Here is a 68,390-nt window from a genome sequence, read left to right on the forward strand (position 1 = left end):
TTACAAAAAGATTTTTTCTTTTGTATTCTTACATGCCTTTGAATGGGTTTCAGATATTTTGACAAAACAAAAATTGCAACAAGTTTCATAAAAACTTATTTTGGTAAGAATATAGATTTTCTATTAAACATCTAAAATACTTAGAACACATCTGATATATATATATATATATGTAAGTTACCTTATCTTGTTTTGTATTATTTTTCTAGTTAACACAACACAGTACCTCCTTTGATTAATTTAAATCAACATTTCAGAAACTTTATAATGGAAGAGTCCTTTTGATGACACCTGGTATATAAGATTGAAAAAAAAAATCCTATTTGTAATTTACTATTTGAAATTTATCAATATGAAAATACAAATCTGTTTTACAAATCATACAAAAATTCTTAAGAGATTCATAATAAAATGTAACAGTATACAACAATTCATACAAATCACATTAAACTTACTAAGATTAAACAACTCTAGAATATATACTGAATGTAATACCTAATTAAAGTTTAAGTAATGAATTAATATTAAAATCAAGTGGTTTACAATTTACAAATCTTTCTATCCGAAAATATCAATTATAAAAACTAAAAATAAATGAAACAAAATCTTAAAAGCTCTACTGATAATTAAATTGAACTTATTTTGTTACTTTATAAAGATCAAAGGTTGTAACTACCTACAAAATAAACTCATGACAAGTATAAATAATCTCAAGTATACATAGAAATACACTAAAAGATGTGGCTCAGAGCTAAGAGTCTTAATAAAGGAATTACAGACTGTTATACTTCAACTTGTGAGATTACACCTTCTAGTCCTAACAGGTAAACAAAAAAAAATATTTTATTATTTAACAAAGTATCAAACGAAGTAAAAAAAAGTTTAAGAAATAATTTTTAACAAACTAATTAACAAAAGGCAAAAAAAATTGAAAGTTTATATATACTTTTTTAAATAAGAGCAAAATATTTCACTTTTATAGAAATACAAAATTATATTAAAAAAACTATCTTAAATCTTCCTTTCTGCACAAGCTTGTTTTCTATTGGATTTCTTTTATAGAAAAAAAAGTGTTTTCATCAAAAACAAATCCAGTTCCCATCTTTTACTTTTAAAAAAAAGGTTACATTTCTTACCAGTTTTTGACTATGCTAAACTACAACCATTTTATTCTATCAAACTGATAATACTTAACTTGTTAACTGTTTAAATAACCTAAAACTTTTAAAACTAATTAGGTTCAAACAAATACTAGAAGTATTTTTTCATTGGTAAAGTTTTTTTTATTATTATTCACAATAGAGATTCCCAAAGTTTTTTTGCTATAAAAAAATATAATTTACAGCAAATGACCAAAAGGTAGTATTTACTTGTATACTTATAGTATATACTTTTATTAAATAACAATACTCTTTTTTTTTATGTATCTGCCATGGGTTTAATCGAGTATTCAAATGGGAGAGTTTTTGAAGCCATTATTAGGACCCCTACTCCATCAGACCATACATTTATACAGATATAAAACTTAATCTTTAATATCCAAGACAGCTAGCTAAAAAAGAACTTGTTCAACATTTAATAAATTTATAAATATATAAAAAGTAATTATTTTTGTACATCAGAGTTTTTAACAATCAATTGTATCCATTGTTAAATATGTTTCACACCTTTAAGTTCAAGTGAACTTTCTGTGTATAATATTGAAAAGCTGATAAACCAGTCATGCCACAACTTTAACATGTTGCAGCATTTAGTGTAGTATTCGCCAAGTATTCGATGTAATTTTGTTTCGGAGAATTCTCATATAAAGAGTCAAAGTTGGTCTAAAAAAATTATATGGGCGTCTTTCCCAAGTTCTGTAGTTTTGCAATTCAGTCTTTGATTTTTAATTTTTGACGTATTTTATTCAAAAATGACGTCACGAAAAAAAAGTCATTTTTCGTCATAAAAAAATAGTTTCGGAGAATTCTCATATAAAGAGTCAAAGTTGGTCTTTAAAAATGGTATGGGCGTCTTTCCCAAGTTCTGTAGTTTTGCAATTCAGTCTTTGATTTTTAATTTTTGACGTATTTTTTTTCAAAAGTAACGTCACAAAAAAAAAAAAATTGCGTCATAAAAAATAGTTTCGGAGAATTCTCATATAAAGAGTCAAAGTTGGTCTTTAAAAGAAGTATTGGCGTCTTCCTTAAGGTCTGTAGTTTTGCAATTCAGTCTTTGATTTTTAATTTGTGACGTATTTTGTTCAAAAATGACGTCACAAAAAAAAAATATTTTTCGTCATAAAAAACTTGTTTCGGAGAATTCTCATATAAAGAGTCAAAGTTGGTCTTTAAAAGAGGTATTGGCGTCTTCCTTAAGGTCTGTAGTTTTGCAATTCAGTCTTTGATTTTTAATTTTTGACGTATTTTTTTTCAAAAATGACGTCACAAAAAAAAAGTCATTTTTCGTCATAAAAAAATAGTTTCGGAGAATTCTCATATAAAGAGTCAAATTTGGTCTTTAAAAATGGTATGGGCGTCTTTCCCAAGTTCTGTAGTTTTGCAATTCAGTCTTTGATTTTTAATTTTTGACGTATTTTTTTTCAAAAATGACGTCACAAAAAAAAATGCGTTTTAAAAAATAGTTTGGGAGAATTCTCAAATAAAGAGTCAAAGTTGGTCTTTAAAAGAGGTATTGGCGTCTTCCTTAAGGTCTGTAGTTTTGCAATTCAGTCTTTGATTTTTAATTTTTGACTTTCTTCAAAAATTACGTCACAAAAAAAAAGTTATTTTTCGTCATAAAAAACTTGTTTCGGAGAATTCTCATATAAAGAGTCAAAGCTGGTCTTTAAAAGAGGTATTGGCGTCTTCGTCTAAGCAAGTTGAAATAAATAAATGTTTCTGAAACCTATAAAGTTATAAATTTACTACACAATATTGTTGTTCATATAGTAAGTATAAATTCTTTTTGTTTTTAAGTACTTTTTTTCGGAGATAAAAAAAATCAAAATACATGTTACAAATAGTTTACTAACAACCGGCTTTATAATAATTTAAAAAACTAAGCTTAAAATCATTTCATTAACTATAAGTTAGTTGGAAATTGGATTGTTTTACTTAATTATTAAAATCAATCAAAGTTTAGCATTTAAAAATCAATGAATTTTAAAATAAACAAAATTTAAGTAGCTATAGTTTAGTAAAAATAAAGATAAAATAAACATCAGTAATATTTTTGCGTAGATATAAAGTTGACTTAAAATGTAAAGAAACTTTTAGAGCAATTGATAAAAAACTGCTTTAAACAGTAACTTTTATTTTAAGACACTTAATTTGTTTTCAGAAGTAACAAATAACGTCAAAAGTTGAAAAAATAACACATGAAGTAATTTTTGATTGAGACTTTCACCCCTTCAACATAAAACTCTGAAAAAATTAACTACTACAGTAGAATTTTTTGATATGTTTGATATTTTATAAACATGACCATAAAAAAACACCAAAAATCTACTTCTTTGTTCAAAAATAAAGTAAATTTCAACGACCTAATAAAATAAAAAATAAAGTTCTTCTTAATACATTTAAAAATATACAAACAAAAAAAAGCATAACTTTAATAGCAGCTAATTAGAAAAAATCAACACTCTACTATAATGCAACGAAAAGTAAAGAATTCCAAAACGAAAAAGCTGACACTTTCTTCACATTTAAAAAATGTTTTAGTGTCAAAATTAATAATATTAATTATAACACAAAAACTCTATCTAAATTTATCTATATATATATGTATATATATCAATGTAAATAAACTATCACACTAATTAAAAAACAAGGCACTCTAGTTTACATTTTAAATAATGAAAAACAATCTTCATTAAAAAAATAAGTACACTTATACACAAAAATCAACTGTAATTTATTGTTTTTATAACTAAAACAAGGCAAACCTGTTCACATTTCTAAATTGTATTTAAAAACTAATAAATTAAAAAGGCACACTTGTTTACATAATTAATAAAAAAACTGTATTAATATTCATTGATGAAAACTGTATCTAAATTCTAAACTAATTTACAAAAGCTAACTTGAATCTAACTAATACACTAGTTAAAATCAATGCAAGCCTGGTCACATTTTAATAAAACAAACTGTATGATCAAACTTAATTTGTCTAAGTAGTACACTTAACATAATTCAAAATCAAATTTTTTTTTGGTTTGTAAATAAAAAGTAAAATTATACAAACAAAACATAATCAAAAAATAACTATCACTGAATTTTAATAACGATTAAACTATAATTAACACAATTTTATCTTACTAATAGTTCTAATTAAAAAGAAAACCTAAGACAAGCTCTGCCACCATCTCTTTTCTGATAGCTGAAAGATCAGATGGACAGATTGAAAAATTCTCACTTCTCAAGATACTTTTTATATTTTGACAGACATAAACACCACAATTATGGCATTGCGATCTGTTTGGGCTAAGATTTCTAGGCTAAGATTATGCAAAATCGAACATCTAACGTTCCGCATGAGTAATTATGCTACTAAAATAGGCTAATATTTTGCAAATTACTTTCTAGTACACGCATGTGACGATTGGACCATAATCGATACTAAACTTTATTTAAACTAACTAAAACACATATAAAAACGTTCCTTAGGATTTCTAGTTACTGAACATTTTGTTTGTTTTAGATGAAAACAAATTAAACATACTTGTTTAAGACCTCAAAGTTCGGCTAAATTTCTTCAAAAATTTTCTAAAGAAAAGTACATTAGTTTGACGATTGGACTATAATCGATATTAAACTTTATTTAAACTAACTAAAACACATATAAAAACGTTCCTTAGGCTTTCTAGTTACTGAACATTTTGTTTGTTTTAGATGAAAACAAATTAAACATACTTTTTTAAGACCTCAAAGTTCGGCTAAATTTCTTCAAAAATTTTCTAAAGAAAAGTACATTAGTTTGACGATTGGACTATAATCGATACAAAACTTTATTTAAACTAACTAAAACACATATAAAAACGTTCCTTAGGCTTTTTAGTTACTGAACATTTTGTTTGTTTTAGATGAAAACAAATTAAACATACTTTTTTAAGACCTCAAAGTTCGGCTAAATTTCTTCAAAAATTTTCTAAAGAAAAGTACATTAGTTTGACGATTGGACTATAATCGATACTAAACTGTATTTAAACTAACTAAAACACATATAAAAACGTTCCTTAGGCTTTCTGTTACTGAACATTTTGTTTGTTTTAGATGAAAACAAATTAAACATACTTTTTTAAGACCTCAAAGTTCGGCTAAATTTCTTCAAAAATTTTCTAAAGAAAAGTACATTAGTTTGACGATTGGACTATAATCGATACTAAACTTTATTTAAACTAACTAAAACACATATAAAAACGTTCCTTAGGCTTTCTAGTTACTGAACATTTTGTTTGTTTTAGATGAAAACAAATTAAACATACTTTTTTAAGACCTCAAAGTTCGGCTAAATTTCTTCAAAAATTTTCTAAAGAAAAGTACATTAGTGTGACGATTGGACTATAATCGATATTAAACTTTATTTAAACTAACTTAAACACATATAAAAACGTTCCTTAGGCTTTTTAGTTACTGAACATTTTGTTCGTTTTAAATAAAAACAATTTAAACATACTTTTTTAATATCAAAGTTTGATAACAATTTTTTAAGCATTTTTTCTTATCCAAAAGATATACAACTATGACGTACATTGTTAAGATAAATTTTTATTCAATAAGTCAAACAATAATTCACATACATTCAAAGTAAACACAAAAATAGAAAATAAATGTATTTTTAATCTTGGCACATTGGGCAGAACCATTTAGCACTTTTTTTTGGCTTTTTTTTCATTTCTAAGCAGTCCAAATGATACCATCTTCGACAGTCCTTATTTTCGCAGTACGTCTGTTTTAAATACCATGTTATAATAAACTTTTACAGAGTGTATGTACAACTAAAATTAATCAAACAATTACCCAAGTATCTCTTTTGGAGTTTGTTAGTTTTACACTCGATTCGACAACTTCACGTCCACACTTATAACAGACTACACAATCTGTCAATTCGTTTGGTGGTCCACCAATCAAAAGTATGTCGATAGCGATTTGCTTTCGATATTCATTGGTATCTTTAAGACTTAATGTCTGATCTTGATTGTCGTTTTTTAGCAATAATTCGGCATACTGTCAAAAGCGTGTTTGGTATAAACTTTTTATTTTAAGTTATTTTAGTTTTATAACAACTTACATCTTTTAAAAAAGTATATCTATATAATTACAAAAAACATACATTTAATATAGCTAGCTCGGCATCGTTATTGTTATCTTCAGGTAAAAGTTCTTGCGTATAGACTCTTAAGCCTATGTTTGCGATGCAAACTAAATTTCCAAGATACCTCCGAATTTCTCTTTCATCTTCTTCCACTTGATAAGGATTCAAAGCCGCCAAAAATTGTTGAGACTTGTTGATATACTGAAAATAGTTTTTACATTTTACTTAAATTTAAATTTTGTAATAAAAATAAACAAAGTTTAAAATATTTAGCTATTAATTTAAATACACCAATGGCTCACCACTAAACGTGGAGTGGATCCTTGTATCAAAAATATTACTTTATCAGCTTCCATCATTTCTTCAAAGGTGTCGTCTTCTAAATATCCACATAAAGCATGGTTTTTAATTCTCCTTTCATGCACAGATATAACACATGTATCTGTAAACGTTAAAAAAAGTTCAATAAGAATTTTGGTATTGTTTTAATATACTTGTTATTAAATATATTACCAGGTTTTGTTTTAAAAATAGAAACTAGCCAATAACATTTACATGTTTTTGTTGTAGTGCACTTTAAAGTTAATTTTAAACACTCTTTGGAAAAATTGAAGTATGAATTGCGTATTTTGTAGTAAAAACAGTTTTTTATAAACTGCTTGAACAAACTTCTTATGACCTATGTGTTGTTATACATTCGATAATCTAAAGCCAGATTTGTAAGCTATTAATAGCTAGTATTAAATATAGAAAGTAGTGAAATAAACAAGCAGTAATTAAAAAGACTACAAATTTTTTTTCTAAATATACAGTGAAAGTAAACTAACATCTTCATATCCAGGTTTTGTCATTTTGTGATTGTTTTTTAAAAGCATGTTGTCTTCGTTTACAATTTTTTTCCAAGTTTCTTCATCAATATCTTTACTAACACTTGTGGCCTCGTCCAAAATTTCAGCAAGCATCGACTTGTCACAAAGATGCTGTCGTGTTTCATTCATGTGGTGATGGTCCTGTAAAATCAAAAGACTAAATAAAAAAGTTTATGAGTATAATAGTTTAAGACTATAATGTGGTTCAAGTTTTTATTACAAAAGTTAACATAGATTATTTAGTTATTTCATAATTATTTTTTATTCATAAAATATATTTAAACAACATCAGATACTAACTTCTATGTTGCTTAGTCTAGAATCCTCGAACTGCGGTTGAACAAAATCGTCTCCACTGTAGAAGTCTTCATCATCTTCGGCAATTGCTTTTCCGAGATCATTTATCCAGTCCGCTTCCTCCATCCCGTTGTCGATTGCTGCTGTACTCCCGTTCTCGAAGCTGTCCATTGCTGCACTCCCGTTCTCGACGTTGTCCGTTGCTGTACTCCCGTTCTCGAAGCTGTCCGTTGCTGTACTCTCCTCAAAACCATTTCTTTTGCTTGAACTTTCCTTTAAAACACCTTTAAAACGCCTATTCACAAGAAACTCAGTAGAACTACCACTAGCAAGAGTATTTACATTCAATTTTTTGTTATTGTTAATTTTATCTTTAAAAATAAAGTTTCTATTTAAAACAAAGTCAAATGAGTTATTTTTAGTACCTGCAGTTTTTTCTTCAATAGCTTTATTTAATACAAAATTAAAAGAGTTAGAACCATTTTCTACATATTTTTTTTCGACATTAAATTCTAAACCAAATGAGTTAGACTTAGTTTCTGAGGCTTTTTTTTCAACAACTTTAACAAATGCAGATGGCTTATCTACAACTTTACAACGTTTAGTGCTTACAATATTAGAACTTTTATGTACAACTAACTTACTATTACCATTAGAATAAAAACTTGCATTATCAACGAACTCATCATCAGAGCTATCTAAATTAGGCCTTTTAACTTTTGAACATAAACTGTTGTTATCAACAAATTTTCTTTTTCTACTAATATTACTTTCAATTTTACAATATGAGAGGCTGAGCTAGATGGTATATTAGCTCCTGTAAACATTTAAAACTAAGAACAACTACAACTATGAAAAAAGCAAAATAAACTTATCTTCACAAAACAAAAACTTTTAAACAAAAGTATTATAAAACGACAAAAAATGTTACTAAAAATATTTTAATTGAACAAATACTGTTAAAAACAAAAAATGTACTATATAAATTAAAAAAACCATTAAAAAAAGAAATAAACAAGTAAAAAACCTTTTAAAACCGTCTCATACATCTCTTGAATGCCATTACTGTTATTTAGCCAAGCTCTTCTAACCATCTGTATATCTTTAAACTGTACATTTGCTGCCTTACAGTTTTTGTATTTCTCGACTACCTTCTTACAGGCTTCCCTCTGATTAGTTGCAAAGATAACTTTGAAATTAATACTATGCATAATATTTACAAGCTTTTTTGTGTCTTTATAAAGACATAAAGCAGTTTTTCGTTTCACCATCATGAAAGTTAAATAGCTCAGTTCACTAGAAGTTTCAGTGTATACTAAACTTTATCTTTAGTCTAGACAAAACCGCGCGAAAAGGTGTAGTGTTACTAAATTTATATCTTAAATTGAAGTTTCAGGAACAGAAATTACTTTTCTTTAAAAATTTTTTGAAGAAATTTAGCCGAACTTTGAGGTCTTAAAAAAGTATGTTTAAATTGTTTTTATTTAAAACAAACAAAATGTTCAGTAACTAAAAAGCCTAAGGAACGTTTTTATATGTGTTTTAGTTAGTTTAAATAAAGTTTAATATCGATTATAGTCCAATCGTCACACTAATGTACTTTTCTTTAGAAAATTTTTGAAGAAATTTAGCCGAACTTTGAGGTCTTAAAAAAGTATGTTTAATTTGTTTTCATCTAAAACAAACAAAATGTTCAGTAACTAAAAAGCCTAAGGAACGTTTTTATATGTGTTTTAGTTAGTTTAAATAAAGTTTTGTATCGATTATAGTCCAATCGTCAAACTAATGTACTTTTCTTTAGAAAATTTTTGAAGAAATTTAGCCGAACTTTGAGGTCTTAAAAAAGTATGTTTAATTTGTTTTCATCTAAAACAAACAAAATGTTCAGTAACTAAAAAGCCTAAGGAACGTTTTTATATGTGTTTTAGTTAGTTTAAATAAAGTTTAATATCGATTATAGTCCAATCGTCACACTAATGTACTTTTCTTTAGAAAATTTTTGAAGAAATTTAGCCGAACTTTGAGGTCTTAAAAAAGTATGTTTAATTTGTTTTCATCTAAAACAAACAAAATGTTCAGTAACTAAAAAGCCTAAGGAACGTTTTTATATGTGTTTTAGTTAGTTTAAATAAAGTTTTGTATCGATTATAGTCCAATCGTCAAACTAATGTACTTTTCTTTAGAAAATTTTTGAAGAAATTTAGCCGAACTTTGAGGTCTTGAAAAAGTATGTTTAATTTGTTTTCATCTAAAACAAACAAAATGTTCAGTAACTAAAAAGCCTAAGGAACGTTTTTATATGTGTTTTAGTTAGTTTAAATAAAGTTTAATATCGATTATAGTCCAATCGTCACACTAATGTACTTTTCTTTAGAAAATTTTTGAAGAAATTTAGCCGAACTTTGAGGTCTTAAAAAAGTATGTTTAATTTGTTTTCATCTAAAACAAACAAAATGTTCAGTAACTAGAAAGCCTAAGGAACGTTTTTATATGTGTTTTAGTTAGTTTAAATAAAGTTTAATATCGATTATAGTCCAATCGTCACACTAATGTACTTTTCTTTAGAAAATTTTTGAAGAAATTTAGCCGAACTTTGAGGTCTTAAAAAAGTATGTTTAATTTGTTTTCATCTAAAACAAACAAAATGTTCAGTAACTAAAAAGCCTAAGGAACGTTTTTATATGTGTTTTAGTTAGTTTAAATAAAGTTTAATATCGATTATAGTCCAATCGTCACACTAATGTACTTTTCTTTAGAAAATTTTTGAAGAAATTTAGCCGAACTTTGAGGTCTTAAAAAAGTATGTTTAATTTGTTTTCATCTAAAACAAACAAAATGTTCAGTAACTAAAAAGCCTAAGGAACGTTTTTATATGTATTTTAGTTAGTTTAAATAAAGTTTTGTATCGATTATAGTCCAATCGTCAAACTAATGTACTTTTCTTTAGAAAATTTTTGAAGAAATTTAGCCGAACTTTGAGGTCTTAAAAAAGTATGTTTAATTTGTTTTCATCTAAAACAAACAAAATGTTCAGTAACTAAAAAGCCTAAGGAACGTTTTTATATGTGTTTTAGTTAGTTTAAATAAAGTTTAATATCGATTATAGTCCAATCGTCACACTAATGTACTTTTCTTTAGAAAATTTTTGAAGAAATTTAGCCGAACTTTGAGGTCTTAAAAAAGTATGTTTAATTTGTTTTCATCTAAAACAAACAAAATGTTCAGTAACTAGAAAGCCTAAGGAACGTTTTTATATGTGTTTTAGTTAGTTTAAATAAAGTTTAGTATCGATTATAGTCCAATCGTCAAACTAATGTACTTTTCTTTAGAAAATTTTCGAAGAAATTTAGCCGAACTTTGAGGTCTTAAAAAAGTATGTTTAATTTGTTTTCATCTAAAACAAACAAAATGTTCAGTAACTAAAAAGCCTAAGGAACGTTTTTATATGTGTTTTAGTTAGTTTAAATAAAGTTTAGTATCGATTATGGTCCAATCGTCACACTAATGTACTTTTCTTTAGAAAATTTTTGAAGAAATTTAGCCGAACTTTGAGGTCTTAAAAAAGTATGTTTAATTTGTTTTCATCTAAAACAAACAAAATGTTCAGTAACTAGAAAGCCTAAGGAACGTTTTTATATGTGTTTTAGTTAGTTTAAATAAAGTTTAGTATCGATTATAGTCCAATCGTCAAACTAATGTACTTTTCTTTAGAAAATTTTCGAAGAAATTTAGCCGAACTTTGAGGTCTTAAAAAAGTATGTTTAATTTGTTTTCATCTAAAACAAACAAAATGTTCAGTAACTAAAAAGCCTAAGGAACGTTTTTATATGTGTTTTAGTTAGTTTAAATAAAGTTTAGTATCGATTATGGTCCAATCGTCACATGCGTGTACTAGAAAGTAATTTGCAAAATATTAGCCTATTTTAGTAGCATAATTACTCATGCGGAACGTTAGATGTTCGATTTTGCATAATCTTAGCCTAGAAATCTTAGCCCAAACAGATCGCAATCAATTATGGCCATCTGGTTGTTGTGGTGTGTTAACAACATTTTCTAAATTACATTGTGGAAAATGGTTTTTAGTGGAATTAAGGATGAAATTTAATTCTAAAAATACTTTTGAATTCTTACATTGTTTGAGGCCATAGTCGTTTACCATAAATATTCTTAAATAATAAATAATGTTAAAATATAACATATTAGAAGCTGCATTTATTGATAATTAATACACTTTTTAAGAACTTACTTTTGTGGTGTTTTCATTCTGCCCTCTTTGCTTGATTTTCTTTTCAAAATCTTTTCCATTCTTCTTCCAAACACGTAAAAATTTTTCAATAAATCTTCTCATAAACTCTTTCGATCTTTTTCCTTTAATTATTGTTTTTAAGAAAACTTCTGCAGCTGTTCTAACACTACAATTTTCTATGTGATATAGTAGAGAACAGTCAATAGCTGTTTTAATAAATAGCTCCTCATCACAAAGTTGACTCAATGGTGAAATTTTTTTTTTGGCATTTTATTTAGTTCTTAAATGGATCTATAATTTTTTACAAGTATTATTATTACATAAAAAGCATAATGTTGCTAAAAATATACTTTTAGAATTTAAAAATACTTATAAATTCAATTTAATAAAGAAAGGTAAGATGATTGTTTACAAAAAATGTTTACACAAAGTTTAGTTAGAGTTTGTTTTGCTGTGGCAACCAAGAACTGTAAAACTATGGACTTTAAAAAATATGTTTTTGTATTCAAAGCAGAAATGAAAAAGTTTTGATAGTATAAGAAGCTTATAATGATATAACATTTAAAAAAGCTTTAATAACTTATCGCTGATTAATTAGAAAAGTTATTTAAAAATAAATTATCAAAAAAATTAACATATAAATATAGCGTCGTTAGTAAAAACTCCTCTGACATTATAGTTTTTATTTTTATCGTTTTTAAAGAACAACAAAAAAAGGAAAACTATACTTCTTATTTTAATGTTGCATAAAAAAAAACATGATAATCAAAAATTTGTTTTTAAAACAATTTGATTACTGAAAGCTTTAATACAAATTAAACCACAATTTATCTAGTTTGTTTTACAAACTATGAATATCTTTTCAAACGGCTATCAGTTAATAGCTATTTACAAAAACCAAGTAACTTGTTTTAGTTAACTTTAATCTGAATTGATTAAATTAGTCAGTTACTCTATTAACTATACTTTTATTTTTAAAATTAATTTTTAATTTTACTACTTATTGTACTAGTGTTTTAAAACTATTTTAACTTTGACAAATACATATTTTATTAACTTGTATTTATAACAAAAGGGTTGATCATGACAATCCGATCATCAGACCACAAGCTTCGGTAGACTGAGACCGGTTTCGTCCTTATTAGGACTCATCAGTCAGTCACAACCGAAAAACACGTAGTCGTCAATCTACAAACGGTTTATCATGCTTTCACATGAAGCAACCATTTGCTGGCAATGATTAGGTTTAATTTGAGCTTGTCTCACGGCAAACGAAAGTCCGGACTTCTGTTCTGCAGACTTTCGCCGATGTTTATTGTTGATTGTTTTTATAACTAGTTATATGTTTTTTTTGTGTCCCGTTTCTACTTTTTTTTGAAAATTTTTGTAATTAAACTTTATTTTATTGAATAGAGTAAATTAATATTGTTAAAAATTATATAAAGAATCAAAACTTTAACAATCTTTTTGGAAATTGTTATTTAAGCATTAAAAATTATTTAATTTAAAAAACTTTATAAGTCATTTTATATTAGATTGGCCTAAAAATTATATTTATAATCAATTTAGGTTAAAGAAACTTTAAAATTAATTTGAATAACTAATGAGCTAAAAGAGGACGGAAATACTTTTTTTAAGTAATAAATATAAAATTTTTAAATCTAAAACGTCATTAAAACAATCAAAAACTGATTTTCAAAATTACAAAACTTGATAAACACTCTTAATCTTTTCCTATCACTTAATATTCGTTATGAGGAAATACACGTTATGAGGAAATAATTAAAAACGATTATTCTTCTATGACTTAATTTTAATAGAATCGATAAACAAAAGTAAAATTTCAAAATATAAAATCTTAAAGAAGGAGCCTATTCTATTGTAAATAATTAATTTTAATATTTTTAGGAGAAATCTTCGAAACAAGTTTTTTAAAGCAAAAAATGACTTTTTTTGTGACGTCATTTTTGAAACGTTTTTAAAACAATCAGAAACTGATTTGCAAAACTACAAAACTTGAGAAAGATTCTTAAGTTTTTTTATTACTTTATCTTCATTATTAGGAAATACTTTTAAAAAGTGTTTTAAAAATGATTACTTTTACTTGAATTAATTTAAAAAAAAAAGAAAGTCAAAATAAAATTCAAAAATAAAATTTTTGAATAGATGCAAATGCCCCATACTATGATAAATTAACAATATTGCCTATTTATAAGAGTATTCTCCGAAACAAGTTGTTTAGGGCGAAAAATGACGTTTTTTTGTGACTTCATTTTTGAAAAAAAAATAAGTCAAAAATTAAAAATCAAAAACTGAATTGCAAAACTACAGACCTTAAGAAAGACGCCAATACCTCTATTAAAGACCAACTTTGACTTTTTATATGAGAATTCTCCCAAACTATTTTTTATGACGAAAAATGACTTTTTGTGACGTCATTTTCGAACAAAATACGTCAAAAATTAAAAATCAAAGACAGAATTGCAAAACTACAGACCTTGGTGAAGACGCCAATACCATTTTTAAAGACCATTTTTGACTTTTTATAGGGGAACTCTCCGAAACCACTTTTTTATCGACGAAAAATAACTTTTTTTTGTGACGTCATTTTTGAACAAAATACGTCAATAATTAAAAATCAAAGACTGAATTGCAAAACTACATACCTTAGGAAAGACACCCATACCATTTTTAAAAACCACTTTTGTCTCTTTATATGAGAATTCTCCGAAACTTTTAGATTATAGCAATTGTTTTTTTTTTTCTTTGTGACGTCATTTTTGAAAAAAAATACGTCAAAAATTAAAAATCAAAGACTGAATTGCAAAACTACAGACCTTAAGGAAGACGTCAATACCTCTTTTAAAGACCAACTTTTACTCTTTATAGAAGAATTCTCCGAAACAAGTTTTTTTAGGATATAAAATAAAGAAAAAAAAAACTACTATTGTGACGTAATTTAAGGTAATTTAAAACTTGTATACTTTAAAACAAAAACTGTTTTCTGAAACTTCAGACCTTCTAAAACATCAAGGTACTTTTTATTTTGGTATATACTTAGCTTTTATGTGATAAATTATCTTTTTAAAAAAACTTTGAATACTTTGCGAATACTTGGCGAATACTACACTAAATGCTGCAACGTAACTTTAACGAAGATGAATTTTTACAAATTTTCGAAAATATTTATTGCACTAACATGAAATAGTAGGCATTAAGTTTTCGTAAGATCAATCTTAAACAAATTATTAAAATATAATTTTTAAACTCGAACATTTTTTCAGTACAAGTGTGTCCGTTTTCAAATATTTTTTAAAATTAAAACTAAAATTGATAAAAAAACTTAATTATAAAAGATTGTTAGTCTAGAAAATTACTTTTTTTATTTCTTTGCTTCAAATTAAACAAATCTTGGAGTTTATAATAAAGATATTTACTTTCTTTCTTGTGCCTTATTTTTAGTTTTAGGTTTTTACTTTTTTTTGTAATTAGTAAAAGAGTACTATCGTTATTAAAATCGCATAAACGAAAAAACATTTTAAATTATTTTCTATAACTATAAATAGTCCTGGACAAGTCGTTAAACTATATCCAAGTTGTGTATGATAACCGAAAAGTATTTACGTACACTAGGTCCTAGGATCATTTATTTTAAGCGCTTTTTTATCACTAAATAAAAAATTAACACAAGTAGATAAATATCTATAAAAGAAATAATTCAACTAGAAGTTTTCTTTAAACTACAAAACTTTCTATATTTTAACAAAATAACATCAATATACCGTGTTTTCAACAGATAATTCCGAAAAACTGGGTTATTAATCTAACATAGAGAAGGTCCGTTACTTTAGATAGATTAAGCACGTTTTCTTAATAAACTTATATACTAAAGCAAATCATGGACGAAAAATGCCGTTCAGGAGAACATGTTAAGAATCTTGCTTTATGCGCCCACTAAGGAAGCTATTTTGGATGAGTATGAGTAAAACACTAATCACAGCTGTAGTTTTAAGATGTAAGTGGTCTACTTACTCTGTTCATATTTATTCTTCAATAAAAACTGCGCCGGCAAATGAAATAAAAGATATTCTTATATGTACGGTAAGCTTGTTGTTGGTTAACGCAACCTATAGCCCCCCATTTCGCCTACAGGGATTTTGGCAGGCAGGAAATTAATACAAGTTTGATACTAAACAAAACAAATTTGAAGGAATTGCTAAAGTGTGTGTTAAATTGAGAATTAACTTGTAAGTGACTTTAAAAATTGATAAAATCTTAAAGTCACACACAAATGATTTTTATAAAAAACAAAAATTGAGAACTAAGCCAAAAACTCGACCATAAGTTATTTGGGACGATGTCGAAATAGTTATAAATCATGTTCTTTTGTGATTGAATGAAGTCCATTACACACGTTAGGTTAATAAGAATAACAATGTTATATAACTACCAACAGAGTAACTATAAATTAAAGTTTTATAAATCCAACATTTACGCTATACTTTTATAAGCTTTTAATGTTAAAAAGTTAAAAGCTATAATAAAGTGTCAAAGCTTTACAAAAAAGTGTAAGAACTGTTTATTGTAGTATTTTTAGATCTAAAAAAAAAGTTTGTTAGAAATGTGGTCAAAAACTAGTGCACATTTACCAGTTAAATTGTTTTTTTTTTATGCTTAGCTGATCATTATTTGATTTTATGTACGCATTTTTTCGTATAAATAATAATCAAACAAAAATTATTCAAAAATATTGCGTAATTTAAACTCAAAATTAAGACCTAACTCAAATTAATTAAATTTAAATATCCTGGACAAGACGTTAAAAGGTAATTGTGGTGTGCCACTTCGATAACCAAAAGTTTCTTCGTGCACCAGGTCTTAGGACCAAGTATTTTAAATGTTTTTGATCGTTCAATAAACTATAACTAAACGGAAATACCAAAGACATCTACACGACATTATTTTTAAAATTTTTCTTTGATGTGCTGTAGAACTTCTGAAAAAATGCAAGTCATTTAAAAAATCTTAAAAAAAAAATTCAACAAAGGAAAAAAATATTTTGTAAAAATTTTCAATAAAATTTAAGTTTATTTGGCTCATCTTTTTACTAACACTTTAGTAAACAAAAACTTTTTAACATAAGAAAATGATTTAGGTTAATTTGCACTAGCTATTTATACAAAATAAGTGTTGCAAGCCTCAGTAGACTATTGCTCGACTAGCCGGATTTGGCCCGTGTGCTGTAGTTTGCCGAACCCTGATTTAAAGGGGTAGGTGTCAAATTTGCACGAGCGGACTAAATTGCACGAAGATACTTTTGAGCGAAGACACTTTTGCATAAAGGGACTAAATTGCAAAAAAGAAAAAAATTGTACGAGAAGACAATTTTGCACGGAGACATTTTTGCACGAGTTTAACTTTTTACTACTGTTTTTTTTTATTACTAACTTTAGTTTTTTTTTTTAGTTTTTTTTCTGTTACTTTTACCCTCGGTCAGTAACTTATTATTTTTTTATTATTAATTTTTAATTTCTGAATTATTATTTTTTCTTTATTTTTAATGTCAATGTTACTCCTAACCCTTACCCTCGGTAAGTAATTTTTTTTTTTTTTAATTTATCTTAAGTCTTATTTTTCTGTTTATTTTTTTTTACCTCGTGCAAAAATGACCCTCCGTGCAAAATTGTAACTGGTGCAAAATTGAACCTTTGTGCAATTTAGTCCCTTTGTGCAATTTCGACTTGTTCCCGATTTAAAGGCATGTTTTTTGTAAATACAATTCAATATATATTGTTACACGAACAACTTTATGATACAAAATTAACCACGATTTTTATTTTTAATTATATAAAGAATACTAATGATTGCAAATTTATAAACTTTGAAATATTTAAACTCTTTCGATACAACTAAAATAACTGTTCTTTTATTTTTATTTAGCAACTCTCCTAAAATTGTGTAATAACTAGTTACAAAGTGTTATAAATTTTATAAATATTTTATAAAAAAAAACAAAAAAACTTTATGTTTGTTAGAAATTAAAACTAATCCACTCTAAAAAGTTTGAAATATAAATTACTATACTGTAATTTTTTCTTAGAAAACAATTAATGAACGCAGTTACTAAAAAAAAAAATTAGTTTGTTTTTAAAATAATTATAGATTTCAATTTTACACATTTAGAAAATTAATTTAATACTTTAAAAACTTGTACTAAAATATATTTAGAGACTTGTTTATTTTAATACTTTACGACATAAAAAAAAATATTTGCTACTCACAATAGTTAATAAAATTAAAAACAAAAAAACTAGTATTTTTAATTCTTTTCCTCAGTTTTATTTGCTAGATAATGTGCTGATAAAACTTTATAAAATAACACTTTAAGTTCGACTACTAAAGTCAATTCGATCTAAACAGCATTTTACTATTTAGATAACACTGACTAAAGAACAGTGACAAATAGTACTGCCACATTGTTCTACTATTGTGATTCCATAATTTATTGAAATACAAAAAATTAGGACCTGGTGCATGAGAAAACCTTTCGGTTATCGAATCGCAACCACGGTTACCTTTTAACGTGTTGTCCAGGACATATATAATTACTAAATATCAGCTAAAAAAAATTACTAACAACACTTTCTTGAAATATAAAAAGAAAAAATATTGAAAAAATAAGTTTTTAAACAAACTACGACTATTAATGTTTAACTTAAACTTTAGCAGTAAAGCCTAGTTTAAGAAAACATTGTGTATGGCATAACATCATTATATAAAAAATGTTTTATTTAAAGAATGACACTGTAATGATATTAACATTTAATTTTCTTATTTTAAAGCGTGTGAATAAATACGGAATTTTCTGTAACAATAATATTAATGATATGCTTTCTCAAAACAATTATACCAATTCCCAAAACAACTCAAGGGAGTTAATTTCATTCCGACGCGTATATATCGGCGTTTTGTCTTTCAAATACGCGTTAAAGTTAGTTGCAAAGTTATTACGCGGTACGATCAAGTAACGTTTTACTTCAATTAGTGAGAATCAAGAAAACGTCTACATAGCGGAGTTGATGTTAGTATTTATGTAACTTTACGATTGTTGATACTTTTTATAGATTTTATTTGTGTCGTGATTTAATAGTTTCTTTCTTCAGAACTAAGAATTATTATTGAAAATAAAGTAAATTGCATTTATTCAAAGTGTGTTTTATTCATAACTTAGGAAATAGTTTTGTAACTTATACTGTTAGTAAATTATTTACTTCTCGTAAGTATAGCAGTTAGTAAGTTACTGGAGACCACGTAGTTAAGACATAAAAATAAAAAACTAATATTAAAATAACCCATTTGGTTAAAGTGGAGACCACGCAGTGTCTTTTAAGAACCTTGAATCTTCTGGTTACAAATCTTTAAGCAGTCAACAGAATAAATGCACACAAACAACAATGACGATATCAATCTTAATAATTCTCATCAAGCAGAGATGATGAATGATAATGCTGAATTTTATCCGTCAAACAGCATTCAACAACAATTTAGAAAATCAAGCGAAGTTAAGCAGCTAACAAATGAAGAAGAGTTAAGAGTTTTGCAAATGCAAATAAAAAAGTTAAATAATAGATTAAAGCAGTCTAGATCACCACATTACGAACGTGCGATGCTAGAAAAACGCGAACTTTTTTACGATGATTACGAAAAAAGTAATCAAAATAATTTAAACATTTTTAGCGACACATTTAAGGCGCAAAGACTAAATAAAAAGTTTAAAAGGTTAGACTTTGTAAGAAACCCTCGTGATATTATTAGTTTTTTTGAGGAGGAAATGTTAAATGAAAATATTTCTAGTAATACAGAAAAGTATAAATTTTTAACTGGGTTTTGGCCGAGAGAAGAGTTGTCAGACTATTATAAAATGACAGAACGATGTGAAAGAAATTACAGTTCTTTAAGAAACTTTTTTATTAATAGGGACAATCAGTTAGCTGAAATTTTAGATAAAATTCCAATTTGGAATGAGTGTACAAACTTTAATAAAATATTTGCTACAGCCGTAAGTTGGGCCAAATGTCGAGAACAGGACAGAATTAAGTTTTTTCTTGCATACTTAATGCCCTTTTCGATCAAAGATAAGATTAGGGAACATTTTGATTAAAGCTTAGAACTTTTTAAAAGAAAAGGACAAGCCATATGGAATGCTTATAAAGAAAACGCATTAGTACCTAAGCAAGTTAATTACAATAGACTACAGCAGTATGAGCAAAGTCAGCATAGGTCTAAAATAAATTACCATAAGCGAGTTCGTCCTAATTATCAACAAAATTTCCATTTTAGAGATAATGGTATTAATCATAATTACAATTATCGTCAACATAACCAAGATAGAGATAGTTTTAAACCAAGAAAATCATACAATGGGAATAGTAGTAATAATGTTAACATAGCACAGTGTTTGTCATGTCATCAACACTTACCTACAAAAACATCTAATACAAGCAAAGAGTTTCAAACAACCAAAGAAAAAGCTCAGGTAACCAAAATCACTATAGCAGTTGGAGTAACTGGTCAAGTAGTATGGTTTAATGTTCGCAAAGGTTACGGTTTTATTCAACGTGATGATCGGAACAGCGATATTTTTGTTCATTATACAGCTATCATCAAAAACAACCCTAACAAATTATTAAGGTCTCTTGCACAAGGAGAAAAAGTCCAGTTTGATATTGTTGTAGGTAAAAATAACATGTCAGAAGCCGCAAACGTGACAGGTCCTAATGGTAAAACAGTTCAAGGGTCTAAGTATGCTGTAGATAAAAATTCAAACTACAATCAAAAACTTCAACAAAATATATTTAACGCAAACCATCATTCTCGTAACCTCCAACAGCAGAAAATAAAAGCTAGTAGAGCTTATAAGCAAGCTTTTGCTTTTAAAGCAAAACAAGGTAAACTTATCAAAGAAAAACATCAGAAACAACAGCAGAAAAATATCAGTTACAATAATAAGTATGATAGCAAGCCAAAATATCAAGTGCCAACAGTGCAGCTTAAAAGTTATAAACAAGACTCAGGCTATTACAATTCTTCAAAAACAAAATCACAAACTAGCGTATCAAGCAACATATTAGCTAAAGAGAAAAACAATTTGGCAGTACTTAATTCCTTTGACAAAAAAGAAATTATAACACAGAATAAAAAAGAGTCAGAATTACTAATAGCAGGTCTAAAACTTTTAACATTTATCATAAAGCCTTTGAAGATAAAATATAAGTATTTTCACAAAACTAACGAAACGGATTTTAATAAAGGTAAAAAATTGTAATTTTTTATTTTAACATGAACATCTATTTTAATATTTTTTAAACTCAGGTAATTTTTTTAAGAAGTTAAAATGAAAGAAACTATTAAGTTTATTTATTTTGTATTCTTTTCTGATACAATTTCTGAATTGTAAAGTTTATTGCTTCTTTACTTTTAATGATGTGTTATGAAGTTTTTTATATTATAAATTACAGTTTAGCGATTGAATTATTAATTAAAAGCTATCAAATAGAAATTATAAAATAGAAAAGTTTCATATGCCTATTTTTTGCATTAAAATTTTAGTAACTACTTTTTTTCTCTAACATTAAAACAAAATTAAATTACCAGACTTTTTGCTCGTAAAATAATCAAGTTCAAGTTTAAAGCTTTAAAATTCAACTCGTGATAAACTTTTCCTATAAATTTTGAATTTAAAAGTACTTTCAACTCCCATTTAGTTTTGACTGTTAACGATCGAAAAAAAGCACTCGCTAAATTTTACTCTTTATAAACTTCTACAATGAATAAGTTTTGTGTCACTTTATAAAGAAATACTTTATACTTGAATCCTATAAAAGTTTGTGCATGAAAATAGTACTTATTGTTTTGTAAAATACTTTAAAGAAAATGTTTTCTGTTTTGTTTATTAAAGTTTGTGAGCTAAATATTAAGAACATATGTTTTTCTAAGTTAAAAACAAAATTAAAATGTTTCATATGTTTTAAAATATTAATTTTCTATTTAATGCACCTTTAAATGCTTAAAATGTTTTGTTTTGTATAAAATAATAGGTTTAAACGTAAATACTGACAGTTTCGTTATTGTCTTGTGGCATAATAACATAGTAGTTTTTACTAAACTTTCTTGAAAGAATATCTCAACTTTTTTTTTTGAACCGCGTATTTTTGAAATGAATACTACATTGATGGACAATGAAAAGATGAATTTTTTCTATGTCAACAAGTGACTTCGATGAATTTTTGAATTTGAAGTTTAGAGAAGAACAAGCGAATTAAAACAGTTCGTTCCTGCTAAAAAAACCACCGTAGAAGAAAAAACCGGAAGAGGAATGCCGGAATAGAAAAAGCCCGAGGACAACAAGCCCAAGAACCCCGAGGAAAAGAAGCCAACTAAATGACTATCATTTTTACTTTGTCCTTATGTGGTGTTTTATCTTAGTTTTTGTAAATTATGTAGTTTTTGAGATAATAAGTAATAGTTTCTTTTTCTTACTTTTTTTAACCCAAACTTTTAATATCGATAAAAATGTTTAAAGTTAAGTAGGATTTTAAGGATTTAGATTATTTAAAATTAGGCTTTAAACATTAATTTAAAAGATAAAAACGAAATAGTGTAATGATATTAACATTTAATTTTCTTATTTTAAAGCGTGTGAATAAATACGGAATTTTCTGTAACAATAATATTAATGATATGCTTTCTCAAAACAATTATACCAATTCCCAAAACAACTCAAGGGAGTTAATTTCATTCCGACGCGTATATATCGGCGTTTTGTCTTTCAAATACGCGTTAAAGTTAGTTGCAAAGTTATTACGCGGTACGATCAAGTAACGTTTTACTTCAATTATTGAGAATCAAGAAAACGTCTACATAGCGGAGTTGATGTTAGTATTTATGTAACTTTACGATTGTTGATACTTTTTATAGATTTTATTTGTGTCGTGATTTAATAGTTTCTTTCTTCAGAACTAAGAATTATTATTGAAAATAAAGTAAATTGCATTTATTCAAAGTGTGTTTTATTCATTACTTAGGAAATAGTTTTGTAACTTATACTGTTAGTATATTATTTACTTCTCGTAAGTATAGCAGTTAGTAAGTTACTGGAGACCACGTTGTTAAGACATAAAACTAAAAAACCAATATTAAAATAACCCATTTGGTTAAAACACCATAAACTCGATAAAAGATTAATAACAAAAAATCACAACAAAAAGAAATTGTAAAAAAATAAACTCATTTAGCAGGTTTCTTGGCCGATTATACATTTATAATTTTTTTATTAACTATTTAGTTAACTTTTGAGCTTTAAGTTTACGTTTGTAGAACTTTGATACTGTAATATTAGTTTTTATTTTACTTTTTACAGATATTATTTTTTACACTCTATATTAAAATTTAAATATTGAATTTTAGTTTTACTAAAGGTTGCTAACTTATTTTTATCAAAGTTAAAGTTTCTGAAACAAAATACTAGTATTTAGTTGGTAAGCTAGCTAAAAGTAAACAAGCAACTTTCGAGGAAATAGTACAAAATTTGTAAAACAGAGGCACTTAATCTGTAAAAGTAAATATATAAGCACATTGTATTGTTACATTTAAAAACCTGTTTAGCTGTAGCACTTTTTAATTTCAAAAACTTAAAGTTTAAGTACAAATACAGACAGCTTAAGATTTATAATTCTACTTAGAGTGTAAACTAATTAAACTAACGAGATAAATAGTGTTTTTATCTTTATTAACTTATATTACTACAAAAAACTTGAGTTTAACTTAAACGAGTCTACACGTACAATACTATCAGTGTTGTCCAATATAAAAAAAATGTTTAAAATTAAAGTATTTTTTTCTGTTGATATCTAAAATATCTATTAAAGTATTTAGAATACTTAAAAAGTTTGTTCATAGGTAACCTACAAACACATTTATAAAGTTAAGGTCTAAAAACTAAGATTAATACAACAAAATTATAATCAACCTATTACAAAAATATTAGTTTATTTGTTATTAATAACAAAAAAAAAACTTTAAATTTAAATTTGTACTATTTATTTTTTCTAACGTTTGTTATGGAAAAAGTATTTCACTCAAAAGAGCTTGTCAGTTATTAAGAATATTAAGACTCTGAAAAAAAATATTGAAAGTAATGAAAATTATTAAACTTAACATATAAATTAAAATATTGATGTGAAAACAAAAAAAAGTACAAACACAAAACAAATTATAATTTAAAAATATTTCTTCTTTTGAAAGTAGAGATTTTTTATTGTTTGTTTAAACAATTAAACGTACAATATTTCAAAATTACGATAAAAAAAGCACTTTACTGCTGCTTAAAGGTTACATATCAAACACTTTTATTTTTTCAAATCATTTATACATTTTTCAACTTCTATAATTTTAGATAAACTTTAAAGGATAATATATTTATATAGTGAGTGGTATTTAGAATTTAAGTATTTTTATACTAAGTAAAAAATAAGTTTTACAAAGTTTACTTCGTGTTGAAAATAACGAATAATGTTTTATAAAACTAGCTAAAAAGTTTATCATTTTTATCTCTAGAAACTAACTTTGTTCAGTATTGTTTTTAAAATTATAAGTTATTTTGCTTACTTTTATCATATTGATTTGTTAAAAACAATCTAAAGATAGTTAAAAAGAAACAGTAGCTAAAATTACCAAAACCAGATAATTTTTATTACAATTAATATGTTTTTTAAGTCGGTAAATATGCTAACATAAAATAAACAATCAATTTTTAATAGAAAGTATAAAAATTATGTAGGTTTTATCTTAATTATGGACACGTCAGTTGAACTTTAAATGTAAAGTTATTATAAATCTAGCCGCCGTTTTTAACAACCTATATTAAAACAACATTTACTTGCAGATGGTTTGTCTTATAAAAACAGTTACCAATTGAAACAAAAAACGACAGTAGTTATAAAACTAACTTCTCTGTTTGACACGTAATTCTTATTTAAACTATATAAAAAAAATATCATTTTAGGTTTTATTCAGACATTCAGTTAGAAACACTTACGTTCTCTATTAAACTTTGAATAGATGACTTTTTAAGTTGTTACTGTTTTGTACGTCTTTTAGCTTTTTGTTTAAGTTATACATTAATGTATAGCTACATTCGTTGTTACAACATTAAAAATAAGTTTTTTATTGTTTATATTTTTAATAAACTAGCTCTCATAACCTATACTACTATTTCAACAAGTACTATTTCAACAAACTATAATTATACTGAATTAATAAGTTTTAAAGAGTTTTGTTACAATACACTTTTTCGATTGGTTTAAACTAGGAAATTTTTTACTGAATAGCTTTTTGTTTTTAAAACCAATTAAGTTGGACTTAAAGAAAGTAAAAAAGTTCTAGTTTTATTTAAACAAATATGAAAAATAAGTTTGTTATATTGTTTTATAAAAAAAATGTTTGTTATCTTGTTTAAATTTATAGATATATGAACAAAAAGAATCGATTAAAGAAGTAAATTAAAAAAAAAAAGATCAAAGTTTGTAATATTTTTCCAAGTAACTTTAGTTGTATATTTAAAACTAGTTTAAAACTTAAGTTTAGCAACTAGTACTTTGATAATTTATAATAACTAGTAACAAAAAACATTAAAGTTAAGTTTATTACAATGTAAGGATGTAAAAAAGCCGAGAGCAAAACAGATAAAAAATATACAGTAGTGCATTATTAAATCAAGTTACACAGAAATTAATATCTAAAAGTAAACATTATAAACAAAACTGTTTATTTTCACTCACAGAGATAATGAACAGTTTACTGATTTTTATAATCATAGCAACTACAATAACATGTTGTCAAGGAAAAGTAGACAGAAAATTGTTCAGGAGAGATGGAGACATGCTTATTATGGATGATTGGAACTTTGATAATGCAGTCAGAAAAATAGATTTTATTTTACTTCTTTGCTGTGAGTATTTCTAGGAACAGTTTCATTTTCCAAATTTAAATTTACAAGTATAGTATCTAATTAAATATTACCATATTTTATAGTTCTGTTCACATTAATTAGTATATTTTATTATACCTTTAAACTAGTGCTAATTGCAGCAAATAACTTTGTAGTTTATGTATATTTTATTTGTCTAAAGTTTAATTTGAGCAAGTCTAGACTCTAGACTCTTAACAAAAAACTATAGTTTACATATAAAATACTTTTAAAATATCAGTATGTTATCGTTTGATAGTAGTCAATTAAAGTACTGTGTAATTAAACTATATTATTTCAAATATTATCACATGTGTTATATGAAGATAATGCATTGATAAAAAAATAAAAAAACAATTAACTAAAACAGTTTTTAAACAGATGAAAAGGGAAGACAAGGAAACTTAGCACTAGAAGAGTTCAAAACTGCCAAGAAAGAACTTATTAAAGAATGCGAAGACTTGGATTTCGCTACGTTGGATGTAGGAAAATATCCCAAATTTAGGGAAAAGTATTCTGTAGATCTGTTGCCAAGAGTGCGAATTTTCAAAAATGGGAACTACTTCGATTACCACGGTACCTTAATGAAGTTTTTTTAGTTTCAAGTTTCATAATAGATCATTTTTTAATCTTCACTCAAAAAACTAAACTTTTTTTTTGTAAAAAAAATTGTTAAAACTTTTATGAATATTTATAAAAATCAGTTGTTAATTGTCTATTTGTATTTCGTAAAATTTTATAATTCTTACTTCTTATTAAACCTATAGTTTTAAATTATATTTAGTACAACTGAAAATTAAGACATGGTTAATTGAAAGCTTTTTCATGCTGAAATTTTTGGTTTGTTTGTCTATAACAATTTTTTAAATTTGAGTATGTATTTTATAGTAAAAGTTTTCTTTGATTAATTGCTCTAATGTTTTCAAAATTTATTCAATACGAATTATTACATATGTGTATTAAAAAAGTTTTAAAGATTTCCACATTCCTTAAGCGTTTTAAGGCTCGTAAACGGTTAGCAATATTTTAATTAAATAATACTTTTGTTAGAAGCTGTAAGAAAAGTACAAAATAATCCAAAACAGCTTTATAAATTTACAAGCGTTTTAAATATAAAGAGAATTGAAACACGAAAAATGTTCTTAAAAAAATCAAAAAAGTCAACTGTGGTAGAAATTCAATCCTTGTAAACTAAAGTTTTCGGGAAAAACCATGCTTGTGTTTTATAACTTAATGATGTTAAGCCGTTTTAAGCTTAACTTAAATAAAAGGTCAGAATATTAAAAAAAAATTCTTAATAATTAAAGTTAGCTGTATATAAAACAGGGGAAATAAATGCAAATCACATAGTTGCTTGGGCCCATCACGCTCTCAACATTCCCATACACATCAAACTTGCAAAAGAACTTGAAGAAATAAAGAAAATGTTCACCGTTATTCTAGGAGTTTTCCCAAATGTTAGTGGCTTATATTTTTAAGTTATGAACTTTATTGTATACGTTATAGATTTTATTTGGAAATTTTCAGTTTACCTATAAAGTTAAACTTAAAGTTTTTGTTATAATATAAAACTTGTTTTGCAAGTTAATGTATATGTAATCCCCTCTTATAAGTGTATCATAACTAATATATTTTTTTCTAACTTAGTATTCAAATTAAATAAAGTATAAAAAAAATGATTGTTGTACACATGAAAGTAAACTGTATGTACTAGGACAAACCGGAAGAGGAATTGCACACTTTTATAGACGCAAGCGAAGGATACATATACGATCCCAAACTGGCTCTTCCTAGGTTTGCAGTCATCACAGACGCAAAAGTGGCAAAGGAGCTTGGTTTCACGAAAAACCAAGTAGTTGTTTATAAACTGGTTCGTAAAGTTGTAGTTCATTGTCATAGCTTAGAGATAATGCGAAATAATATATAAAACAAAGTATTTTACTTATAGTTAAAAATATTTATTATTATTAACGCCGAAGTACGCACTATGCCAAAGGGAACGGGTCAGAAAAGCACGGGTGACACTTTCTCACAGAGTGACACTTAGCACAGAGTGATACTTTAGCACGGGGTGACACTTTAGCACGGAGTGACATTTTAGCACATAATTAATGTTGCAATTATTTTTCTATGCTTAGATAACATTAGGAACTGTTATATTTAAATGTACAGTAGACTACCGCTTAAGTACGCACTTATCCAGAAAGAAAAAAATATTCCAGGTAGAATGGCCAACCTGCTGAGTTAGCCTGAGACTTTCACAATTTTTAAACTAGGGTGAGTAATCCTGAGTAGTCTAAGTGGTCTGAGATTGTGACAGTCCTGTTATTAAATGTTAATAAACTAAATACTTATGTAGTGGTTGCAGAAAAGTGAAATAAAATAATGATATTTGAGCTGTAATGCTATAAAATAAATAAATCTAGATGACAAAATTAAAAAAACCTACAAATACAACATAATTAGTCATAATTTAATTTAAATGTACACACATTGATGTTTTGAAAATGTTTGGTAAACACAATGTAGTTTGGTACTTTCCCTCTAACAAAACAAAATACGAAAAATATGGCCTAATATTCTTTTTTATATCATTGACTGACATTGACTTTCTATATTAAATGCATGTAATGTATTAATTATGTAGAAACTTTTTATAGAAAAAAATAGACATATTAAAATCTATTAAAAAAAATTGCAGAATGGAATTATGTATTAAATGTTATTTAAAATAAAAAGACTTGTTTATTTGGCTTAACTATTTGGTGACTAGTTGTAAGAAAGAAAACAAACAATTAAATTTCATATTATACTATGTAGTCAAAAAGTACGCACTACCCGTGCTAATTACGCACTTTTTGATCGGGTTCAATTTGCGTATTTAAGCGGTAGTCTACTGTATAAAAACGAACTATGTAATATGTAAGCTAAAAGTTAACAAGCTTTAAATGAGTTACAAGTTTAAGCTTTAGTTAAAACTAAAACAAATGTAAATTTAAAAACTTTATTAACTTCTTTTACTATTTAGTTTTATATGAAAATATTTTAATACTTTTATTTGTTTTTCGAAATAAAATTATTTTAATAAAGCTAGCAATAAGTAAAAGCTCTAAGGTTTTTAACAAAATCATAAAGCATAAATTAATTATAATAAGGCTAAACTTTAATCATAACTTTTAAATAAAAGGTGAAACAGTTAAAAATGAAAAACTTAATTATTTCATTTTAAGCTCATAGTAAAAACTTTGTTAATAAATTTTTTGTGACGATATTTAAAAAATTTTAGAACTAATTTTCACATTTGTTTGTTTGTTAAGTTAACTATTTTAAAATAATTAAACACTAATTCAATGAACATTTTAAAAGATTTAAAATTATTACATGCAAAAATTTCACTCCGTGCCAAAGTGTCAGTTGGTGCTAAAGTGTCACTTCGTGCGAAAGTGACGCCGTGCTAAAGTGTCACTTCGTGCTAAAGTGACGCTGTGCTTTTCTGACACCTACCCACGTCAAAAGTATGTGCTCGAGGAAGGTTTAGTCTAAAACTTTATAAATTAAAGCTAAACTAACTAATTTGAAACCTTTTTTATGATCAAAAGTTCCTCTAAAACAAAAGATAAACATTCAAATTAAACAAGTTATAATTTAAAGGAGTTTTAGTATATTATAACTTAAATAAATATCTTAAAATATGTACAAGTTTTAAAGCAACTAGATGTAACGGAACTTTATTCATGAAAGTTATTTTTAAAATCAGTAAGAAGAGTATATTAAAAAAAACTAAAAATTATTCGTTCTGACAATTATGATCAAGGGTTAGTAGATAAAATTGATATTTAATGATAAATATAACTAACACAACCAAAATTAATATTGTTTTTGATAAGTTGTGAGAACTAAAAAGTTTTATAAATTTAATGTTTAACATAAAAACTTTTTTTATGTATACATTAACATTTTTCAAATTTTTGGATACATTAAATTATTTGATAAATTAAGATTAAAAAATTTGTTAAAGACAATCAAAAAAAAACGAACGCTTTACCTAAATGATTTTTAGCCAAAAAATAAGTTTAAAAAGTCATATAGTATTTGAACAAGTAATATTAACAATTATATCATTGAAAACAACAGCTTTATATTAGAACATTGAGCTCGTAACAAACTCAAAACAAAAAACAGTGCTTACTCAAGTTTATAGATGTTATTTGTTTTATAAAAAATACTGTAAAATTTTCATTTAATACCTAGTTTCTAAGTATAACATGTTTAACAGTTTGAATTAGGAGGCAAATCAGAATATAAAGGAGACGGAAAAGATTTGCACAAACTGATGGACTTTTTGATCGCTGAGTCATACCCTTATGTTCTTAATTATGACTTTGATGGGGTTAGATTATTTTGTAGTACTGTTCAGGTAACTACGTTACGTTAGAAAGCATTTAGAATTCTTTTTTTTTACTATAATTAATATTTTAAAGTTCTTAAAAATAAAGCTTTTTTGAATTCTTATATATATAAACGTTTTGTTACACAAAATAACATAAAAAAAAAATTTTATAAATGTTTTTATTTTTTACAGAAACATCTTGAATTAACAAGCACAATCAGCAAGGATTACAAGCACATTTTGTTTATGGATTATAAAGAAAAATACTTTATAGAAACATACCACAATTTCAGAGAAGCTTCTAAAAACCTACATGAAAAGGTACTTAGGTTTGCTTAAAAAAGTATAAATAACGGATAGTATATTACTCTACTAACAAAAGTCGTTAAATTTTAAAATTGTGTATTTTTTTGAAAAATTTGCTTACTTAGGAATTAAATTTCATAAATTTATAATGTCAATCATTTAACATTTATAGTTTCTTACAATATTAACAGAACACATTTAAAAATCATCAATGTATTTTAGTAGATTACAAAAACTATTAGCTTTATATTTTAATAAACACAGTTTTTTTTCAGCACAAAAACGTTGTTTTTATTTACGCTGATTCAAACAACGTTCCGGAGAAAACAATGAAAGGATACTTCCACATTGACGTCAAAAAAGATCTTCCGTGCGTGAGAATTGTTAAAAAGGATAAGTTCAGTTCTAAGTTCATTCAACCAAAAGCTGATTTGTCAACGAGCGCAATTGTAAAATTTACTGAAGATGTTGTCGCTGGAAAACTAGACGTAGTTTTTTGTATTTACGTTTTCTGTAGTACGTTAATTTATCTGTCTTATGGGCTAGAACTTATGTTTTTTTTTTCAAATGCATTGTAAGTAATATTCTGTACGAATATTTTTGTTCACTTGTTTTCAACATCCTAAAAACTGTTATACATAAACGTTTGTAAAATCTTTTTGGATTATATTTGTTGCCAATTTATACTAAAAATGATTGGTTAAAATTGTCTGTTAAAACGACATAAATAGTATTATATAAATGACTAGTTTTTATTTTTATTGTTTAAAAATATTTATTTTAACATTTTAAAGTACGAACTATAATTTTATACTAAATTTAGAAGGTTGGAATGTTAAAATCAAAGAACGTTTCTATGTAGATTTCTTTTTTATAATTGTAGTCTAATAACAGCTTAGAAATATATTTTTTTCGTCTGTAAGTTTTCAAATAAGTAAACTTTAAACTAGTACTCTAACAAAAAAATCAGAATAAGTATATTTTTTGTCTAAACAGAGGTCAATAAAAAGCGAATCGCAGCCCAGCAACTGGAATAGTAAAGCAGTTAAATACATAGTTGGTACGACCTACGAAAGTTTTATAGAACAAAACAAAGAGAAGGCAATCTTTATTAACTACCGTAAGCAATTAGTTTAACATAATGTGTATTACCCTGTTAAAATAATTCAAGTAAGTTAAATTCGTTTTTATAGACGTTCCTGGCGATGAAAAGTCAGACAAGGTAATGGTTGAGTTCGAAAAGGCAGCTGATGAAATGAAAGGAAACGAAACCGTCGTGTTTGCGAAGATGGATGTGAATTTGAACGACGGAGAAGTAGGAGCGGGTCTCGACGTTCCAACTCTCATTCTTCATTTTGCCAGTTCAACAAGAGTTCGTGCGGATTTTTTTTTGAGTTTTAACTGTTTTTTTAACCAGTCTATTTTTTGTTTAGAGGAAAAATTACAACGGGGAACGTTTCACCGCAGAGCAACTTGTCAAGTTCGTTAAAACAGGAGGTCTTTCAACACCTCCAGTTGGTAAAATTAAGTGTAACAAAATATTTTTAGATTATATAACATGTTGTAAAACGTTTTTTATTTCCGAAGCACTTCTTACATATTTTCATGTAAACTATTTCATAAAGTCTTTATATCAACATACTTTTGAAATAACGAAACATAAAAGGATGCGTACGAGAAGATGAAGGCGGAAATGGAAGAGGAGGAGAAGAAAGCGATGTTGAAGATGGAGGAGGAGTGGGTGAGGCACGAGGAAGAGAGGAAAATTCAGTGGGAGAAAGAGGAGGAGGAAAAACTGAAGCACGCAGTCACCGAAGTAGAGGGTAGTGTGTCGTTTTATTTTATTTACAACAAAATTATGTATAACTTACATATATTAAAAATGTATTCTAGTGATAACAAAAGAAGGTTGTTAACTTTAAAATTTTTAACTTTGATACCAATAAGGACGAAGTAAACATATGTTTTGTTATAGGTAAAACTATAATTAGCAAAAAACTTCTTTCTAAAATATTTAAGTCTAACACCAATAACGACAGAAATAGCATTTAATTTTATTACAGGTGAAACAATGGATCAAATTCCAGAACACAAGATATGGGAAAAGGAGCATGAGCACGATCCGTTGGAGCACGATCCTGAAAAACATCTGAACGAAATTTTGGGAGAACACGAGGAACATCATGAAGAATTTTAACAAAATAACAGCTGATCATTAATTTTATTAGACAGCTATATTTTTTATTTATAATTCTTATTTTTGTAGAAGAAAAATTCAGTGTTTTTATTTATTTACTAACATGTTTTGCCTTTTATTTTTATTAGAGTTTGTTTTAAATTAATATCTAATTATTATTTTGTCTTTTTATACTAATATTCTACGAACATAAGTTCCTTTTTTTTGATAAGTATTATCTAGGTATGCTTTACTTCAAAAAAATTTGTAATTTAGAATTGAAAGTAGTAATATCATTTTTTTTAAACTAAAAAAATGTGAAATTTTCGAAGTATCTAAAAACTAAAATACGTTACTTTATCTGTTTCTTTAAGTGTAGAAGAAGAAAATAATATTTAGTTGATATATAGTTATTGACGATTTTACGACTTTTTTTTTGTAAAAAAATTGCAATAAACAAAGAAACTAATTATAGTTGTAAAATAATTCACTTTTTGCCGCAGTTGTGTATCTTTTAAGATTTACTAACAGTGTTAAATTAAAAACAAATAAACTATAACATATTATGTAACAAAAAAAAATATTCAAACTAGTAAAAATAGTAGTTGGAACTGGAGTCTTTGCTTTACACAAAAAAAAAATCAAATAAATACAGCAACTATAATAGCGGCTTTCATTGAAAATTGTATTTTTAAATCATAGAATAAAAAGATTGATTCAAACTTTAAAAAAAAAGTTTTAAAGCTCAACAAACTAGAAAGCTTTATTAAATTATTTTTGAACTTTTTCGTTATTGAAATATATTTTATCTTTAAATAAGGACAAACTTCTTCTAAAAGGTTAATGTATTTTTATTATCTCAGTAAAAAATCTTACTTGATTGGTAAAATTAAAAATATTCGTATTTAGTGACAAATGCTTTTCAGTTTAAAATAAAGCTTAAAATAGTCTAAAAACTGTATAAAACAAAGATTATTTTTTGCTTACGACGTTTAAAAATTAGGTTTTTAGATGTTAAAAATAATTCCATTATTTATAGATTACACAAATAGTATTTATTGCTGAATGTATTGTTTTTAAAATAGAATTTTTACCTTTTTTTGTAAAAAATAGTTATTGGCTTTTTTTTTTGTTACGATAAAAAAGTTATAAAAGAATATAAAACTAATTTTATAAGTTGGTTTAATATTAAATCCTGAAGCTCAATAAAATAAAAATATTGTTTTTACTATACTAATTAGTTAAGAATTATATTTTTTAAACAAAAAAGCAAATTTTTGATAAAAGTAAAACAGAAGCAAAAAGATAAAATATATACATACCAATTTTTTCAACAACAACAAAATCGGATATTTCTTCATAAAAAAATCATGCAGTACGGGTAATACTTATAAACAAGTTTTTAAACTAAAACTTTGTTTAAATTTAGCTATATAGTAATTACATGGCTTGAATTTGTTCAAATAGTTATTGTATTTAAGTAAAAACTAAGTTTTATCTTTAAAAAAGTTTAAACACAAGTTTTTATTAGACCACCAAGCACAGCTTTTTTTTTGAAAGTTGATAGAATATTCTTCATTGTTTTAAATTTATGTTCTACCTGTTGAAAAAAATTCAAAATGAAACGTAATTTCTTAAAGACTATCGTAACAAGCTTGTATTAAAATGTTATTATTTATGTTAGTCGTCTTCAACCTATTTAAAAGCTGAGCACTAAACTTAAACGCTTTTTTTATATAAGGTCCATACTTTTATTTATATTTTTTTTAGTGCTAGAAACACTTTTTAAGCTGAACACATGAAAAACTTATAGATATAATACCTTAAGATATTAACAATAATAATCTTCTGATGGTGTACGTCTTAAAATATTACTAGTTCTTATTTATTAATAGTATAAGCTTAGTTTGAAAAAAATGTATGAGTTATTTAAAAAAAGAGTTGCATTAAGAATTGTTTTAGGTAGATGCTTCAAAAATATTCTTAAACTAAAACCTTCTTTAAATTTAACAACAGTCTTTAAGTTTATTTAGTTTATTGAATGTAACAACAACCGGCTAGTTCTTGTATATATATATAGCTTTTGTACACAAAAAACAACAAATTACTGGTGTTGGTGACAATGTTTTGCCGCGCTGTTTGCGGCATAACATTGTCAGCAAACATTGTAAGTTATTTTTTGCTTTTTGTTAAAAATTATGTATGTACAAGTACTAGCCGGTTGTTGTTACATTCAATACGAAATCATCAAAGAAAAAGAAAGTATACTTAGCAAAAGTTTTTTTTTATTCCAATTTTACAGTTACGACGTAAATTAGTAAACTAGTTTAATTTAGCCTGTTTCAAAAATTCTTAAGCATACAACAAGTGTTAAGTTTTTTGTGTTCTGTCCGGTTTGTTTTTATTTTATGGTTAAATTTTTTATTTTTTTGAAATAAATGTTTTGCTGTGAGGGCAGGTTTGTTATCTTTCCATGATATCTTTTTAGTGATAAATCTTTGTTAATCTGTATTTAAAGTTTTTGTTTATTTAGTTTTCTTGATTTTAAAAAATAAATGCATGGTGTGGTTTCAACTTTAATGAAAAAGTCATTAAATTACTTGGTGTGTTAAGTTATTTTATTAAACTTTAAGTGTAAAGCATAAAGTACAAGCATAAACATGTGAGAGCACCATATTTTATTTTTTTCTAAATTAAACTTTATATGAACTAAACTAATCACTTATATTACTTGTTCTTGATAAGTTTTTTTTTAGGTTTAGTTATACATAATAGATTGTAACTACTAAAACATTTAAGTAGACAGTTACATCATTTAAAAAAGTATTTTACTAAGAGTCACTAAAAAAATACTTTGCGCTTTAAGCTGTAAACATACTTTAAGTATAAATATACAGCTTTAGTTGTTGAAACGAAGTTTTAGTAGTCTTAGAACTATATAAGATAAAGCTCAGTTTTTGTTGATAATTGAATTTTTTATTTCCTACTTCTTGAATTTAATTTTACTTAAAACTTTGTTTTTCTAACTTATAGAACTCAGAATACTCTCTTAAAAAAAATCTGTAATCCTACTTTTATTACGCAGTCTACTTTTGGGTTGTTGCATCATCTGTTTACTTAAACAATTTTATTACAGTTAACAGTGATGACTAACCACTGGTCAGTTGCCAGTTAATAATAAACTAGAAGACTTTTTATTAGTTGTAGTTTTTATCTCGTTATGACTTATTTAGTAAATTTTTGATTTTATATGTTTAAATTTTTTTTTAAATAGTAATTATTATTAGTACAACAAGAAAATAAAACTAAACCAATTTGCGACTTATTCAGTAATACAAAAAATTTATGCTTTCAAAAAATACTTAGTTATTTAAAACTGAAAAAAGTTTTTTATGTATTTAAAAAGTTTCTAAATACCTAAGGAATATTATTCTTGCTGAAAGTTTAAACTTTTTCTGTCTGCCGGTTTTTGAAATAAGTACAGATGTTAACGAACATTAGTCAGTTGTTTTATTATTTATTTTTTTATGCTAGTTTTTTGTATTTTAAGAAAAGTGTTAAACTCATTATCCTAACAAAAATACTTAACTCTTAATAAGCTTTGTTTTCATTATGCTAAACTCTAATGTGCACAGACTGATGAAATATGCACACTTTTCTAATGTTTAAAAATTGATTTAAACTAAATCAGTTTTTACGTTGTTTTAGAAGAAAAAAACATTTTTATTAAAAAATGTTGTCATAATTTTTTTTTTTTTTGTAGTTCGTATATACTTGTTGGTTGTCGAAAGTGTATATTACGAACTATACAACAATTTTTTCATCAAACTTTGCTCACTTGTAAAAGACAGCGTTCAATTTCATTACCTAAAATAAAAACTAAGTATAAAATTTTTCAACTCCTAAACTAAAAGTATTTGACGAAGAGCTAAAATATAACTTCATAAATCTACCGTTTCAAATCTGTTTTCAAATAAACTAAGAAAAAAGTTTCAAACATCTGAAATGAAAGTAATATACGCGGGATTCCCCAAATGTGGAACAACAACGATTTCCGAAGTTCTGAAAACTCTGGGATACACGTGCCAGGACATCACGGAGAGCTACACTGAAAATTATGAGGGATGGATGGATGTGATGCAAGGAAGATGTTGCGGAGTTGAAGAATTCAGAAAGATGTTCAAAGACGTAGAAGCTGTTACAGACACTCCGGCTTGTTTCTACTGGAAAGAAATACTAGAGGCTTTTCCCGACGCTAAGGTTATTTGTTTACTTTAAATCTTTAGAGCAGTTAAAGTAATTTTCTTTTCTTTTAAACTTTTGTAACAATTTAAGTTTTGTAACTCTAGAATTAATCAAAAAGTTGTGTTTAAAGTCATTGATTTTTTTTATGCTTTTAAGAAAAAATTCTACGACGAAAATTTATAATATATTTAAAATAAGTTTTCATCATGTATTATTTTTGTTTTAAAGCTCTAATAAAACCAAGTTTTAATATTATTAAATTCTTAGTTTTAACGACAAAAAATATGCTATTGTATTTAAAACAACTTGCAATTCAAAACAATTTATCAAACTATTTAATACCTAAAGCAGGAGCCGGCAAACTTTGGCCTACGAGAAAAAAAAAATCTGCAGCCTGCTACTTTTTTGCTAAAAATATTCATTTTTGAAACAATTGAAAAAAAGTAATTTTTGAAAAAAATTACAACTAAGTTCTTAATTTATTGTTTACTAATGCTTTTGTAATGCTTATTTTGTCAAATTTTTGTTTTAAATAGTGTTTTAATAAGTGAATAAAATATACTTGTATTTATATTCAATACTACATTTACATTATAATAACTGCGGCACGCAAGAAACTTTAAAAAATTAGCTTGCTACTTATAAAAGGCTGTCGAGCCCTGACCTAAAGCTTTTCCACTGTACATTAGCCGTTTTCAATTTTTTTTTTTCATTATTTAAACTGTTGTTAAGAAGAGTTATAAGATTTAAGTTTAATCGTATGTGACGTATTTTTATATGTTTACAATAAACAGGCTATTCAAACAAAAGATAAATTGAAGATAGGTACTAAATTGTCAGAAATTTTTCCCATTGCTGCTACGTGTGTGTTTACCAAATGCCTAAAGCTTAAACATACATGTAAAAGCAATCAATTGAATAGACATATTGATTTTTTTTTTTTTAACTTTGTTTAAAAACCTTGTTTGTTATAACATTTTATAAATTCGTCATATATGATTAGAAATAATTCTTAATAACTGTTTTAATTTCAAATTAATTTTGATAAGTGTTTGAGTTTAGCCGAAAAGCTTTAGGTACTTGATAATTTCACACAAAACTAAAAATGTAGTAAAATTTAGTTGCAAACGGTTTTTGAATTTATTTCTTAGTTTCAATTTTTTCACTAAACCTACAAGAGATTTTGAAACATACAGAATAATATAACTTTTTTTACAAGCATGTTAGTTTTAAGATTACTGAAAAAAGTATTTACTCTACTTATTAAAATTATTTTTTTATACCACAGGTACTTATGGGAATGCGTGAAAGTGAAGATGCTTGGTACAAAAGTTTCAAGAGGCAAGTCGATTCAAATCAGAGATACGACTTTTCATTCTTTACTATCTTCTCACCCGAATTCCGCAAAGTTGGAGGTTTTATGAATGCAGCGCGTAAGTGATACTTGTTTTTTTATTTAACTACTTGGTACGTATATTTATAAAGTTCTATTAAACTACCTTTCAAATTCTTACATTATTTTTAAGACATAGTTTCTTATCAATCTCTGAAAATTAATGTTTATTTACTATATAAGTTTCAGAACTAATTTAAAACTTCGTTAGAGTTTTAATATTTTTGTACATAATAGTCCACTTACTCTGTAATGCTTATCTGCTTTAGACCAAATTACTATAACTGTAATTTTTTTATTATTATTAAAAGGTAAAAAGCAAACATAAAGCAGTATTTAGTGATGTTTGCATAGTACTTATTGGCAGCTATGGTCTGGTATCAAAAAATTGAGTTAATTATACGTAAAACACAAATCATACTTTAAATTTTCATTTATTTTATTGTAAAAAATTCTAAACAGATAAAGTCATGTTCGGTTTATCTTACGAAGGGGGCATATTATGTAAGTCGAACACAAGTGAAACTCATCTTAAAAGCTCGTACAGAAGACATAATGCAGATGTTATGATGGTAAACATATAGCTATTTGTTTTTGCTAGATGTTATAGAGTTAATGGAAAAACTAGTTGAATACGTTCGAGTAATTTAAAAGTGCTAAAACCATTGAATTTTTTTATAATGTTTAAGTTTGAAAAAATATATGTTATAATAACTAAATTATTAAAAACTTTACAACAGTAATCAAAAAAAAGACACTACTGTATCATGAGTTTGTAACAATTTATGACTAATTTCATCTATAAAAATATTTTCTTAAGTTAACACTTGTTAAAACAGTGTGAAAAAAACTGGCTTAAATTACATTTGTTGTTATTATAGTTTATAAAGTCTTCTATTCCTTTAACTTTACGGTAAAATAACAACTTATATCTGACACTTGCCATAACTAAGTGCAAATTACAGAACTGCCCAAAGGACAAGCTTTTAGTTGTAAACTTAGAAGATGGTTGGAAACCAATTTGTGAGTTTTTAGGAAAGCCAGTTCCAGATATGGAGTTTCCATACAAAAACAAAAAAGCTTCTCAAAATCAAGACCTTGTTGACACTCATCCAACTTTTCATAAAATTAAAAAGCAATCATATGCTAGCTTAGCTCTACTAGTCGCTTTGATTTCTTTTCTTATCTATCATTTTCTATTTTAAAACGTTGAAATCTAAACGTTTCTACAATTATAAACACTGTTAAATCTTTTTATTAACATTCAATTTTTTCACAAAAAAGTATTGTACATACCATTATATATTATAAAAGTAATTTTGTTACACTGCAGTATATGTACTGCGTATGAATTCTTAAAAACCACAACCAAGTTGTTGAATATATTTGTATAATTTTTATTAGGGTTTTGTTTAAAAGTAAAAGTTTTTACTATATTTTTATCATAGCAACTTACGTTTATTAAACACTTTAATTAACCTTGTATATAAAAACTTTTATCATGTTTTATAAAAATATTTTTTTTTACTTCAACAACGTATTTTTCATAATACCTGTTTTTGAATGTTTTATAACTTTGTCTATTTTATTGATCTTAAAACGTTTACATTAAATAAATTAAAACAATATTTGATATATATTTAGATAAACTTATATATCTGCTAAATTGATAAACTAAATCAGTATAAATATTTTTAATGTAAACAACTTTAATACACAATACATAACAGTTTTTTATCACTAAAGTCCATCTTACCAGCCTCATCAAAATAAGGCTTTAATAGTCTCTTTTTGAATAGTCTCAATTCTTTTCGTAACCTTTTATTTGTACAAATTTAATGTTTTTTTATTTACCATCTGTTATTTAAAATTAGAAACATATTTACAAGTAATTATAAATTGAAAAGATTTAAATATTATCATAAATTGTTTTAACATTTTTGATTTAATTAAACTTGAGGCTACATGTATTTTAATAAGAAAACCTAAATTGTGTAAACATAAAGACTTTGATTATACTTTTTGTTTTCATAGATTGTTTTATAAGTTGTCACGTATGTTTTATTCATTCTTTATTTGCATTGTAATTAGAAGTACTTACATACTGTTAATTACCCTTTGCTCTCTTATTATTACTTTTACATTGATTACAAATTAACTATATAACCTAGATTTTGAATTTTATTTTTGTTGCTTCGTAAACAACTGATGAGTTGAGCATGAAATATATATTATTATGAAATTTAAGTCTTAAGTATTTTTTGAAATAAATTATTGAAGTGTCAAATAAATGTTTAACTTTTAATATAAGCTTCTATGAAACATAGTCCAATGTTAACCATTTTCTTTAAAGACCAGGGTTCCGCAGCCTTTACAAGTCGTGGACCAATTTTTCTTGAAAAAAATGTTTGCAGGCTTCACTTTATAAAAAAAGTCTTCTGCAGGCCGCAGTTGTTTCAAAACATTTGTAGTAATCACCATTAAAAATAAATATACTACTTTAAATTAAAAACTTATTAAAATAAGCAATAGTTAAGCACTAGTAGTGAATAATTATTAAATTGAGAGCTTTTATCCTAAATCTCAAAAAGTATATTTTGAGCTGAATTGTACTTTACGGACCGCAGATTTAGACTTTAAGGACCGCAGTTTGCTGACCCTTGCTTTAGACTTTTAACGCAAATTTAATTCCATTAACTCTGATATAAAACTTAATGCTATAATATTTATTGTCTAACGCTAAAACTTAAGTTTTATACATTTTTATCCTTAAAATTTTCTGCATTCAAGTATCTAAAACCATTTTTGTTATGGACTCTACTCTAATATTTAAATGTTGACACTATAAAGAATTACGTTTTAAAACAGTTTTAAAAGTTTTATCTTCTGTTATAATAAGATTTTTACTTCTTATCAATATTTTTAAGCTCAATAATTGTTTCTATACACAAACCGTATGCACATTCTAAGAAACCTTTTATTTTAAATGCATGGTTTTCCATAAACCTTTTTTTATATTACATTTTATTTCAATACCATTTATTCGTTAATAAGCAGGTTTAAAACAATTTTAAACACCTTTCATAAAAATTCATAAAATGATGTTTGCATAGCAACAGTTTTAAACATGTCTTTACGAGTTCTGAAAAGAAATATTTAATAAACTTGTTTGCAAGTTATCAAATATATATTTTTTTTTTACTTTTTTAACCGAAAGCATTTATTTCTAAACTTGTTTTACGCTGACAAAGTAATTCAATATTTTATTCTGTCTTTTTAATTTTTATATAGGTACAAAAAAAATTTAACTTGTTTTATATTGTTTAATTATTTTCAAAATATCATAAGTAAAATTTTCTACAGCTAACTAAAATTAATAAAGTATTTTTGATAAGCATGAAAATAAATTTAAATTTTTGACGCAACATATATATTTTTTATTAATTTATATTCTTTCACGTAAATCTTATTTGTGTAAAGCTATTCTAAAGAAAACATTTAAAAAAGCATTAGTTTCTGGTAAATAAACTTTCTGACCTTGAATTATGTTTTCTTATAATAATACTATAGTTTTAAAGCTACCTAATGCAGTTTACATAAAGACTGATGATTCCTTTCAATTAAATTTGGTAATTTGTTGACATTAAAATATTCAATTTTCAGAATCCTATATTTCTTGCAACCCTGGTTTACCTCACGATTAATAAAAAAAAGTATTTAAACAACTTTCAAACTATCATAAGTCATAACTATAACGCTTTAATCATTAACTAGTAGAGCACTTCATTTAAATTTTTTAAAATCATTCGTTCGATTTTTTTCTACAGCAAAATAATTTTGTTCAAATCCTTAAAAGTTTCAATTTAAATTTGGATGCTAAAAAGTCTAAATACTTGTTTTATTTAAATAATTTTTAGCAAAACATTTAACATGCTATGAAATATATACATAAAAGTCATTTCAAAATTAAAAACTAGCTACACAGGAAATTTTCTAAAATTTTAAGTAAAGACTAAAGACTTAAACTATGAGTAGATCGGATAGAGCGTGTTTAATGTACGACCTTTTTTAACATAGAAAAAGTAAGTGAGTAACAAAAAAAAAAATTTGCTAGATCTTTGAAAGGCTTATCTGTTTTTATCTCAGCTAAATAGAAAACAAGATATTTATTATATTTCAAAAACCTAATTAGTTTGTAATTTTAAATTGGTACAAAAGTTTTCTTTATTTCGTTTTGTTTTAAAGTATTCGAGTCGAGTCTACTTCAGTAGCCTTGTCCTAGACAAGACGTTAAAAGGTATCCGTGGTGTACGATTCAATAACCGAAAGGTTTTTTCTAACACCGGGTCCTTGGACCAAACTTTTTGAGTGCTTTTTTTGTCGTTCAATAAACTTTTGTTGTTGCTGTATCAGTACAACTTAGTTTAATAAAAAAATAGTTATAAAAACTAAGTATTGTAGTTTAACCTTTTATGACATATTTATAATTGTAATTAGATTTAGAGCAAAACTTTATAACTATTTTTTTAATTAAAAATGAAAAGCGATGACATACAGCGGAAAAAAAGTACGAATGCACGTTTTCTTTATTTCAAGTTTCAACCTTAGTTTAAATATGCTGGCCAAATAAAGCAGAAGTAAAAGTATAATGATTTAGAAGAAACCTTCAAATAAATTTTGTAAAATAAAAATTTTATTATTTAACCATAAATTTGATGTTCTAACTAACTTTATTTTTTCCAGTTATACAGAACAACTTTATTTTTAAGTTTAATAATTTTATTGTCCTGGACAAGATGTTAAAATGTGTCCGTGCCCCGTGGTGTATGACGCGATAACCGAAAGGTCCTTCGTGCACCAGGTCCTAGAACAAAATATTTTGAGCGTCTTTAATTGGCGCTTAATATACTAAAGTTTAGTATATTAAGTGCCAATTAAAGTTTAGTATATAAAGTAAAGTATATTATCTTTTCATAGTTTAGTAACTAAACTATGAAAAAAAAAAAAATTTAAAAAGTGATTCTTGATTATTTTTAGAACCTTACATATTTAACACACAACAACTCTAAGTGTGGTTAATCACCTAAAACAGAAGCATATAAAAGCATACAATAAATAAAAATTCTGTAAAATATACACTATTAAGTAACAAAGCAAGGTCATCACCATGTGGTGTATACAATAGTTGAACAACTGAAATCTTTTGTAGTACAGTATTCTAAATGCAGCTATAAAGTATCTGTCTGATAAGTTTAGTGCCTTTTTGGATCAACTTTTCTGAAACCATTTTTTAGAGTAATAAATTGTAGTTAAAAAAAAATCTTTTTTATTTGTTTATTTGTTATAATTTAAGTCCTGACAAGGCGTTAAACTGTATACAAGTAGTATAGACTCAATAACTGGAAAGTTCCTCTTTACACCAGGTCTTTTGACCAAGTATTTTGAGCTCTCTTTTTTTTTTTTGTTGATCAATAAACTTTTATATGTTTAGGTAATGCTTTCTTTTTGGGCTAAGATATTCTAGGCTAAGTTTTCTAAAAATTGGTTACTATAGGTCAATATTTTGATTTACTCAGTTGTTCTTCCGGCTAAGTTTTTTAAGACCAACAAATTTTAAAAAAGCATAAAAGCTTATATTTTAAATTATGATCTAATGTTACGGCATTCTAAAAGTAGGTTACTTTTTAAATATTTTAAGTTATGATGAATAAAATAAACTTAAGTTTTGTTATGGCCATTTAAATTTCTGTTACTAAAAGAAGAGCACAAAAATTTATACATTTTTTTACAGAGTTTGATTTGCTCTAAAACTAACAACTTTTTAAATACCTTACTCAAACTTTGCAGTAATGTTTTAAGAAACATAAGAGACTTTAAACGTTAAATTAGGGTTTAAAACATAAACATAGAAAAGTTACATTACTGCAAAGTTTGAATAAGGTATTTAAAGAGTTGTTAGTTTTAAAGTGAATCAAACTCTGTAAAAAATGTATGTGGTGCTCTTCTTTTAGTAATAATAACTAATTACAAATGGCTGTAACACAACTTAAGTTTATTTTATTCATCATAACATTATGTGGCCACTAAACCTGGATACCTGGAAAAACCTGTTATTTGACATTATTGTGATCTTAACTGGCTAAAGTTGGCTAAAGTAAATAAAGTCCTATAATTTCCGCATGAATAACTACAATAACAATAGCTGGCTAAAGTTAAACTTAGCTAATGTTGGCTAAAATTGGCTAAAGTATAAATTAATAAAAATGTAGTCCATTAATAATAAACAAACAAAATATAAATAAAAATCAAACATCATTCTATGATAAGTTTCATTTATAATAATATTTTTTTCAAATATAACTTTGCTTACCTAAAAAACTTAGCTTAAAACACAGTTTTCTTAACTTTTACTGTTTTAGAAGTAATCAATGTTCTTGTTTTTCACTTATCTTCTACAATTAAGCTTAAAAACCTATAAAACTTTGCAAGCATAATCTTGAATCATATATTAAACTTCATTTTAAATATTATGTCTCTATCTCGAAAATAAAATAAGTTACAACGTTTTCAAATATAACTTTGCTTACCTAAAAAACTTAGCTTAAAACACAGTTTTCTTAACTTTTACTGTTTTAGAAGTAATCAATGTTCTTGTTTTTCACTTATCTTCTACAATTAAGCTTAAAAACCTATAAAACTTTGCAAGCATAATCTTGAATCATATATTAAACTTCATTTTAAATATTATGTCTCTATCTTGAAAACAAATTAAGTTACAACGTTTTCAAATATAACTTTGCTTACCTAAAAAACTTAGCTTAAAACACAGTTTTCTTAACTTTTACTGTTTTAGAAGTAATCAATGTTCTTGTTTTTCACTTATCTTCTACAATTAAGCTTAAAAACCTATAAAACTTTGCAAGCATAATCTTGAATCATATATTAAACTTCATTTTAAATATTATGTCTCTATCTTGTAAACAAATCAAGTTACAGTAGTTTTCAAATATAACTTTGCTAACCTAAAAAAAATTAGCTTAAAACACAGTTTTTTTAACTTTTACTGTTTTAGAAGTAATCAATGTTCTTGTTTTTCACTTATCTTCTACAATTAAGCTTAAAAACCTATAAAACTTTGCAAGCATAATCTTGAATCATATATTAAACTTCATTTTAAATATTATGTCTCTATCTCGAAAACAAATTAAGTTACAACGTTTTCAAATATAACTTTGCTTACCTAAAAAACTTAGCTTAAAACACAGTTTTCTTCACTTTTACTGTTTTAGAAGTAATCAATGTTCTTGTTTTTCACTTATCTTCTACAATTAAGCTTAAAAACCTATAAAACTTTGCAAGCATAATCTTGAATCATATATTAAACTTCATTTTAAATATTATGTCTCTATCTCGAAAATAAATTAAGTTACAACGTTTTCAAATATAACTTTGCTTACCTAAAAAAATTAGCTTAAAATTAAAACACAGTTTTCTTAACTTTTACAGTTTTAGAAGTAATCGTTGTTCTTGTTTTTCACTTATCTTCTACAATCTAAGCTGTTTTTATACCTATAGGCAACTTTAATAAACTCTTCTTTTATTGAACTATAAGTCTTGTAAGTAATTTTTTTTTTCTTTAAAACCTTAATCATGAAGTTTTTAACTGTAAAAAATGTAGATTTTTCTAAATTTTCATAAAATTTCTGAACATCTTTGATGTTCTCTTTAAAAATTGTTGGGCTTATGAAAGCTTGTTCGATTTGCTCAATTTGATACTTTCGGCTGCTTTTTCTTATTCCACTCATACTTCTATTATATACTTCTGTAGATGGCGATTGATACAGAAAAGATTAATTTTTAAATTAAAAATGTTAGACAAATTGTAAAGTATACTTAAGGCTAATTTTAATCAAAATAAAAACACATTATACAAACATCTTAAACTATTTTTAGACTGTTTAACTAAAAAAATATTACAGTAAGATTCATAAAATTTGGGACACTTTTACTACAACTTCAATTTTTAGTAGACTAAATAGCTGTATACAAAGGCATTCTTAGTGAATATTACTAACACCAAAAGTCGTTTAGCATAAGTATAATCTGGTTTTAAGAAATGATTTTGTTTCCAGTTTATGACTTACTAAATAATCATATGATCAACTTCTTGTATGATTTTGAACATTATTTCATGTTTTTTTAGTTGTTTAGTTGTTGTAATATAAACTACAGATTTATTATTGAATAGCTAAACTTCATGTGTAACTTGTTTTGTATTAAACTAAATTTTACAGTGTATGTTATTTCATTTTAAGTTAAGTTTATTACACTGAGAAAACTATGTTACTAACTAAGATTTTTTAAATAAGCAAAGTTACATTTGAAAACGCTGTAACTTAATTTATTTTTGAAATAGAGACAAAAAATTAAAAATAATTTTTTATATATATTACAAGATTATGCTTGCAAAGTTTTTTGGTTTTTAAGCTTAATTGTAGAAGATAAGTGAAAAACAAGAACAACGATTACTTCTAAAACAGTAAAAGTTAAGAAAACTGTGTTTTAAGCTAAGTTTTTTAGGTAAGCAAAGTTATATTTGAAAACTACTGTAACTTGATTTGTTTACGAGATAGCGACATAATATTTAAAATGAAGTTTAATATATGATTCAAGATTATGCTTGCAAAGTTTTATAGGTTTTTAAGCTTAATTGTAGAAGATAAGTGAAAAACAAGAACAACGATTACTTCTGAAACCGTAAAAGTTAAGAAAACTGTGTTTTAAGCTAATTTTTTTTAGGTAAGCAAAGTTATATTTGAAAACGTTGTAACTTAATTTATTTTCGATATAGAGACATAATATTTAAAATGAAGTTTAATATATGATTCAAGATTATGCTTGCAAAGTTTTATAGGTTTTTAAGCTTAATTGTAGAAGATAAGTGAAAAACAAGAACAACGATTACTTCTTAAACAGTAAAAGTTAAGAAAACTGTGTTAGGTAAGCAAAGTTATATTTGAAAACGCTGTAACTTAAATTGTTTTCGAGATAGAGACATAATATTTAAAATGAAGTTTAATATATAATTTAAGATTATGCTTGCAAAGTTTTATAGGTTTTTAAGCTTAATTGTAGAAGATAAGTGAAAAACAAGAACATTGATTACTTCTAAAACAGTAAAAGTTATGAAAACTGTGTTTTAAGCTAATTTTTTTTAGGTAAGCAAAGTTATATTTGAAAACTACTGTAACTTGATTTGTTTACGAGATAGAGACATAATATTTAAAATGAAGTTTAATATATGATTCAAGATTATGCTTGCAAAGTTTTATAGGTTTTTAAGCTTAATTGTAGAAGATAAGTGAAAAACAAGAACAACGATTACTTCTAAAACTGTAAAAGTTAAGAAAACTGTGTTTTAAGCTAAGTTTTTTAGGTAAGCAAAGTTATATTTGAAAACGTTGTAACTTAATTTATTTTCGATATAGAGACATAATATTTAAAATGAAGTTTAATATATGATTCAAGATTATGCTTGCAAAGTTTTATAGGTTTTTAAGCTTAATTGTAGAAAATAAGTGAAAAACAAGAACAACGATTACTTCTAAAACAGTTTTAAGCTAAGTATTTTAAGCTAAGTTTTTTAGGTAAGCAAAGTTATATTTGAAAACGCTGTAACTTGATTTGTTTACGAGATAGAGACATAATATTTAAAATGAAGTTTAATATATGATTCAAGATTATGCTTGCAAAGTTTTATAGATTTTTAAGCTTAATTGTAGAAGATAAGTGAAAAACAAGAACGTTGATTACTTCTAAAACAGTAAAAGTTAAGAAAACTGTGTTTTAAGCTAAGTTTTTTAGGTAAGCAAAGTTATATTTGAAAACGTTGTAACTTAATTTGTTTACGAGATAGAAACATAATATTTAAAATTAAGTTTAATATATGATTCAAGATTATGCTTGCAAAGTTTTATAGGTTTTTAAGCTTAATTGTAGAAGATAAGTGAAAAACAAGAACAACGATTACTTCTAAAACAGTTTTAAGCTAAGTGTTTTAAGCTAAGTTTTCTAGGTAAGCAAAGTTTTATTTGAAAACGCTGTAACTTGATTTGTTTACAAGATAGAGACATAATATTTAAAATGAAGTTTAATATATAATTCAAGATTATGTTTGTAAAGTTTTATAGGTTTTTAAGCTTAATTGTAGAATATAAGTGTAAAACAAGAACAACGATTACTTCTAAAACAGTAAAAGTTAAGAAAACTGTGTTTTAAGCTAATTTTTTTTAGGTAAGCAAAGTTATATTTGAAAACTACTGTAACTTGATTTGTTTACGAGATAGAGACATAATATTTAAAATGAAGTTTAATATATGATTCAAGATTATGCTTGCAAAGTTTTATAGGTTTTTAAGCTTAATTGTAGAAGATAAGTGAAAATTTAGGACAACACTTACTTTTAAAAGCAAACATTTTGAAGAAGTTTCGTAAAACTATGATAGACTGTAACTTGTGTAACTTTCGAGAGTAAGATATAAATTTAGTTATGATTATTCATAAACTATTAAAGATTATGTTTTAAAAGTTATAGAGTTATTGAAGCGAAATTTTAGAAGATATGTTAAAAACAAAGTTACCCTTTTTTTTATATGCAAATATTTTAACGAGTTTCCGTAAAGTATGACAAACTATAACTTTTTTATTTTTTAGATTTTGACGCAATAGCAATTGAGGTACTTAATGTATAATTCAAGATTAGCGCAACAAATACTTTATTTAATTACAGCAAACAATTTTAAAGAATATGAAAGCTAGATTTGCGGAAACTTATCATAATTTATACTTATTATTATAAATGAAACTTATCGTAGAATGATGTTTGATTTTTTTTTATAACTTTTTTATGCTAAGCTTGTAAAAAAGTTTATATTTTGTTTGTTTATTATTAATGGACTACATTTTTATTAGTTAATACTTTAGCCAACATTAGCCAAGTTTAACTTTAGCCTAGCTACTGTTATTGTAGTTACTCAAGCGGAAATTTTAGGACTTTTTTTACTTTAGCAAACTTTAGCCAGTTAAGATCACAATTTTGACATTTCAGGCAAAAAAAAACCTAGAATTGGAAAAGTTAAACATACTTGTAATTTTGAACAAAAATCACTAAAGCCCTGGAATTTTAAACAATTTTTACATGTTAAGTAGTAAAACTTCAATTTAACATAAAAAATCTATTAAAAATAGGTAAAAATTTTTGTCGTCATCAAAATTTTTTAAATTCAAAAACACATTTAAAGTATCTTTTTAATGTTATTATACTACTTAACACAGTTTTTAACCAATACTATATCTTAACTATAAACTAAAAATAGATCCAAAAGTGTGTATTTTCAAAATCTGGAAGAAATTCAGAAAACTTGGAAGAAATTTCTCAAAAACTAATGGTCTTCCTGACAAAAACAGTTTGTTAAAATACCCTACTCTTATTTTAGATCTCAACAATTTAACCATACTACATTATGTCTGATATAACATGTTTTACAAAAAAAAACTGTTTTTATTATAAGTTCTGGTTTTCTACAAAAATATATACATATAAAAATATTTCATATAGATCAGGGGTCGGCAAACTGCGGCCCGCGGGCCACATTAAAATTTTTATTCAACTATTTTAATATACTAATTTTTACGAAAACACAACAATAAATTTTTAGTGTTATATTTAAAATATATTCTATTGCATAAATTTTTTTTCTTCAAAAAATTTGTCTTTAAGTATGTTTTTTAAAGCACATAAAAAAATGCTCCTTTTTGACCTGCCGACCCCTGATATAGATAAATCTTTATATCACTAACTTGTATACTAAATTGTAGTTTGTTTTTCTTTAAATTTAGACTTAAAATTTTAAAATGCTCTTTAAAAATCTTATTTCCAAAAATTTGAAGAATGTAAGCAAACAATCTACATATTTGTTCGCTAATCAAAGTAACAGAGCTGTTTCCTCTTCTAGTGAACTTACAAATATATTATTTGATGACAAAACTGGTTAGTAGTGTAACTTATTGTTTTAATTTGAGTATTTGTATCAGAAAAAATTTTGATAGTTTTATTTTATAAATTTAAATGTTTTTTATCATTGTAATAAATTTTTTCTTTCATTTTATATGAAAAAAAACTGGTAGAGTATAAGGTAATTTAATGAAAATACAATAAAATTATTTACTGTTATTTTTAATGTAACAAAAGTTTTTTAAAGACTTATTAAAAATTAGTAGTTTGTTTAAAAAATTGACGATTAAAATTTTTTAAAATTAAACTTAATAGTATGGTAGACCAAAAAGCTCAAATTTAAAAAAATACTGTTCACAATAAAGTGTTATTTTGTCAATGGTATGTACACTGGCAGTGACAATGTGTGTTGTTGTCATAGGGTTGAGAAGCCATAAAAAGTACCTAGAATACAGCTATCTCCCATACTTAAATATTTATTAGTTGAAGCTTTCATATAACTACATGTTTTATTTTAAAAACTAAAATATTGTTGGTAATTTAAGTTTGCACCCCTTATGGCTTCAGGGTTGCCACACACTCAGGGAAACTCATGGTATTTTAAAATTCTAGAAAATCTCAGGGTAACTCAGGATATTTTGACTTATTTTTAAACTTAGGATGAGTCAGGGCAGTTTTGATTTATTTTTTAAAATCTTTGGATGGTTTTAAGATTTTTTTATTCAGGGCAGATTTTTTTCTAGATCTAGAATGAGGTTTAGTTGATCCAGTTTCTGTATTTTCTTATTTTATATACCCAATTTTCTTTAAAAACATAAGTTTTATTTATTTTGAAATGCTTGTTAAAATTTTTATTTAGCCTTGCAGTTTGCTCTTCACTACTTTAAGAAATGTCATTGTAATTTTGTTTTAAATCTGCAATTGTTTTTATCATTATTTGACTTGATTCATGCAAGTGAGTACTTTATGTGGTAAAGTTTAAAGTTGTTTAATTAGAATAGGTATAGGCAACGTTTATAATTGGTGGGCTGGATCTGGAAAAATTAAATTTATGGCTAAACAGAGCATTTTGAATTATTAATCTACTGGATAGACTGATCTTGCCAGATAATCCTTTTATAAATCCGAGTCTGGCCAGATCCTAATCAGAAACTATTATCAGACCGGATACTAATTTTTAAATAAGTTCCAGATTCTGTTGGATCCTAACTCTAAATATCAATTTGGATCTAGCCCGATAATAGTTTTATAGTTCCTGTATATCACTATTTTGAAACCATTTAATTCACGGAAAAAAAGTATGACATTTCAAGTTAATGTTTATAAAGTATTCAGATTTCAACATTTATTACAACCTTGGGTAGAGTTAAATACTAATTTTATAAATACAATAGTTTATTACTAAAAAATACTTGAGGCAACCTTTGCCTTGTTTATTTTAACAAAAATTTTGTCAATTATTTAAAATTTTTCTTTGAGGGTATTGTCACACTGAAGTTCATCCTCACACCAAACTTATTGTTAAGTGAAACTATGATATTTATGTACTTTTTTTATTAACTTTACAAATTTATGGTTTTATGTCTTAAACGCGTCTTAAAACTTTCCCTAAACTTTATTTAATTGTAAAATTGAATAGTTTGACTAAAAAAGTTGTCAATTACTTGTTGGAAAATAATATAAAACTACTTTTCTTAATTTTTATAAAAACAACTCACTATATATTTGAGAAAAGTCATTGATATTGTAGTTTGCCAAAGGTAGATATGTAAAATATCATAATTAAATAAACACTTTGCTTGGGGTAATTTGACAAAAGGATATTTCAAATAAGTTTGAACAAAAATAATTTTAGGAAAAAACAGTGTTTTTATAACTCTAAAAAAAATTTCAAACAAGTTTTTAAAATATAACTAATGCATTTGTTTTGAAAAAAATATGGTACGAAGTTCTATACAAGTTTTGTAATATTGACCTTGGCGTGCTGGTCACTTCACTTGCTGGCTAGTTGCGGGCCGGATTCGATTAAAACTTAAAAAAGGTTAGGGGCTGGTCATTACCACTTTGCCAACTGGATCCAGCCCACCTTTAGTTTAGAATGTCACAGAAAAATTCAAACCTTTTTTATCATATATAAAGTTATATATCCACAATTTTTGTTTTTTAATCTCAACTTAATCAAACTTTTATCGCTTAATCTTTGAAGACAGTATTTCATGTAAGTTTAGTGAAGATATAATGTAGAATTATACACATACAACCTTTTAATTGTTAATAAGAAAAATAAACATGAGGTATAACTAGTTTACGCTAGAGACAAAAAAAATTAAAGAAAATAAAGAAAACTTAGGATGACTCAAGGAAGTTTAAGGTCACTCAGAGCAGTTATTTGACTTAAAGAGTGGCAATCCTGTATCAAAATTAATATTTTTGTTAAAAAATAGATAAAATTGTTTGTAATTCAAGCAGTTTAAATAATATTTTTTTACTGGAAAAGCATTTTTTCTAGTTAATTTTATTATAATTAAACTAATACTTGAGGTAATTATTTAAATACAAAGTATTTTTTTGATTATAATAGTGTTTTACTTAATATCAAATCATTTTATTTTCATATTGAAGTATTAAATCTTAATAACTAATTTAAACTTTGCATGTAATTCTTACAAATTATAAAAATTCTAAAATTATTACTTAATTTTACTTATTTTGAAGTTTTATTAAGATTTGCTCTAAAATAAATTCATTTAAGAATAAGTTCAAACCAAAAATTTAAAATATTAGTTTTAGTAACTTTAAAGCAAACTTTCAAAACATTATATCTAGTAGTATGTAGCAACAAAATATTAAATCTATGAAAACATTTTTTTTTTTAGTTATTTGACTATAAATTTTAGTTTATCTTTTTATCTTAGTTCTTTGCTACTAACAAACTTTATACTACTGTTGCTAATTAAGAGTTGTACAGTGATGATTAATAACTTTTTATTTTTGCTACTTCAGGATTGGCTTCATTGAAGTTAAGCAATGCACCAGTTAATAGTTTCAGTAAAAACTTTCTTATGTCAGTTACAGCAGATTTTAAGTCGCTAGAAGCAAATTCTGATGTTAAAGGAATATTACTATCTTCTGCATTTGAAGGACGTGTATTTTCAGCTGGATTTGATATTCTTGAAATGTTTAATAAGTAAGATTTTTGTCATTCTTTTTAAGCTATAAGTTTTCATAGTATGATAATCTTACATTTACATTAACAAATAAGTTTCTGTCTATGTAGTTTATTCACAAAAAGTAATAAATTCTATAAGGTACAACAAAGTACATACAACAACAAAAACAATTAAATAATTTAAAAGAATAGACAGGCCAATACTTATACATGTCTCAAAATTCTATGATAGAATAAGTTAAAACAAAACATCTATCTATTATCTTTTCAAAATACTACCTAATTTAAACTCACTACATAATATAAAATCTCAAAACCAAGTCGTACATAAAAATAGTTAAATTTTAGGACTAACCTTGTTTATATTTTTATATTGAAAAATACAATTTCAATCTACCTTTTACAACTTGTTTATAAACTGATGTTGTTCATGTTTTTTAAGTGTCTTTCAGTTAAGTAGCCTAAGTTTTAATGCGTAGGTCCAGCGTTGAATAAAAAAAACCAGAAGTACTAGTATATATTGAAAAATGTATTTAATTGAAATGTTTTTAATTTTCAAATCTCATAAGAAAGTTTTGATCTATGCTTTTCTTTTTATACTTTAGTTTTAAAATTTTTCTTTACGTTTTTATAGTGTTTAATCTTAGCTAAAAATATTTACAATACTGTGTATTTTTATTATCAACCTCTTTTGTATTTAAAAGCTTAAGTAACAATTCAAATTACAACTTTTTAAAATCCAACAAATCAGACATTTATGAAGTTCTAAAAGCAGTCGTATGTCAAGATGTAACTTGCATGTAAATTAAATAAAAAAACCACAACAATTAAAAAAAGTTGTTGTGATAAATAATATCTATTAGAACAGATAATTCATAATTGCTAAATAGAGATATTTTTCAATTTTAAAATAAGTTTTTGGCATAAGTCTAAAAATAAACTGAAAATTTTAAAAAGGCCAAAAACTAAGATTATGATGGTTATAAAAAATTACTAAAATAGATAGTTAAAAATAACTCAGAATATCAAAACTAGAAATGTAATAATGAGAATTCTTTTTTACATGTTTGTGCACAATTGAATGATAAACTCAAAACAATACTTTACTACTTTCTATATTCACTTTTGTTAAGTAAGTTTTTGTATTTTAAGTTGTGATCTTGGGTTTAAAACTCTTATACAGCGATGTGTGTCATTTTATTTTCAAGAACAACAAAAAGTTTCACATTAATATTTCTTGATAAATATAGTTATCAGTTAGCACAAGTTTATAACTTAAAATCATAAAGGTGTAATATAAAAACTAAAGATAGGTTTTATATATTAAAGCATGTTATCGAACAAAATAGTACATTTTGTAAGTTAGTTTGGTTTAGTAAAAAGTTCAGTTTAGGAAAAACTTTCAATAAGATATTTAGAAATTATTTGAAATTTAAAAATGATCAAAAACTCTAATTACCTTAAACAAGTGGTTATTTTACTTGTATGTGGTGTCCTATTTTTGGGTCGTATCTATCTTTTTGAAACTAATTGGATTCATATTTCATTAGTAGAATATAGTTTAACTTGAGTTGATGTAGCCTCGTTTTTTATGTTTCTCTAAGCTATAGCTAAAACATTTTTATTTATATATATTACTATAGCTGTTTTTTAAATTTTATAAAACATTATAAAAAGACAATTATATCCTTTAAATTTTTAAATCTTTTTCTTCATTTTGATAGACCAGAAGAAGATTTACGTGCATTTTGGAGTGCAGTGCACGAATGGTATTTTCAGGTATTTGGTTCAAAGAAGCCAATAGTGGCAGCAATTAACGGACACTCTCCAGCTGGTGGTTGTGCGCTTTCACTCATGTGCGATTACAGGTTTACTTGTTTGTACTAAAGCAGGGGTCGGCAAACCGCGGCCCATCAAAAAAAATTTTGCAGCCCGCGAGCATGTAAATGTGGCCCGCTAAGCAAAAATATATTTTAAGTTATTTTTTTTTCGGTATCTTGGTCTAATCTAATTAATTTTGTTTTAATTCCCTGTATAACATATTAAAACAATTTAAAGACTTTACTGCTTTAGCTTAAAAATGTGAAAAAGACAGATTAGCATTCAACCAGGGTTTTTTCTCAGTTTCATAATAACTTTCTTCTTACAACAGCAAGTTATTATCTGAAAAAAGAGTGTAAAGAGTGCTTAGATTTAGTAAATTAGTTATATAATACCTATTTAGTAAATAAACTAGTGCAAACTTTTTCCAATTTATACAATAGTAATGCACAGTAGTTCTAAAATGTCATTTTTTTACAGTTTAGGTTTTTTTTACATGTTTTTTATACATTAGTTTCTTTTACAGTTTTATTATTACTAAATGTTATATTTGAGTGTACATAAAATATTTAAAACAGCATAATATTAAGAAAAAAAATTTGGTTTTGACACATTTTAGTTTTTTAGAAGTTTTCTTTGCACTTTAAGTTAGTTCCTATGCACACTAATGTACAAAGATGCTCATGTTTTAGACTACGTTTTATTTAATACTTAGGTTAGATTAGGTTTAGTTTATGCATAATTTTCTAACATTATCGTTTCTACATGTAGTATCTAAATGTGCACAGACACATTTAAAACAATATATACGACATAAATTAAAATAGGTTTTTGTTAGGTATACTTTTTCATTTTTCTATCAATGTTTTTTGGCAATTTAAGTTAATTTTTATGCGTTGCATACTAATATACACAGTTGCTGTTTTTTGGAACTACCTATTTAATACAAACTAGATTTAGGGATGGTAAGTTTATTAAGTTTGTACGATGTTAATCAAAATAGTTCAAATTCAAGTAAATAAACAACTAAACATTGCTACAAACTAAGACTATGATTATTTGAAGACTTCAAATCTCAGGCCAATTTAATAATTTTTCAGGTTTTGGCTTGAATTGATTTTTGTATACTAAAATATTAGGCTAGTTTTGGTCACTTAGGCTAACTTTTTTGCTTTAAGATATTTAGTTTAACTTATTAAGTGTTTAAAAAAGTACAAAGTTTATTAAGACTTAACTATATTAGTCATGTAAATTTTATTCCAATAAATGTTTATAATTTAGATAGGCATTCTATGTGTAGCTAAAAGTCATTTAAGATAATAAAGTTAATAAAAATAAAACTTTCTCTAGTGTGACTAAAACTAAAACCAAAAGATTATTTAAATGTCACTAAAACTAAAACTGCGGTTTGCAAAGTTTTTAGAAATTTTGAGTTTGGCCTGCGAGTACCAACTGCCTGCTGACCCCTGTACTAAAGTTATCTTGAAGTACTAGTGAAATAATTTTCAACAATTTTTTTTTCGTATAAAACTTGCTGAATATTAATAGATGAATATTTGTTACAAAATATTTTTTAAATTTAAGCTTATACCTTTTCTAGTAAATTTAAAGTTAAAAAACAAATAATAAGATAATTTGATTGTAATCAACAAAGCATGACTTTATATTTAAAATTTTTAACCGAAATTCAGTAGTACAGTACTATTAAAAACTACCAAATAAACCTTTATAATAACAGGGTCGTATATATTGAAGTTAATCTAGTCTAATAGTGATATTAGAATAAAATTTTTTAGTTTCAAATATATCATGCAGAAAGTTTATTATATGTTTTTTTGAACGAAAAAGTCAAAAATTGTTCATTTGTTTCAACAGAGTAATGGCAGAAGATAGGGTAATTGGTTTGAATGAAACACAACTAGGAATTGTTGCTCCTTTTTTCTTTGCTGACTTGATGGAAAGAGCTATTGGAACAAGATATACTGAACTCGCCTTACTTGCTGGCACCTTGTTTAAAAGTCAAGATGCTCAAAAAATTGGTTTTTATTTTTTGTTCTACAGTATTTTCCATAGTTTTCTACATATTTTGTTCTATCATTTTTAAGTTTCTTCTATTTTTAAACTTTTATTTTATTGTTTGTAGGCAATTGCTCATTAGTTTTTAAGCTATACATGTTTAAGTAATGTTATTGTAACTTTTTTATTTAATCAGACAAAGTAATGATATAAATCGACAACTAAAGTCTAGTCAAACAGTTTTTGTTTAACAAGAAACAGTATTTAATTTTTCCAACAAAATAGTTTTATATTTTAAACAGGGTTTAAGTTATAAGGATTTTGATAAAGTTTCAGATAAAAAGTCACTCTTTTTATATATAATTTTTTTAGTGATATAAAAGAGTTACTTCTGTTAAAAAGATCTTTACTAAACCTAAAATATTTTAAAAACAGTAAATACAAATTTTCTATTTTAGATTTTTTTTATAATGTGTTCCACGTAAAGCGATTATTAAAAAACTAGCAAATTTATATTGTGATAAGCATTTTGTTTAAAACATATCGTAAATAAGTAGACTTTAATAGAAAACTTGTATTTTTTTTTACAGTACTTTTATCAAACTAATTTAATTTTGATATTTTTATTTAAATATAACTGAAGTTTAATTTAACCTAAAAGTTTTTATATAAAATCGCTGCACTTACACTTAGTCTTATTAAAGACAATATCCACTAAATATAAAATGTGTACGGTTAATTTTATTTTAGGTTTTTTTTGTGTTAAAAAAAGTTTAGGCTATCACAAATAAAAGGGCCGATTGTTTTCTACAAACTAGTTTAATAAAATACAAACAAAAACTTTTAATATGGTTTATTTTTATACACAATCTCAAGTCAAGTCATGTCTCATTGTTAAACTAATTTATTCCACGTTTTATAAAGTTTAATTTAAAGTAAGGTTTTTGCTGTAGAAATTAGTAATAAATATAAATGTTATAAATTTTTTAGTTAAAACCAGTACCAAAACCAAACTATTGAAAAAATAATTCAAAGTTATTTACTGGAGTATTGAGTTTAATTAGCCTTCAGTTTACTTTTTGCTTTTTGTACACACTAGGAAAAAGATAATGATCTTTGAAACTTTTACATTAGTTGTAACTGGTAGACAGTTTTTTTATTAAGTTTTTATCAAAATAAAAAAATAAAAAGTTTATAATAACAAACTATATTAACAAAAAGTATCTCAAAAATCTTTTTGAAAAACTTATTTTTTTGTAAAAACAGGTTTGGTTGATCGAGTCGTTCCGCTGGATGAGGTAGAGAAAACGGCAACCAATCAGCTGCTGATGATGTCGAAAATCCCCCAACCCGCGTACGGCATCACCAAGGAGCTGATGAGGGGGAATACCCTCCGCAAGTTGGATGCCACCAGGGAGGCTGATATACAGGTATTTGTAGACTTGATTCAGAAGCCGATCGTGCAGAAAGCCATCGCCATGTACCTGCAGCAGCTCAAGAAGAAGAAGTCAAAATAAACTTGACAGTTTTGAAAGCTTCGTATAATATTTTGATAATTAAACATATTTTTAGTTTGTAATCAATGAATATTTATAAGACTAACAAGCAGTAAAACTCTTATTTAAATAATTTATTCAAATAAATTTCCACTTGTTATGTCCTTTTAATTTGCTGAAAAATATATAATAAATATATTTTAATCCCTTTAGTCTAATTATTTGAACTCGCTAAGTGTTTTCAAAAACTTTGTTAACTTATTAAGATTTATTGTTTAGTCAATTAAGTTTTGTAAAAAATAAGTGTATTTAAAACTTCTGCAAAGATTTTCATTAGTTTGTTTGTTATTGTTATATTTGCTCTTAGAACTTTATTTTATTAATGAGACATTTAACTTGATTGAGTTTATCAGTTTTTTCATACTTAAAATATACTGATATAAAAATGTATTAATTAGTTACAAAAGTTACGCAAATACTACAAATTTTATGTTTAATAAAGCAATCTTTTGATAACATAGTTTGATTATAAAACTTTTGTTAAACTACGTAGCATCATATACATTTTTTAAAGTTCTCCAGGTTTACAAAATTTCTTTAAGGTTTAACAAAATTTCTTCCTGGTTTTTGAAAGTACATCTTTTTTTGACCATTTTAAGTAGTAAATTAATCTTAATTTTAAAAAATGTGCTTTTTAACAGGCTTAAACTACTAAAAGAATGTTTATTATTAGTATTCAATATTTGTTTTATTCTTCTGTTTGTTATTGATAAAATTATCCTCTGCTCAGTTTTAGCTAATAATAGGTATCTAATTTGGTGCCAAAAAGCTTGTAAGCATCAATTGTGGTTAGGTTTCACGGTTGAATAGTTTTATCTCCAAGAAAATATATCAGCCAATCAGCGACACATGTGTAGAGAGTTCAGCCCATTTGTTTTTTTATAAAATGTCCCTCTATCCAATTTAAATCACTCCAATCACACCTGGTCAGCAACTTCATTGTTATTTAGGTCTCATTTAGCTTTTCTAAAACTATTTTTAAAAATTTTGAAATACTTTCTTTGTCTTTAGAAAAGTGTTTTTAATATCCGCCAAGTATTTTATTGATTATCAAGTGTGCAGTTTGTAAAACTATGTCTTTGAAATATTGTTATTAACAACTAACTTTTATTTGATTGAATTTTATGTATATTTAATCAAAAACTAATATAAGTGTTTTTTGTGTTTGTTTTAAGTTATAATATTGTCTGCATCATAAGCAATCTTGTTTATAAAATCGTTTTATTTTAAAATAAGTTACTTATTTTTATGTTAAGTTATTTTAAAAGATGTGATAAGGTTAAATTTATGTTACATAATATATATACATAGAAAAACATATCATATGTCTAAAAGTTTATTTTTTTGTTAAAATGAAAAATGCAAATTAAGTGCGCCTGACAGCCGTAGTTGTTACTTATGTTTATGCGGACCTGGCGATTAACTGACTTAACATCGTTGACGGTTACTTAACTTTCACTAAAAGCCACTTTCAACTGCTAAAACACTATCAACTGTTACATAAGAAACTATTAAATTAGAATAAATAAAGTCTTTATATAGTAATTTTATACAAAAAATACTTCTGTAACCTTATAAACTATATGGTAAGTTATTATTTATGCAACAAACAAAATAGGAAAACAATTACTTTATAACTTTTATTAGAAAATAATTTAATAAAAAGAAAGTTTATTATTTTGTTTGACAAAAACAATAAAAAAAATTTTAGATAGTTGCAGCTGTATTAGTTTTCAGAATATCAAAACTTATACAAAATTTTACATAAGAAAAAATTAATTTTAAGAAATTGTTACTTGTTAAAACAAATTATAGTACTTACTACTTACTTGATTTTAAAGATTTATAAACGACATTATTGTACACATATATAAACGGGTGGGTAAAATGCACGAAGTCACTTTTGCACGGGTTTAAAAACGTTTAAGTTATTATTATTTTTTATTAACTTTAAAGAAATACTTCAAAAGTCGTTTAAAGTTTCGATAAATGAAAACAATTAATAGTGCAGTTTATATACCTAATGATTCAATCATAAATATAAAATGCTAATAAAACAAATATTAACGAAAATAAAGTACATTGCAATTGACACTTACATTTTTAATCATTTAGAAATAAATGTAAAAATAAAAAACATTTATTTAGAACTATATGCTTAGAAAAAATTTTGTTAGTGTAGCTTGTCGTTTGAGTTTAGCTGACACTTTTAATCGCTTTTTTTAAATAATTTTTATAACCCAAAACTAGCTTTTTGAACAAACAAAATTTAATAAAATCATGATCAGTTTTAAAATTAGTAATAACACATGTAGTGAATTAAAGTTGTTTATACAAAAGTAAAAACTTAAATTAATTTAGATCTTTTTTAAAGTTTTTTTTTCTTAGTTTGCAATTAGTGAACTATTAAATAGATTTTACGATTTTTGTTGATTGTGTCTATTCAAAGTAAAGTCTCACTAAACTCTGCCTTCTGTTTTTTACTTTTATTGAGAATAGTTTTGACTTTTCGAAAATTTTTACATGTTTTAGATAAATATTTTTTATTATTAGCCATTAATATTACCTATATTTTCTTGCTAGGCCTGACTAAACTTTATTTCTTATTATGCTGTATGTCTTGGAATATTGTTTACCTGTTTTTTATAAAAACAAATTTATAAGATATTAAAAAAATTGTTAAGTTTTTTCTATTTACTTGCAAAATATTTTATTTTAATATAAACGTTGTTGTTTAATAATAATAAGTTAAGCATCAATGTTATATTGGTAACTTTACATTTGTCCATTTACAGAAAATTATATTTGAATTAAAATATGATTTTTATACAGCTTTAAACAAAATTTTTTAGTTAGAGGATTTTTTTGAACTGAGAAAATTTTGCGCACCCGCTAATAAAAATACCACGCTAAGCCACTGGTGTCCAATACAAACTATTTTTACCACCAAATTTGTACACTAAAACTTAATTATTAAAATTAAATGTTTTACGCTGGAACATAATAATAACTTTATTTAGATGTAAACAAACCATCAAGCTAAACTTCTTTCATGAACACAGGTCAGATTAAAAAAAGTTAATGAAAAAGTTTATACTATTGCAAACTTTTAGTACAGTATTCGCCTTACTATACTTAAAAAATATTTTAATTCTCAGTAAATTTAATTTTTTTTACTGTAAGTAATCATTTGTTTGTACAAAAAGTGAGCAATTAAGTTGGCGTTATTGTACCAACCAGTAAAATTCATGAATTTCTGTCACAAGTTATTTAAAGCACCAATGTAAATTATCTTAGTGAAATTTCATAGAACAAAAAACGTTTAAACGCTTTAATGGTTGCTATACGACGAAAACTTTAGAAAAACTATAAATCTCTTTTTTTATATGGATCGACCACTAGGTTTTAATTTTACAGTGATCAACTCAGACAGTTTTCAAAGCCGTTTTTAAATCTCCAACGCCATTAAGCAATACACTTTCTATAATTATAAAAACATTAATTAAATTAATGTTAATATTTCTATTTTTTTTTACTTTAGTTGAATGATTTGAAGAAGTTGATGAGTTTTTTATTTTAATTTTTGCTGCCATTTCGCAACTAACAAGTTTATTATGTGAAAAATGAAAAGACAAGTATTAGCATCAAATTTTGTAGTATAAACAGTTTGTATTGGACACATAACCATGTATACAAAAACGGTCCAATGACCAATTTAATTAACACCCGTTTGAGATAAAACCTAGAAGCATAGAAATAAAATCTTTCGATGCTTTAAGACAGTCTTGTCAAAGTTAAAGCTTAAGATATGAAAATATTTTAAGAAAGTGTTCTATAATTTAAAATATATAACTTCACAAAAACTTCTTGATATGCTAAAAATAATAATCAAGTTCAAAAACATTTCATCTCATAAATATAAAATATTAATTGATTTTCAATAGTGTTATCTTAGAGCACAAAACTTTTAAAAGTATTTTTTTAAATTGCCTGGTAAATAAAACAAATTATGTGTGTTATATTGGCAGTACTTCAATAATACTTTGGAAATATTACAAGCTCTTTAGTCAGTAAACAAAAGTCAACTCTTTTATTTAAATTTAAAGACTTGAAATTACAATAAGTAAGTACTTCAAGTATTTTAAACTTACAGTTTTATTTTAGTATAGTTGTTGTTTGTAAAGGAAAAAAAAAGTAACATAATGAATGATATAATAAGTCGAGGTTTTGATATTTAACATATAATTACCTTAAATTTTTTTCAAGGACAAATTATATGTTAATCTTGTTTTTAATGTCTACATAACTAATAAAGTTTAGTAAGATTTAGTTAAAAATGGAACACAAGTGAACAGTAATTATACAATTAGATATACAAGACACACAATTTAAATAAAACTATATATATTTCGAGCACTTCTCATCAGTAGAGTACAAAGCTAACAAGCAATAAGGTTTTACAAAATTATATAGTAACGAAGTAATCATAAAGTAATCAAGAGATAAATAAAAGACAAAAGCAATTAGTAACAGTTAAAATCATTAAAGTTTGCTTACGTGATAATTGATCTACAGTAAAATTAAACATAAATAAAATAAAAACAACACTTATAAAGTGTTACGAAAATAAAGAAACAGTGTAGTCAAAATCTTTTTGCTCACATAAAAGAGGTTTCCTTAACAAATTACAAAAGGCTTTTAATTTAATCAAATCAAAAACATTGCTAAAAATTTTAATAATTTAAAATCTATTTAGATTATAACTGTTTGCACAAGTTGAAATATTAACCAAATGTTCTGCAATAGATGAACATTTAGACTTTAGATGCATTTGAAACCTTGACCGGTCAAGTTGCTCGGTTTAATTTTCAACATTCAGATAACTTTTTTAGAAATTTCAAGAAAGTCTATCACTGCAAAATTGTTATATCAAGACTATTTTAAATGATATATCTCAAATTCTATTTGTTTTGAAATTAGTCTATAACCTCAAAAAATGCAGTTTATAAGTACCCCTGAGGTATTTACTTATGTTTGCATCAGCATTTTATGAGGAATGAGCCACAATTAAAAAAAAACAGACACAGTTTACTCTACCAAAAAAAAAGTTAAAAGTTTCTTATTATAATAAAACTTAAACTTTTCTTAAAGGGTTTTTGTAAGGTACTTAAAAAGAACGTCGCGAGCCACATCTGACTCATAGGTTGCAATTTTTCGATACCCGGTTTGAATTTTGTTTATTTTGGTTTATTAGTCTGCAAAGCAAAGTTTCCGGAACTTCAAAAATATAGAGATCTGAATACTGAATAAACATGTGAGTTTTCTTCAAAATTCAATGATAGACTAGTAGCGTGGCTATTAGCGGATAGAAATCTAACAACTTGCTGCTTTACAGTTTGTCATTTGATTTTATCCTCTCGGTAAAATTTACAGGAAAAAGGTAATTTTGATGCTTAGGTTAATTAGTTAAAAAAGATGGAATCCCATTCCTTCTTATTTAAAACCATTACGTGTGAATTCAGAATGTTTTCTTAAGAATGAGAAATATTTTTGATTTATTTAGAATGACTCAAGATGTTAAATGTGTATTTGATAAACGTAGTAAAATATTACAAATGAGTATCATTGTATGTATTTTTAGCTTAAATAGTTTTACTTTGATGCAATTTAACAATTTATTGTAGTCATAGTTATTAAAAATAAGTTGATTTCAGTTTTATTTCATGTTAGCCTAACTTAATTTGTTACTTCATTTAAAACCTCATAGAAAAGCACTTTTATTTGTTCAATTTATAGAAATGGATACTATTTTTGGTTTTTCTTAGTATTTAGAACTTTAATTACTTTTAAGTTTCATATATTCAGTAGTTGTTAAAAATGCTTTAACTTGAAATTGTTTACAATTTTGAAAGATAAAAATAAAACTACTACACAGTAACCAAAACTGTATTTAACATTTTTTTTTACAATAACTAAAATTTATAAGGCTCGGTTGAATAGTATAAACTTAACCTACTACTTAACTATTTACAACTCAAATGTTTTTTTTCGGATTTCTTGAATTTCTCATAATTTACATTAACTTAATTTAATCAAAAAAAAATAAAAGTTACATCTTTTTACTATGTATTCTACTTTGAAAAATTTTAAATATTAACTCATGCTAATTAGTAATTAATTTGCACAGTGGTATGCAGTTTTAATAGTTATTTTGCTCCAAAAATTACCATTTCTAATAACACGTATTTAACTTTGTAAAGTTAAATTTCCTTTATATGAGTTTTATGTCTTTTTCGGGAGTAGTTTCTTAATATTAACTATATAAGTTTAAATATGTATTATTTTTTTATTAGTTATACATATATATTTTTTAACTAATTAAGCTATTTTACACTAGGCTCCCCACCCGACAACACTGGAAAGTTAATTATTTTTTAATCATTGTATAAAAAACAAAAATTGATAAAATATCTTTAAAGCATTGATATTTTTTAATAAATACTGGAACAATTTTTAGTTATTTGCACAAACATGTATGATCAAAATATATTTTGCTTTAAGAATAAATAAAATGTTGTACTTGTTAAAGATATATTTAGTAAAAAATGGTTTCTATTTTTTTGACTATTTAAATGCACTAGATTTATGTCCAGTACAACTGACCGTAGTTTTTTTAAGAAATGGTAAAATAACTTATAAAAATTATTAGTAGAGTGCTTTTTACTATTTTTTAATTGTTTAGAAGCTCAGTTCTTTTCTAATTGAACTGGTCACAACTAAAAAATTAAAATAGTTCCTATATAAGCTCTTCTTACAGTAAATTGATCAATACTTTATTGTCAAGCTCAAGACATATAGTTATATATAAATTAAGTTTATAAGTTGTCTTTCCTCATCTCATAAAACTTCTATATACTAATTTTTATGTACACTTCTGTAGAAAATACAATGTGTTGAAACGGGGTAAAGCGGAAAATATTTTCTTTTTGACAACTTAGGCTAAAAAACCGGGAATTTGAGAAATTAAAAAAAGAAAACTGGTACTTTGAACAAAAATCACTAAAAACGTGGAGTTTTAAACAACTTTAACGTGTTAAGTAGTAATTTTTTTATTTAAAAACACATTTAAAGAAGCTTTAAGACATCTTTTGAATGTTATTATACTATTTAACACAGTTTTTACCTAAAACATAATTTTTAACTAAACTAAGACCCTAAAATGTGTAACTTTGAAAACCTAGAGAAAAATTGCCGAAAATATTTGGCAACCCTGAGTATTTTACAATATATCTATGCTTAAATGCAACTTTGTTTTTTTTGAATTCACAAACTACTCAAGTTCTCTTCAAAAGTTTTCTTCTAAAAACTAACTAAAAGTACCTGAAACACTTGCAACAATTTTTTTACGATATTACTTTTATATTGATTTCCAATAGCCTGTGCTACCCCTGAACATAACTTTAAAAGTTGAATTGTATGCTGAAAATATTTTTGAGTTATAAACTTTACGTTTTTTATATAAATTGCTTGTTTCCTTTTGCCAATTAAAGAAATATTATTTGAATAGTAACCTAACTGTAAATATTAAGCACAAATAGTTTCTTTTATGCTTTAAGAAAATTTTTTTACCTAAAAGTATCTTGAAGGTCAAAATTTATTTACTTTGAGAGCCGCAGTTTGCCGAATCCAGCATTAGACAAAACAATAGTGCTTAAAATTTAAAACAGAATTAGCACTACGAGAATTAAACATTAAAAAAAACCTGGAAAAACCTGGAATATTGAACAAAAATCACTTGAAAATTTTTCAACAATTTTAACATTTTAAACAGTAAAATTTCGAGTTGACACAAAAAATCTATCATATAGATAAGAAAAATTTATTATCATCAATTTTTTTATTAAAAAATCTTTTAAAGTAGATTTACAGTATGTTTTCAATGTTTTTATACTATTTAACACGTTTTCTTACCTTAAACTTAACTTTAAAGTAAAAATAGACCCAAAATTGTGTACTTTTAAAAACCTTGAGGAAATTTTGAAAACCTGGAGAAAATTTGCATAAGTCTTCCAATTACAATTTAAAGATGTAACATACTAAGATTTATTTTAGTTTATAAACTAAGTTTTTACTTAAATATATGTAATGCTATGTTTTTAATTATACTTGCTTAACTGTGTAAATTAAGCTGATTTGTGCAGCGAGTTTTTTTTTTATCTTAGAAATGTAGAACTGCAAATTTTTTAATATCAAAGTGGATTCTCGCATACTTTTTTTTAATTATTTAACTTTATAAGCTCTAACTCTTATAGTTCAATATAAACTGACTACGTCTTTTCAATTATTCTACCACAACACTAGTACAGTCACATATCATTATCTTTTTTAAATCTGAGATTAAACTAAAATTCTATGTTGCCTTATCACTTAAGGACATTTCAATACTACTAAGGCAAAAACCTAAGGCTAAGGCTAGGATTCAAAGTGACATTTCAACATTTCAAATTAAACTTAAAGAGAATGCCTTCATTAAGTAAAGATATCAAAATGAAAAGAAAGTTAAAGGTTTAAGATCAAAAATTGCTTACACTAAAATAACTTCATAATAAAATAACATGATCAGTTTTAGTTGAATAAAAAATAAAAATTTAAATTTAAAAATGACAATATAAAAAAATAATATATTATTCTTTTTTTGTTGTACTTTATACAGTGAAATTGTTAAATTAGAATAAATTTTATTAATACTCATTAAGAAACTACATTGATATTTGTAGCTATCTTATAACGGACATGTGCTATAACAGAACAGAACACATAAACTCATTTAATAAATCTTTCATTTTAAAGATACTAAATGCTTCTCTACTACACAAGTAAAACCTGTGCTATTTCACTTAAAAAAGTTTTTAGCCGCCCTTATATAGTGTTTAACGAAAAAAAAATTGGTAAGAAACTCAAGTTGCTAGATTTTTATACAGTTGATTTTTTCATAAATATACATAAATAAGCTTCAAAATATTGCTTTTAAAAACAATAAAAAAAGTTATGTCCTTACCCTCATAAGTTTTCGTAGTTTTTTTATTTTGCCTACTGTATGTGCACTATCCAGGTATAAAATTTAATGAGGTTTTTATTGTGCTTTTTGAGCTATATGCAGGGTTGTTAAAAAACCTGGAGTCCTGGAAAAATCTGGAATCAGACTATTTAGGCTAAAAACCTAGAAAAACATTGAATTTGAGAAATTAAAAAAAAATTGTAATTTTAAAGAAAATCAAAGAAAAAAAACCTGGAATTTGGCACAAAAAGTATATCGTATATATAAAAATTTTAGGTCGTCATCAAAAATAATTTTTATTAAAAAACACATTTAAAGTAGCTTAACAGTATCTTTTCACTGATGTTATATTACTTAGCATGGTTTTTTTTACCTTAAACTTAATTTTAAACTAAAAAAAGTGCTAAAACATGTAATTTTAAGAATCTGGAAGAAATTTGAGAACCTAGAAAAATTTTCCAAAAACATTTGCCAACCCTGTATGTATATACGATCCAAAATTTATCCTTAAATTG

At 25.3% G+C, this 68,390-nt stretch overlaps 3 protein-coding genes across 3 annotated transcripts; all 3 read left to right on the forward strand.

Moving 5' to 3' along the window:
• The first annotated feature begins 25,550 nt into the window (after nucleotides 1–25,550).
• LOC145829346 (protein disulfide-isomerase 2-like) lies at nucleotides 25,551–33,068 on the forward strand. Its single transcript, XM_082937110.1, has 12 exons — nucleotides 25,551–25,714; nucleotides 26,114–26,308; nucleotides 27,059–27,189; nucleotides 27,447–27,602; nucleotides 30,009–30,122; nucleotides 30,315–30,443; nucleotides 30,704–30,916; nucleotides 31,425–31,548; nucleotides 31,622–31,800; nucleotides 31,862–31,942; nucleotides 32,095–32,251; nucleotides 32,492–33,068. Exons 1-12 carry the CDS (start codon nucleotides 25,552–25,554, stop codon nucleotides 32,623–32,625), a joined length of 1,776 nt encoding a protein of 591 aa, XP_082793236.1. The 5' UTR covers nucleotide 25,551; the 3' UTR covers nucleotides 32,626–33,068.
• Nucleotides 33,069–36,609: 3,541 nt separating this feature from the next.
• On the forward strand, nucleotides 36,610–39,593 carry LOC145828640 (uncharacterized). The gene is made up of 5 exons (XM_082936395.1): nucleotides 36,610–36,864; nucleotides 38,138–38,282; nucleotides 38,705–38,814; nucleotides 39,208–39,342; nucleotides 39,576–39,593. Exons 1-5 carry the CDS (start codon nucleotides 36,610–36,612, stop codon nucleotides 39,591–39,593), a joined length of 663 nt encoding a protein of 220 aa, XP_082792521.1.
• A 10,551-nt stretch (nucleotides 39,594–50,144) lies between these two features.
• On the forward strand, nucleotides 50,145–59,115 carry LOC145849951 (enoyl-CoA delta isomerase 1, mitochondrial-like). Its single transcript, XM_082955079.1, has 5 exons — nucleotides 50,145–50,291; nucleotides 53,259–53,442; nucleotides 55,149–55,292; nucleotides 57,121–57,284; nucleotides 58,528–59,115. Exons 1-5 carry the CDS (start codon nucleotides 50,156–50,158, stop codon nucleotides 58,776–58,778), a joined length of 879 nt encoding a protein of 292 aa, XP_082811205.1. The 5' UTR covers nucleotides 50,145–50,155; the 3' UTR covers nucleotides 58,779–59,115.
• The last annotated feature ends 9,275 nt before the right edge of the window (nucleotides 59,116–68,390 follow it).

The sequence above is a fragment of the Thalia democratica genome, chromosome 2 (assembly GCF_965202585.1).
Source record: "Thalia democratica chromosome 2, ktThaDemo2.hap1.1, whole genome shotgun sequence".
In the NCBI taxonomy this organism is placed as follows: Eukaryota; Metazoa; Chordata; class Thaliacea; order Salpida; family Salpidae; genus Thalia; species Thalia democratica.

Excerpts from the sequence above, each read along its gene's own strand:
- LOC145829346 (XM_082937110.1), top strand. The coding sequence starts at position 25,552 with ATGAACAGTTTACTGATTTTTATAATCATAGCAACTACAATAACATGT. Across the intron at positions 26,309-27,058 it reads GAACTACTTCGATTACCACG|GGGAAATAAATGCAAATCAC; the intron begins GTACCTTAATGA and ends TATATAAAACAG. Across the intron at positions 31,549-31,621 it reads GGCAATCTTTATTAACTACC|ACGTTCCTGGCGATGAAAAG; the intron begins GTAAGCAATTAG and ends TCGTTTTTATAG.
- LOC145828640 (XM_082936395.1), top strand. The coding sequence starts at position 36,610 with ATGAAAGTAATATACGCGGGATTCCCCAAATGTGGAACAACAACGATT. Across the intron at positions 38,283-38,704 it reads AGGTTTTATGAATGCAGCGC|ATAAAGTCATGTTCGGTTTA; the intron begins GTAAGTGATACT and ends AATTCTAAACAG. Across the intron at positions 38,815-39,207 it reads ATAATGCAGATGTTATGATG|AACTGCCCAAAGGACAAGCT; the intron begins GTAAACATATAG and ends TGCAAATTACAG.
- LOC145849951 (XM_082955079.1), top strand. The coding sequence starts at position 50,156 with ATGCTCTTTAAAAATCTTATTTCCAAAAATTTGAAGAATGTAAGCAAA. Across the intron at positions 50,292-53,258 it reads ATTATTTGATGACAAAACTG|GATTGGCTTCATTGAAGTTA; the intron begins GTTAGTAGTGTA and ends TTGCTACTTCAG. Across the intron at positions 57,285-58,527 it reads TCAAGATGCTCAAAAAATTG|GTTTGGTTGATCGAGTCGTT; the intron begins GTTTTTATTTTT and ends TTGTAAAAACAG.